General features: G+C 44.6%; 2 protein-coding genes across 2 annotated transcripts; both read right to left on the reverse strand.

Moving 5' to 3' along the window:
* Positions 1 to 11,505: 11,505 nt before the first annotated feature.
* LOC141171857 (uncharacterized) lies at positions 11,506 to 32,510 on the reverse strand. The gene is made up of 7 exons (XM_073655486.1): positions 32,458 to 32,510; positions 19,038 to 19,187; positions 18,807 to 18,908; positions 18,600 to 18,723; positions 18,422 to 18,516; positions 18,133 to 18,223; positions 11,506 to 14,141 (listed from the first exon to the last, which is right to left on the reverse strand). Exons 2-7 carry the CDS (start codon positions 19,113 to 19,115, stop codon positions 13,126 to 13,128), a joined length of 1,506 nt encoding a protein of 501 aa, XP_073511587.1. The 5' UTR covers positions 19,116 to 19,187; positions 32,458 to 32,510; the 3' UTR covers positions 11,506 to 13,125.
* Positions 32,511 to 42,420: 9,910 nt separating this feature from the next.
* LOC141171855 (uncharacterized) lies at positions 42,421 to 63,106 on the reverse strand. Its single transcript, XM_073655484.1, has 7 exons — positions 63,052 to 63,106; positions 50,088 to 50,237; positions 49,857 to 49,958; positions 49,660 to 49,783; positions 49,479 to 49,576; positions 49,190 to 49,280; positions 42,421 to 44,298 (listed from the first exon to the last, which is right to left on the reverse strand). Exons 2-7 carry the CDS (start codon positions 50,163 to 50,165, stop codon positions 43,130 to 43,132), a joined length of 1,662 nt encoding a protein of 553 aa, XP_073511585.1. The 5' UTR covers positions 50,166 to 50,237; positions 63,052 to 63,106; the 3' UTR covers positions 42,421 to 43,129.
* Positions 63,107 to 72,089: the final 8,983 nt, after the last annotated feature.

Consider the following 72,089-nt stretch of genomic DNA (forward strand, 5'->3'; position numbering starts at 1 on the left):
AGGTAATTTTAGACCATCGCGAGCCACCGGGGAGCCAGGACGCATCACTAAGGAGACCGGGGGCCATCAGAAGGTGAGTATAAGGTTTATTTTTTATTTTAAATTCTTTGTTTTTTAACAGGAACTATGGTACCCGGGTCTGGAGGAGAGTCTCCTCTTCTCCAGACCCGGGTACCATCCGCACATTGAATCACTTAATATCCGCATGTGCACATGTAGTCATGCGGATATTAAGCGATTCAATGCAAGTCAAGGGCGGCAAAAACTTTGCGCTTACGCAAAATAATTGGTAGTGCTGCGGATTTTTCCGCAATGATAATCCGCAGCGGAAATTTCCGCAGCATGTGCACAGCACATGCGGATTATCATTGGGTAACATTGCAGACCTTCTACCAAGCGTGTAAGCGTTCCTGCGGCGGAATTGCCGCTGCGGAAACGCTTAAAAAACGCGTAGTGGGCGCATAGTGGGCACACACCCTTACGCGGTGAAATGAGCTGCATCTGGATCTCGTTCACCTAAAGGGACTGTCAGCACAGAATGACTGTTCAAACTAAGTCCCAACTCTCGGTGCTTCATGACGGGGCCAATCATTTATATACACCTTCCCACCTGCTTGCTTTCCCTCTATCCACACCCTCCTCTTCTTTGATTGACAGCTCTGGCTTCATAGAACCAGAGAAGGAAGGAGACAGAGGTAAAACAAGCAGGTGGGAAGGTGTATATAAAGGATTGGCCCACGCCGTGATCCACGGAGCGCTTGTACTTGGTTTCAACAGTCATTCTGTGCTGACAGTCCCTTTAAAATCAGTGTTTCCCAAACTCCAGTCCTCAAGGCCCCCCACAGGTCATGTCTTCAGGATTTCCATAGTATTGCACAGGTGAGAGAATTCCTGATTCCTTGATGATACTTTCATCACATGTGTAATACTGAGGAAATCCTGAAAACCTGACCTGTTGGGGGCCATGAGGACTGGAGCTTGGGAAACACTGCTTTAAATGGAGCGGTGCTGCAGTTTTATTATTCAGCAATTAACAATTTCTTAAGCAATGAGAAAATGCAGTCCCTAATGATGTCCTCTGACAATAAGCGGGTCACGGACAGCAGATGCATTGGGTTCTGCATTTCTTGGAGAATGGGATGAGGCAGCTTCTGTCTTCTCAGTGATACAATCAGGAAGGAGATGCAGCGTGAGACAATCCCTGTCTAGATCTTTGATCTGATCATCAATACAGAGGGCTGATTGGTGAAGACAGAGGGAAAGGCTAATAAAATTATTAAAAAAAAACTTAGTTTTTCGGCTGGCACTTCCTCTGGGGTCAGTATGCCAACCTCATTGACTTCATAGCACTTGCCAGAGTGGGCAGACACGATTTTATTGCCTTTACACACGTCACCTCCACACAGGGCGATGCTGCTACGACGCCTCTGTAGTGATCAAACGTGGAGTCAAACAGCAGGGCTTTAAGAGGGCTGCCCTTTTCAATCTTGGGACTAAAACACAAAAATAAGACATCCTGTTAAGGGGGATAAAGGTAAGTAAACAGCATTCAGTCCAGAGTGATGAATTCCAAAAGACAAAGTTTATTCCGCCATCACATAACGTTTCGACCTGTTATAGGTCTTTATCAAGTATATACAAAGACATACAGGGATACTGATCCCCTTTAAGGAAAATCAGTGGCCAGAACCCTTTAAATTCCCCTTAAATGGTCCAAAACTGAAACTGTGGGAACAATATAATCCACTTAGGGTTCAGCAAACTTACAGTCAAGGGTTTGATAAAATGATCTACACCCTTGTGTCTCCAGAAAGCATAGCGTACGTTCACGTGCTGAAAATGCCGACCAGTGCTGGAGTGAGCAGAGGTCCGCAGCTTGTGACACTCCTGCTGTAGTGAAACTACAGGTCCCAGCAGACTGACGGTCTCTCATCAAGTTATGCTGGGAGCCGCAGGTTCACAAATAGTGCTAGAGGATCCATGTCAGAAATATGAGGCTGCCACTAGGGTTTCTCCCACAAATATGTAATCGGACGTGGAGCAGATCTGCACGTGGATGAGCCATATTCTCTATCTGTGAACATACTACTCCTTCACTCAGATTCTAAGTGGTTCTGCAGCGCATCTGTGCAGAGCAAGCTGTCAATCAAAATCCGGGCCGGGTTTACAGACGTCGCCCCTGATATAGCGAGCGGTGCTGTGATCCAAGACTGTAGCCGCTCCGTGCACAACGATGAGTGAAGGCCGGCGGCTGCAGGGAGGAAAGAAGTTAATTTTCTCCCGGTACCTACACTATCAATAAGGCGGCCGGGCAGCATTGTAACAATATTTATCTGCAGATTAACCCTATACCTGCAGGTACATAGCATTTTCCAAGGTGACAGGTTCCCTTTAATAAAGAGAAGATGGATAGAGCCGCATTAGTCCATACTCACGGTGGAAGCCTCCTGACAACTTCTTGAAGAACACTTTCCACATTTGTTCCAAGCTTCCCCGACATCTAATAGAAATAAACAGAGAAATGAATTTCTTAATACAGTTTAGAACTCGGCTACAACGAATCAGAAGAAATGAAACCTGTTTGAAGCTGACAAGCAATCAAGCCCCTCCGTAAGCCACACAGAACATGGCTACTTATGTCATCTGCAGGTGATTAAAGGAACCTGTCATGTTGAAATGGTATAAGATCTGTAGGGGGTGTTGTAGAGCAGAGAAGTTGATCAGACTGATAGACATATCTGTGGGAAGAGAGTCAGCAAAACTGGCATTTTATGCAGTGAAAAGTCCTGCCGTATGTACACTAGTCCAGTGGGCGGTCCTACTAAGTGATTGACAGTTCCCTGTATGACCATGCAGGCAAAGATAGCTGTCAATCACTAGTAGGACCGCCCACTGGACTCATCTGTACAAACAGCAGGATTCCACTGAATAAATTGATACAGGAAAAACATCTATCTTTGTACCGTATTAGCCAGTAGAAAGAAGAGTATTTAGATTTGAGAGTCCTCAGTGGTTGATACCATCTTTTCCGTTAGCCATTAAAAGGTAACAAATTGCAAGCTTTCCAGACTACTCAGGTCTCAGGTCAGCCTGATGAAGAAGCCTGAGTAGTCTGGAAAGCTTGCAATTTGTTACCATCTTTTCAGTTAGCCATTAAAGGTATCAACCACTGAGGACTCTCAAATCTAATGAATAAATTACAATTTATACTGAATCTTCTCCCACAAACCTATATATCATTCTGCTCAGTTTCTCATGGATAAATCCTGTACATCTGAATGGAGCTTTAATGTTGTTATTACAATCATGTAAACGCAGATCACAAAATCTTTCATATGATCATTTTTTTAACACCTAAAACCCCAATGGATGTTTATGTTTACTAAAGGATTCCTTTCCCATTCTTTTGGCAGCTCTTCTTTAGGTATGGACACAGACCGGCATCCGGCATAAAGACATCTGGAGACTTTTCCTTTTTCTGGGATATTGGATAATCTTCTTCATTTCTAACGCTTTAAATCTTTCAAATTCTTTCCGAAAAATGTATCATAAAGGGACTTTCTCAGGTCAGTTTTGCTTGTGGTTGTGTTACCATTATTTGTGCCAAATGTATCAAAGTGTTGCACGATGTTTGATAAATGTTTATGTAGCACTTCCATCTATCTTTATTTATTTTACTCACTTATATGGCGCCATTAATTTCACAGCACTTTACAGACATTATCATCACTGCCCCCATCGGGGCTCACAATCTACATTCCCTATCAGTATGTCTTTGGAGTGTGGGAGAAAACCGGAGAACCCGGAGGAAACCCACGCAAACACAGGGAGAACATACAAACTTCTTGCAGATGTCGTCCTTGGTGGGATTTGAACCCAGGATCCCAGTGCTGCAAAACAACAATGCTAACCACTGAGCCACCGTGTATCTTTATCCACTTTTAACGTCACCCGTCGTTCTTAGACCTGTGTAGCTTACCAAGCCCAATTTCTAAAAGTTGCAAGAGTGCTGTAAAATAGGAAGCTGCACATTTTTGCGCAAAAATGATGCGTCACAAAAGTTTTTTGTTTTTTTTTAACACCAAAAATTGATGTAAATTCCTCGCTACATTGCCCCTTTTCCAGCCACATTTTGTAGAAAAAAATAAAAAGACAAGGTACAGACAGCGGAGTTAAATTTGCCTACAGGAATGATTTTGATCTGGAGCGCATCGTACCCGGATACAGTCACTAGCGGGAACGTCAAACATCTTCTCAATTTGTTTCTCCACCCTTTCCGGATCTGCATTCTTCAAGTCTATCTAAAAGCAAAAGTATAAATACTAATTATTTATCAAAGCTGGACAACATCTAGAAACCATATAATAAAACTGGCTTAAAATATAGTGCTGAACAAGAGTTTAGGGAGAGATGTACAACTGGCACTGGCCTTTAACCGGTTCCCGACCGCCCACTGTAGATAAACGTCGGCGCTTGCCGGGCTCTGTGCAGCGCCGACGTTTAAAAATGGTGGGTGGTCTCGCAGCGCTCAGGACCCCCAGGGTCCTGCAAGCGCTGCGATTCCGGTGCAGAGCGTTAGCTCTGACAGGGAACATCATCGGGACCTGATTAGATCAGGTCCCAGTGATGTTAACCCCTTGCTGTCTTCTATATGCTGCGATCTATAGTGATCGCGGCATATAGGAGACAGCAGGAGGAGAGGGGGTCGTCTTACCTCTCCGAAGACCTCCGTTTCCTTCCAGGACCTGGGGTTGCTATGGCAGCTGGAGGTCACATGACCGCCTCCAGCTCTGCCATATATGGTGTCCTGTCTGGCTCAGCCTGCAAGCTGAGCCAGACAGGAGACTGACTGAAACTGTCAGGGAAGATCTCATGTAATGTAATATATGTCTATTACATTACATGAGATAAGTGATAAGAAAAATAAAAATTAATGTCCCATACAGGGACTAAGTAAAAATGTAAAAAAAAGTAAAAAAAAAGTTTTTAAACTATTAAAAAAAAAAATCACAAAATAAATAAAAATAAATAAATAAAATATTAAACCAATAAATCCGTATATTTTTACAAAACCAAAAAAAGTACACATATTTGGTATCGCCGCGTCCGAAACAACCCGAGCTATAAAACTGTCACACTAATTAACTCCTTCTGTGCACACCGTAATAAAAATAAATAAAAAACGGAGCAAAAAAATATGCTTTTTCATCATATCGCCAAACAAAAAGTGGAAAAAAATGCGATCAAAAAACAAAATAGAAATAAAAATGGTACCGCTGAAAACGTCATCTTGTTCCGCAAAAAAAAAGCTGCCATACAGCTCCATCAGCCGAAAAATAAAAAAGTTATAGCGCTCAGAATAAAGCAATGCAAAAAAAATATTTTTTTTTATAAAATAGTTTTATTGTGTAAAAGCGCCAAAACATAAAAAAAATACAGTAAGTGTAGTATCGCTGTAAACGTACTGACCCGAAGAATAACGCTGCCTGATCACTTTTACCACACGCAGAACGGCATAAAAAAAAACCTCAAAAAACAATTCCTGAATTGTTTGTTTTTGTTAATTTTACCTCCCAAAAAACGGAATAGAAAGCGATCAAAAAATGTCACGTTCCCAAAAATGGTACCAATAAAAATGTCAACTCGTCCCGCAAAAAACAAGCCGTCACATGACTCTGTCGGCCGAAATATGGAAAAATTATAGCTCTCAAAATATGGTGATGCAAAAACTAGATTTTGCAAAAAAAGCGTCTTTTAGTGTGTGACAGCTGTCAGTCATAAAAACCCGATATAAATCTGGTATCTCTGTAATCGCACCGACCCAAAGAATAAAGTAATCTAATCAGTTATATCACACTAGGAACGGCGTAAAAAATAAATAAAACCAATTCTTCACCTGCTACTGATTTGTTTATTATGTCTCCCAAAGATCCCAGTAAGGCTCTGCTCACATTTATCCTGCGCTCTGCGCTGAGCACTTACACCAGAGTTTCCGTGTAAATCTCTGAAATACGTGATTCAGATGGAACCCATGACGGAAGATTACCTGTAATGAGGCAGATATAGGCACTGTGGATGCCGTCTGGCCTGTGATCCCACGGCGTCATTTGTTTTAGGCGTGCATAAAAGTGCGGTTGGCCACAGTTTTGTGCACTTCTGAAAAAAAGGACACCGCTAAACAGAGGCCAGACGGAGTCCAGAGTAACTCTGCTGCCTCATTATAGTGAATGGATCCCACAGGGGTTTCATCTGAATTACATCACTTGGAAATTTAGATGGAAACCCCGATGTAAGTGCTCAGCCTAGAGCGCCGGATAAATGTTACGTAAAATGTTCCCAATAAAAGCTTCAACTCAGTCCTCAAAAAAAGCTAGTCCCCACTCAGGTCCATCATCTGTTAAAAATATAAGGGACTTCCAAGTTACTGGTAGCAGAAAGGCTCTGGAAAAGCAAAATGACCCTTGCCCCCCAAAAGAAATTCAGAAAATATTGTGCGCCCAAATCCAAATGCCTAATCTACAATAATTTGTTCTCCAATTGTCAAATAGCACTCCGTTCCCCGCAGATCTCACCATATGGCTAAGCGGTATGATACAGCCACATATGGGGTATTGACACTTTTAGAAGAAATTGTGTGACACATTTCGGCACCATTTTTACCCATTGCCCTGTGTGAAAATGTAAAATCTGAGGGTAAAACATTTTTTTGTGGTAAAAATATAATTATGCTTTTTTCACTGCCCAATGGTATAAATTTAAAAATTAAAAAATGCTCACTACTTCCCTAGATGAATTCCTTGAGAGGTGTAGTTTACAAAATGGGGTCACTTGTGGGGGTTTCTGCTGTTTCGGCATGTCTTCAAATGTGACATGGTGTCTGCCACCTATCCCAGCCAACATAGCGCTCCTTTCTCTTCCGAACCCTGCCGTACACCAAAGCAGTGGTTTTCCTCCACATATGGGGTATCGGCGTACTCAGGAGAAATTGCACAACAAATTTCATGGTGCAATTTATCCTGTTACCCTCATGATAATGCAAAATTAGGGAATGAAAAACATTTTTTGTGGGAAAAATGTGAAAATTTTATTTTTACGGCTCAATATTATAAACTTCTGTGAAGCAGCTGGGGGTGCAAGGTGCTCATCACACATCTAGATAAGTTCCCTAAGGGGTCTAGTTTCCAAAATGGTGTCACTTGTGGGGGGTTTCCACTGTTTAGGCACATCAGGGGCTCCCCAAATGCAACATGGCGTCCGCTAATTATTCAAACAAATTTTACATTCAAAAACTCAAATGGCGCTCTTTCCCTTTCAAACGCTGCCGTGCGCCCAAACAGTGGTTTGCCTCCACATATGGGGTATCAGCGTGTTCAGGAGAAATTGCACAACAAATTTCATGGTGCAATTTTTCCTATTACCCTTATGATAATGCAAAATTAAGGGATGAAAAACATTTTTGTGGGAAAAATTTGAAAATTTTATTTTTACAGCTCAATATTATAAACTTCTGTGAAGCACCTGGGGGTTCAAGGTGCTCACCACACATCTAGATAAGTTCCCTAAGGGGTCTAGTTTCCAAAATGGTGTCACTTGTGGAGGGTTTCCACTGTTTAGGCACATCAGGAGCTCTCCAAACGTAACATGGCGTCTGCGAATTATTCAGACAAACTTTACATTCAAAAAGTCTAATGGCGCTCCTTCCCTTCCGAACCCTGCAGTGCGCCCAAACAGTGGTTTTCCCTCACATATGGGGTATCAGCACGCTCAAGAGAAATTGCAAAAAAAAAATTTGGCTTCCTTTTGTTCCTGTTACCCCTGTGAAAATAAAAAAAAATTGGGTCTAAAGTAACATTTTTGTGAAAAAAGTTAAATGTTAATTTTTTTCTTCCACATTCCAAAAATTCCTGTGAAGCACCTGAAGGGTTAATAAAGTTCTTGAATGTGGTTTTGAGCACCTTGAGGGGTGCAGTTTTTATAATGGTGTCACTTTTGGGTATTTTCTGTCATAAAGACCCCTCAAAGTGACTTCAAATATGATATGGTCCCTAAAAAAATGCTTTTGTAAATTTTGTTGGAAAAATGAGAAATCGCTGGTCAACTTTTAACCCTTATAGCTCCCTAACAAAAAAAAATTGGTTCCAAAATTGTGCTGATGTAAAGTAGACATGTGGGAAATGTTATTTATTAACTCTTTTGTGTGACATATCTCTCTGATTTAAGGGCATGAAAATTCAAAGTCTGAAAATTGCATAATTTTCAAAATTTTCGCCAAATTTCTGATTTTTTCACAAATAAACGCAAGTGATATCGAAGAAATTTTACCTCTATCATGAAGTACAATATGTCCTGAAAAAACAATCTCAGAATCAGGGGAATACGTTGAAGCGTCCCAGAGTAATTACTTCATAAAGTGACAGTGGTCAGAATTGAAAAAATTGGCCTGGTCACGAAGGCAAAAACAGGCTCTGGTGCGAAGTGGTTAATGGCTGACCCCATATTGGCAAAATATCTACCAGACAGACAGCAAATCACCTTCAGAAAGGCAAAAAATCTGTGATCATCTTATGAGAAGCCATCATTATCCTACCACTCCCCCTAATTTTTTGAAAAGACCACCTCCAGTAAATGTATGTGTACCATGTGGTTGATCTGTGGCGTGTCCTAATGTCGAACATGCTAACTCTTTCACAGATTCCCAGGGCTCTAGGACCTATTACATCACCAAACCGATAACTTGTACCTCTAAAGTGGTGGTCTATTATGCGACATGCCTCTGTCCTAAAATCTATGTAAGGCTATGTGCCCACGATGCAGAAATGCTCAGGATTTTTTCCTGAGCGTTTCTGCATCTCCCTGGCAGAAAAAAACGCATGCGGATTGTGCATGCGTTTTCCTGCCAGGGACATGCGGAAATGGAGCGTTATTCACTGACATTTCCGCATGCGGATTGACAAGCGCTTTCCAGGCGATAGCATCACTTGGAAAGTGCTTGTGACAACTAGGTCACACTATATAAATCCATGAAAACGGCATGGATTTATATAGTGTAACCCGAGAGAGTGGTTAAAAATAAAAAAATAAATATATACTTACCCTCCGATGGCCCGCGATGGCTTGCTTCGCTCGGTGCCCGCAGCGGTGGATTGAAAGACCTGCCGACGTCAGCGTCGAGTGACCCGTCACATGACTCTGACGTCAGCGCAGGTCCTTCAATCCACTGCAAAGTGCCGGGAAGCATTTTTTTACAGATTTTTTAATGGTACCTGGGTGTGGAGGAGACTCTCCTCTCATCTACACCCGGGTACCATCCGCACATTAGAACGCACCAATTACACAAGTAGAGATGCAGTCTTGCGGAATTGGTGCGTTCCAATGCAAGTCAATGGCGGCGAAAATGCAGCATTTCCGCAAATTAATTGGTAGTGCTGCGTTTTTTTCCGCAATGATAATCCCCAGCAGAAATTTCCGCAGCATGTGCACAGCACATGCGAATTATCATTGGGGAACATTGCTGCCCTTCTACCAAGCGTTATTAATGCCTTTCCGCAGCTGCAAGAACGCTGCAGAAACGCATTAAAAATGCATCGTGGGCACACAGCCTAAGGCTCACAACTAGATAACTTAAGACAAGAACACGTGAACACGTCCTAGGTATTGAAGCGGCGGTAAATGAAATGGATATTTCTACGTTAAAACTATTCCCAAGCATTTGAGAATACACCATAAGTGTGACGCATCTAAACTTAAAGTTCGGGGTATTGACATGATGACCACTAATATTAGGGAAGGTCGAGTGAGCCAACTATTAGCCCAGAAAGAGAGCCGATGGATTTGGACTTTGATCACCTATATCCACATTGTTTTAGCTATTTTATTTGTTTTACCTTTTATCTAGTATGGTTGGGTAGTAGTTAATAATTTCTATCTGTCAATGACGTTGAGGACTTCCATTCTGCTATTGGATAACATGGACATAATTGCTGGCACTGTATTGTCTCTCAAGATCTGTAACTTTTTTTCTGTGTGGGCATTTTGTCCGGTTATTATTGTATATATTTCGCATTTATAGATCGATATTTTGAGAGATATTTTCGTATATCTTATTATGCATTTATACTATGATCTCATATAATCGTGTTATACTTCATGCTTTTCTTAAATATATACTTTGTTTTGTCATGGCCAATTAACTTCTCTGACTTCTATAGAACTGGCTATCACCTATACCCCTTAGATACATATATACATTTGGGCTATGCTATTATTGACAGATTACCCCATTATGCTGGTTTCTTTTTCTCTCCGGTTGTGTTTGACTATATGTCTGTGGACTGGGCGGTACGCATGGCTTCACTGTTCTCTGTGGTGACCTCGCTGGCCGTATCAATCTGTGCTCCATGACGCATGATCACGTGGTTCCCCACGTACTTGCGGCGTGATGGATCATATGACGCGGTTGCCATGGATGCGGCGGTGTAGCGGTGATTGCCATGTGTCATGACACGCCCTCCCCACACCCATTGGCGGAGAGACTACACACCCCCTTTTCTATTAGCTCAAGGGCTCTTTTTAAACCCTACCCACCTACACTGACGCCACCTCCTGATGAAGGCAGCCATGCCGAAACGCGCACCAGGGTGAGCGCAATTGAGGAGCGTGTTCACATCCACTGTGGCTGTAAGTATTCTATAGGATTCATGCTACACTCTTTTTGCTGCCGTTCTTTAATCTTTTTTCCTACTTAGGTGCATTTTCTAGGCTTTAATATGTATTAGGATATACTTTTACCCTGTAGCCTAAGAGGTCAGGGCACTGATACCACTTATAAAGATCTGCTGTCCCCGGTATGAGCTATCTATATTAGTACCTATATATAGACAGCGGTATAACTAACCTCTCATATAGCAACTACTTCTGACCTACCTCACAAGCACCTGCACTTTTATTGAATGCTTCTCTGCATTTTAACAATATAGTCTTATTTTTTGGCAGCCCAATTATGTATTTACATCAGAAAAGAATCATGTTAATTTGTCTCATGCTCCTCATTAGTGCTCCTCCATTGTTTTACTATTAACTGTCTCTGTTTCTGCGATTCATATTTTTTTCCTGTATAAATTATAATTAATAACATTTTGTAATTTTTTCACTATTATATGGGACTCTGACTTGAAGTTTTTTCCTCGTTTCTTATGTATGGAGGAGCATGTGGGGCCCATTATACTGTATACTGGTTGGCCCACGACTTTGTCAAAGTTTTCATGTTGTGAGTTTTACATTCCCGATGTAGAATCAGTCTGGGTAAATGTACATGGACATGGCAATAATGGAAAGCTGCTAACTGGACTTTGCTACAAGCCTCCTAATATAGCTGAACACGTAGAGGATGAAATGCTGCAACAAATTAAAAAGGCAACAAAAACAAGTCATGGTGAAAGTGTTGGATCCCTTGAAATTGTTCCAGAAAATGAAGTAATTCTCACAGAAAATTATTGCAATTACATGTTTTGTTATACACGTTTATTTCCTTTGCGTGTATTGGAACAACACAAGAAAACAGAGAGAAAAAGGCAAATTGAACATAATTTCACACAAAATAGGCCGGACAAAATTGTAGGTAAACAACTTTGTTTCAAGTATGTGAAGCTTGTTCAAACACAATTGTGGCAAGTAACAGGTGTGGGCAATATGAAAATCACAACTAAAACTAGATAAAAAAGGGAGAAGTTGATTCAATCTTTGCATTGTGTGCATATGTGTGCCACACTAAGCATGGAGAAAACAGAAAAAGGAGAAGAGAACTGTCTGAGGATTTGAGAACCAAAATTGTTGAAAAATATCAACAATTTCAAGGTTATAAGTCCATCTTTAGGGATAAGCATGTTCCTTTGTCCAAGGTACGCAGCATAATCAATAAATTTACAACCCATACAGTCAAATATGTTGGAGGTTCAAAGGTGTTTTGGGGTTGGTTTTGGAGGTTCAAAGGTGTTTTGGGGTTGGTTCTCTGCCTCTGGCACTAGGTGCCTTGACTGTGTGCAAGACATCATGAAATCTGAAGATTAGCAAAGGATCTTGGGTCACAATGTAGTGCCTAGTGTCAGAAAGCTGGGTTTGCGTCCTAGGTCATGGGTCTTCCAGCATGACAATGACCCCAAACATACTTCAAGAAGCACCCAGAAAATGGATGAAATCAAAGTGCTGGAGAGTTCTGACCAGCAAGGAGTCTGGATCTAAATCCCATTGAACACCTGTGGAGAGATCTTAAAATTGCTGTATGGAGACAAATATTACAGTTTGAGAGTCCTCAGTTTTTGATACCATCTTTTCAGTTAGCCATTAGTCAGTAAGCTTTCGAGACTACTCAGGTCTCTTCATCAGACATAGTATAACACAAAATCTGAAGAGTCACATATTTATACACAACATGGCACAGGAATAATGCAATAGATGAGACAAGTGATGTGAAGCAGAAATATCAGTTTTGGAAAGGGAGAAGAAGTTGTGGCCGTAAAAATAAGTGGCCACAAGTAGATCTATTCTTTTTGTCTTTTTTTGTGTGGCGATGAGAATTCATCCTTGTTCTAAGTTTTTGCCTTGTCTCCCCTACATACAGACCCCGAGTTGGACATTTGGTACATATAATTAAGTACATTAGATGTGATGCAGCTGAAAGTATCTGGGATCTTGTGGTCCTGATGTGAGTTGGGAATCTTTATCTTGTCCGTGGTCATTATAAATGGACAGGTTTTACATATACAGTGGATGAGGATGAATTTTGTAAGTTTCACCACAAAGGTGAAACTATCCTCCCGGTCAGTTTGCTTTCCCTCCCAGTACCTTTTCATTCTAACAATGATAGGTTTTTGAGAGATTATACTTGTTCCTTCTATTTTTTGTTCTCCTTAGCTTGACTTCTTCGCCCTATATGAATGTGTTTTTGTTTCTCATTCAGGGTTTTCGTATTTTACTTCATACTTTTCTTTCCCCTTGTTGACAGTGTGTTGCAGCCTCCCCTCTGGTTCCTCAGGAGGTACGAGAAACTCCTCAACGGCTTATTAAGGAGTTAGGTCAGTGGTGGTGTTTTTAGTTGTGCAGCTAGGGCCTTTCTTGTCTGTACAGAGACTAGTTGGGTGTAGTTGTGGCATTCTCCCCTGTGTAGGTTCTCCGGTGGTTATCAAGATTCGCTTTCTGGTTAAAACATTTCCCACATTTTGAACAAGAAAAAGGCTTCTTCCCTGTGTGAATTCTCTGATGTTTATTAAGATCTGATTTCTTTACAAAACATTTCCCACATTCTGAACATGAAAATGGCTTCTCCCCTGTGTGAGTTTTGTGATGTTTTATAAGAGTAGACTGCGCTGTAAAACATTTCCCACATTCTGAACATGAAAATGGCTTCTCTCCTGTGTGAGTTCTCTGATGACTGGTAAGAGCTGATTTCTCTGCAAAACATTTTCCACATTCTGAACATGAAAAAGGCTTCTCCCCTGTGTGAGTTCTCTGATGTTTGATAAGCTTTGATTTCTTTGCAAAACATTTCCCACATTCTGAACAAGAAAATGGCTTGTCCCCTGTGTGAGTTCTCTGATGTATATTAAGATGTGATTTCTGTACAAAACATTTCCCACAATCTGAACATGAAAATGGCTTCTCCCCTGTGTGAGTTTTGTGATGCTTGATAAGAGTTGATTTCTCTGTAAAACATTTCACACATTCTGAACAGGAAAATGGCTTCTCTCCTGTGTGAGTTCTCTCATGCCTAACAAGATTTGATTTCTGATTAAAACATCTCCGACACTTGGAGCAAGAAAATCTATTCTTCACTGTGTGAATTTTTTGATGTTTGAGAAAAGACTTTTTGAGAGGAAAACTATTTCTATATTCTGAACGTGAAAATGGATTCTTTGCATTAGGAGCAGTTTGTTTTTTAATGCTTATTTTGTGAGTTTGATTTCCCTCAGTAGTCGGTAATGAATCAGAAGACAGGACTTGTTTCATAGGATCAGATGACAGATCTTTGCTGTGAAGGGATGATGGTAGATCTGGAGTAATGGCATTCACTTCAATTGTATCCTGTGGGATCTCAAGATCATCTGATATAAAAATCTCCTGTCCCTCTGATCTCCGGGTACAGTTATCTGCCAAGAATAAAACCAATTATTATTTTTTAATAAAAAATCCTTGAATTTTATATTTTTGAATATTTCTACTTAAACTGTCTGTAAATAAAGGCAAGTTATATAAAAAAAAAATTCATTTATTCACCAGGACAATGACCATCTAATAGAAAACCTCATAGGATGAACCAGTGGAGCGTGGTGTTCAACTGTTTGTTCATTCTGCCTCCCAAATATGGAGTAAAAGGCGCAGGCTCTGTCCAGCCACTAAGATTAGGTAGCCTGGGACCAGTAGTACCATCCAGTCTGGCAGTATGGGTGTGTGTGCTGTCCAGTTGGAGTAACCGGCTCCCAGCTTCAGCCATTTGGAAAGCACCGCACCCTACTAAAGCTGGAAGCATATTGCCGGAAGCTGCCAGATCCAGCCTTGTTCTCCTCTGGTTCAGTCCTCTGTGCTCAGCTCCTGGCTTGTGTATTTGCTTCCGATTGTGACCTCGGCCCGTTTACTGACTACTCGTGTCTTCTGATTTTGTATTTTCTCTGCCCTCCTGGTTCTGACCCGGCTACCTGACTATTCTTATTCCCATCTCACTCCACAGAACAGCAGGTAACACTATGGCCCAAGCCTAGGGGTCTCTGTGTAAGTCCAGATCCATGTAGAGGGGTTAAAGGGTGATGAGCAAAGTCATTTGTGAAATCTGTAAAGAGGGTAGATAGTGACAAGCTTGTTTGTGGTGGCCATCTTTTGAGCTGCCAGGTGACCATGAACAGCTCCCCCAATACATTATGTCTGTGAACTATTCCAGGAAAATCTGCATTCCTAACAGCTAAATGTCGCTCCTTCCCTTCTTATCCTGCCATGTGCCCAGACAGTAGTGTACAACCGTATACAGGGGATTGTCAGATTCAAGAGAAGTTGGAAAATAATTTGTAAGGTCCATTTGTTTCCTATTATCCTTTGTGAAGAATTCCAGAATTATCACCACATAAAGTGACGCGGGAAGGGGTTAAATCAGAGGATTATTGAAGTCAAAAACTGTGAGTATAGACAATAAAACATCTACTGAAATGATCAAACTCAACAGTCTCCATCAGAGAAAAATGAGTAACTAGTGGTGAAACCTCTCTGGGGTAATTAAGAGTCTGGGGCTCGGTGGCTCTTCATCATCTAAACTATCGTAAGGGACAATATTTTCTGTCACATGAGTGTCAAGAAGAAATATTAGACATTTAAAGTGAAGTTTTTTACAATACTGCAGAGCTGAGGGGTCTTAAATTTAGATCTCTGGCATTTGGAAGAGGCAATGGAGATCTTTTTGAAAGACTACCAGGGAGTTACAGAGACACATAAGTGAGGCCGGCCGATCCCACCACAATCAGACTATCATACAGAATGAACTTGTAAAAAAAGAAAGAATATATAAACATGTAACATCCCCAACAACAACGTATGTATGAAGGGAGAAATCCAACACTAAACCGGAGTCGCACTCATTTATGGTGGACCATTGGAGGTATGATGAATCCTGACCAGAAGAGTAGAGAAAGTATTAGTGCCCCCATTTCAGGAGAGATTGTGCAGTAATCTGAATTCTTTAGGATTGAAAACATAATGGAATTTATGACGTGGAGTGAATCCATGAAACCAGGGCTCGAGCCATGCCACCACATCTCCTGCAGGCGTGAATAGATGTGTATTACAGCCATCAGCCACGCACAGCTTAGAGATACAGTTAGGTCCATATATATTTGGACAGGGACAACATTTTTCTAATTTTGGTTCTAGACATTACCACAATGAATTTTAAACAAAACAATTCAGATGCAGTTGAAGTTCAGACTTTCCACTTTCATTTGAGGGTATCCACATTAAAATTGGATGAAGGGTTTAGGAGTTTCAGCTCCTTAACATGTGCCACCCTGTTTTTAAAGGGACCAAAAAGTAATTGGACAGATTAAATAATTGTAAATAAAATGTTCATTTCTAGTACTTGGTTGAAAACCCTTTGTTGTCAATGACTGCCTGAAGTCTTGAACTCATGGACATCACCAGACGCTGTGTTTCCTCCTTTTTGATGCTCTGCCAGGCCTTCACTGCGGTGGTTTTTAGTTGCTGTTTGTTTGTGGGCCTTTCTGTCTGAAGTTTAGTCTTTAACAAGTGAAATGCATGCTCAATTGGGTTGAGATCAGGTGACTGACTTGGCCATTCAAGAATATTCCACTTCTTTGCTTTAATAAACTCCTGGGTTGCTTGGGCTTTATGTTTTGGGTCATTGTCCATCTGTAGTATGAAACGACGACCAATCAGTTTGGCTGCATTTGGCTGGATCTGAGCAGACAGTATGGCTCTGAATACATAAGGAATTCATTCGGCTGCTTCTGTCCTGTGTCAGATCATCAATAAACACTAGTGACCCAGTGCCACTGGCAGCCATGCATGCCCGCGCCATCACACTGCCTCCGCCGTGTTTTACAGATGATGTGATATGCTTTGGATCATGAGCTGTACCACGCCTTCGCCATACTTTTCTCTTTCCATCATTCTGGTAGAGGTTGATCTTGGTTTCATCTGTCCATAGAATGTTCTTCCAGAACTGTGCTGGCTTTTTTAGATGTTTTTTAGCAAAGTCCAGTCTAGGCTTTTTATTCTTGATGCTTATGAGTGGCTTGCACCGTGCAGTGAACCCTCTGTATTTACTTTCATGAAGTCTTCTCTTTATGGTAGATTTGGATATTGATATGCCTACCTCCTGGAGAGTGTTGTTCACTTGGTTGGCTGTTGTGAAGGGGTTTCTCTTCACCATGGAGATTATTCTGTGATCATCCACCACTGTTGTCTTCCGTGGGCGCCCAGGTCTTTTTACATTGATGAGTTCACCAGTGCTTTCTTTCTTTCTCATGATGTACCAAACTGTAGATTTTGCCACTCCTAATATTGTAGCAATTTCTCGGATTTGTTTTTTCTGTTTTTGCAGCTTAAGGATGGCTTGTTTCACCAGCATGGAGAGCTCTTTTGACCGCATGTTTACTTCACAGCAAAACCTTCCAAATGCAAGCACCACACCTCAAATCAACTCCAGGCCTTTTATCTGCTTAATTGAGAATGACATAACGAAGGGATTGCCCACACCTGTCCATGAAATAGCCTTGGAGTCAATTGTCCAATTACTTTTGGTCCCTTTAAAAACAGGGTGGCACATGTTAAGGAGCTGAAACTCCTAAACCCTTCATCCAATTTTAATGTGGATACCCTCAAGCTGAAAGTCTGAACTTCAACTGCATCTGAATTGTTTTGTTTAAAATTCATTGTGGTAATGTCTAGAACCAAAATTAGAAAAATGTTGTCTCTGTCCAAATATATATGGACCTAACTGTATATCATGGCACAGGTGTAATGTTTTTTATGTAGTTTATCAAAATCCTGTTTGAAGTTAGTTGGTTTAAAAAGAAATTGAAAAGTCGGGATAAAGGGAAACTGTTGTTATTGTACAGAAATTTACACTTGTCCCTCATTTAATGTTATCGATCAAAAAAGCAAACTTTGACCTGGTCTTGTAGGCACCATACGAGCACATTCAGCAGCACAGAAGGGATAGAAGGTAGATTCATCCAATAAGATATCAGGGATCTAGGAAGCCAACAGCATCATTACCCTCCGCTTTCTCTTACAGTCCCATCATAATTTTTCTTCAAGTGATTTTCTCACTTGTCAGCACTTTCTACGTACGCTGTCATTTGGCTTTGTAGTTTACAGACTTGGGCAGGTAACGGTCAGCGTCTACTAATCCCAGGGGGTAGGTAGATCCTCCAGGTTGTAAGTTCTATAGAAAAGGGCTTTCACAATTACACAAAGTAAATTGAATATTTTCGGAAGGAGGAGAATGTTGTGGTCTAGAGGCAAAATGGTGATCACACGATTGTGATACAGCCGGACTACACCACCGATAAAGCATCCACAGCCGGTGACTGAGAAGAATCTGTGACTTCTCTGCATTTAGTGGTTATTACTCACCTGGGTAGTCATATGTAGGAATCTCCTCCTTACACCGCTCATCACCCCTCACATATGTCTCTGTAGTATTAATATGAGTCAGATCTTCACCCTGAAACAAATATTATAAAAGTCAAAGACAGATGGAGAAGTCACATGTGTGATCAGCTCTAATCCTGCCATCTCCACCGTTCTCATTATACAAGTATAAAACATATAATACTGGTGGATGAAACAAGACTGAGCACAAGACCCTCACAGCCGTCTACACATCATAGGGGAGATCTCATGACACCTTCTCTCCATCTACCTGATGATCCTGAGGAACATTGGGATCTTCTTGTTTACAGTCCTGTGGAAGAAGAGGACGGGGACATCTCTCTGGTGTCCTCTTACTGGATAGATCTGGAGGAAACACATACAGGGACTGAATTCATTCTTTACATACAGATAATTATAGGCCATGTGTATTTAGTCCTGTCTATTACCTGGTGATGTGAGGGGTTGGGGAACCTCCATCATGATGTCCTTGTACAGATCTTTGTGTCCTTCTAAATACTCCCACTCCTCCATGGAGAAATAGATGGCGACATCCTGACACCTTATAGGAACCTGACACATACAATGATACCATCATCCCCCCAATCCCTTCATAGCGTTACTGTATAATGTCCCAGCATTCCCAGCAGTGTCACCTCTCCAGTCAGCAGCTCAATCATCTTGTAGGTGAGTTCTAGGATCTGGTCATTGATGTCCTCATATATCAGGGGGTGAGGTGGAGGCCCCGTGATTAATCTCTGGTTATGGAGAGACACATTAATAAATCTCACTACAGACATTTCCAGAGTCCTCACCTCTCCAGTTCTGTCCATCTGTTATTCCCATAGATAAGAATGATGTAATGTGACGTCATCAGAATCTCTCACCTCTCCAGTAAGCCGGAAGAGGATCTCTAGGGTGAGGTGTAATATCCTCTCCACTATCTTGTCCCTGTCCATATCCATCTTTGATAGGTAAATCAGGAAAATTTTCTTATATAGAAGATCTTCACTGAGAGGATCCGGTATTGTAGAGACCTGAACGAGAAGATGAGCCGAGGTAACATCATAAAAATCCTGTGTAATAATACAATTACTGGAGACCATAAGGGAAACATATGAGGAGATTTATTATTTTAAATTTAGTTTTTTCTTTACATCTAGGAATAAAACCTTTATATTTTAGGCCACAGACAACAAGCAGTTTCTTCCTCGAAGTCTGCAGCTGAATACGTTTCTCATAGACTCACCTTCCATAACGCTAATTCTCATCTCATTTTCCGTCACTGGAATTGGCATTAGCAATAATGCAGGAGATATTTATTTCACGTGACATGAGAAATAACTACTTCATGATGAGGAAACATCTACTACGGATCTAAAACCATATTTGGAGACAGTCCGTCACTGACTACATCACCACTGGCCGTCTGTATGAATGTTTCCAGTCTTCCCCGAACTGTAATCTTCTATCAAGTTACATCTCATGTCTGATTCACACACAGAAGTTTGAGGCTTTTATAAAAGCGGTTTTGTTTGCACAAATGCCGCGGACAGAAATTATTTGATACTAAAGTCTACATGTACAGTGTATTATGGGTTTTATTTCTAGCCTTAGGCTTTCCTATATTACAAGAAAAAAAAAACATAAAAAAGCAGATATTAAAAGGTTTCAAAAGAAAATTTGCTCCAATAATTCTTGTAAAAAGAAAAAACATGCAAAAAGCAGAAGACACATTTTGTAATTTTTTAACATGTTATGAACTCTTTTGGGCACCAGAACATAGATATACACCTCAGGGATGGCACAGGTGCGGCAGCAACAAAATCCCTGGCAGTTTAACCACTTGCTCCTGCAAAAAGCAAACATGGCATCTAAGAAGGTGTGACAGAGTTCAGCTGAATGCCCTCCTCCCCCAAGTACTGGGCCTGTAATGTACAAAAGTCTATTAGGCCGGGCCAGAGGCAGAGTTCCATAACTTACTTTTTAACGCCTCCATAAACATTAGACTAAAGTTACATGGAAGCACTGATTTTGGTCGACTATATAATGTATTTGGGGACCTCCCTACAGATGCAGTCAGTCATACAAACCACAGGAAAGCTGCAATATTTGTGTATGGGGGAGTCGGGAGAGATAGCCGTCTGCCAAATGATCGTTCAGCCAACACTTATCTCATGTGTATGGGGCAGTTAGTATTACACTGACAGGCAGTGATAATACACGGTACTACAGTAGTACAGTGCATCACCTGAGCAATCAAAGGCTTCTGTGTTGTATGATCGCACTAATGAGAGTTATTTTAAAAAGTTTATAAAAAAGGTTTAAAAAAAGTTTTAAAGTGAAAATATCACAGTTTTAGCAAAAATAAATATTTGTCACTATAAGGAAAACATGCATATAATGAGAAAATGGAGAGAGATGTCAGCTCACTGTTTATTTAATGCACCTTGTCTGAAGAACACCGCATGGAGCCGCCTTGGTCAGGGACTGTGAAGACCCAGGGTCTTCTGTTGGTGTAACGCTACTAAAACAACACAGGGTGAGGGTAAAACAGCATGGTAATACTTTATTGAACCATAAAGAAGACATTAAACATACAGAACAGTCCCAGCAAATACCCAAGATGGTACAACATTACACAGTCTCACCCTTCCTTCTCCGCCAGCCTGGGATAGAACAGCTGCGACTTTAGAGACTTCCAGTGCTGACTACCTCAATCAGTGGCCCTCCGCTTCAGGTGGGCTCCCACAGAGAGAAGGTAGCGGCAAGTTTAGGAAGTCAACAGTCCATTGAGGTACAAGACCAGGAGACCCGATGGTCCCATCCTGGCCTCTCCGAGAGTTTTCATGGGACCAGACGACCGGTGGGTCCCTCTTGGCAACTCCAAATGTCTCCATGGGTTCTAGGTGACTGGTGGGTCCCTCCTAGCAACACCAAAACAGCATATCCATGGGGCCAAGTGACTTTTTCGTCCTCTCCCGGACTTCCCAAAAGTATCCATGGTCTCTCTGATGGTTAATGGAGCAGATCTGAAACTTTCCAGTGAGGGCTCATACCCTTAGATTAGAAACATGTAGAATACAAATCTGTGTCTCTTTAGATGCCATGCAATCCATCTACTTTGCTGAAGGATGTCTCCCATTCTCCTTCCAAAGTCCTTCTGATGTTCCGTGATTCTCTGTCCCAAATTTCATTCTGTCTACAGCACTACAGACATCCCTGTTTATATTTACATCTATGTGAGGTCATAAAGCCCAGGTAAAAGAGGTAAAGGTGCAGGGATCACTTATCATTGTTTGAGCTAATCTACTTACACAGTTGGTATCACAGGGGCTGTTGTAAATAAACTTTCAGCTGACTTAGTGCAATTTGTCATTATCACAGTAAACATGATTGTTTCCAAACGAACAGAATTCAGCATTCAGGGTTATACAAATACTATGACCTTTTTGATCAGCAAGAGAAATACAGCCCCTGACGAAGCTACTGTAGTAGCGATACACGTAGGTATCTATGCCCTACGTGTATCACTACTACAGTAGCTTCATCAGGGGTCGTATGTTTTTTAACCACTTGTGTGTCCCTACATGAAATAAAGTTGCTATTTTATTTATTATTTGTAGTAATTCTTATTATTTTTGGATGTGCATTATCTCACTGTGCAAGCTTTTCTCTACCTACTTTTTTATGTGCTTTGTTGCACAGTTACCATTGCACCCCGTATCATATTTCAGTGATTTAGATTGTGTGGTGCCGACTGCCAAATATCTTAATAGATTAATGTCTTCTAATACATTTTTTTTAGCGGACCTGACGAGCATCCCACGTATTGTAGTTAACTCTCTATACACTCTATTAAATAAATGACCCCCTATAGTGTTACAATTGATGAAATTGTGTACTGAAAATTACTGTACCGTTAGGTTTTCTTCAAATGTGTCGGTTTTATTAACATAGTTGCATGATTTACAGGGTTTATGTCCACATTTAAAAAAACCTTATAGGATAACCAAGTTACATTGCGTTTGATATTTGTTTCTTGCTTATTCCGCCTAGTGTAGAAGCCTTTTTGGATCCAAAACTCAAACAAAATATGCAAAAGAATTTACAAAGTCTGGAGGATGCCATCTCAGACAGCAAAAAAACTACGTTTGAGAGAGATATCAAAGACTACGAGTCAAATTCAATTTCCACATGGAAACGAAACAAACCAGGAGCTACTGTTCAGAAATACAGGTCACACAATATATTCAAAGGAAATAGAGGAGAGCGGAGGTCAGCTTCACAAATCCTAATGTGTCCATGGGTTCCTCTAATTATAATTCTCTGAGGACTTATCTGATGCATCAGTGGGATCAACTAAAGAAAGATGGAACAAAAATAAATTCTTCAGAACGCCTCACAATCCGGCACAAAACAACGGGCGGACAGAAAGCTCAAACGTTCCCGGACATGTGCGTTCCACGCCGGAGGGCATCACGGTCTCCTACCTGCGCATGAGCATGTCCGGAAGCATGCGTTCCACGCCGGATCGCATATGGTATTGGATTGCATACCACCAACATAGAAAAATCCTATCTCTGAGATCAGCATCATGGGAGACTAAAAACAAGTACTGCACATCCTCCCATCATGTAATAGGCATGTAGATCTACTTTATCACTACAAAAAATATGGGATGGTGGCCCACAGTATATTCCTAAATGGTCAAATTTGACCTCTATTACACAATTAGAGATACACAAGGATCACCACACTCGTTAATGACGAAATAGTATAAGTGGAATATAATTGATAAGTAATAATTCTGATATAGAAGCTCAGATATCTCGGTGAAGTACAACAATATGTGAACCCCATTCACAGGAAACTGACTAGCAATGGGTAGAGCATAAAATCCAAAAATATAATCCAGAATGGGGCTGTAGTCACACAAAACAGGCATAGGAAATTTGCTCACTGAGTCCCTTAGGGGCTCGTGAATCCAGTCTAACAATCCACTCACTTTCCTTTCAGAGGATACATCTATTATGATCACCTCCTCTCACATTGGGTTTAACCACCTCAATGATACAAAAGGAGAGGTCTCCGGGTTCACCTCGATGTGCACTGTTCATGTGTCTCACTAATGGGATCTCCCGACCATGGCATATATCGCCCAAATGCTCCCCTACTCTCCTCCTAGACACCCTCTTGATCTTGTCTACATATTCTAGGGGGCAGGTGCATGTGGCCATATATACTAGTCCTGAAGTTTTACAGATGGAATAATCCCACTGGAAAAAGATTTTAACCATGAGAAAGATTTACATGGTCTCATCCAATTACATGTACAACATTCTCCAGATCTAAAGAAACCGTAGATTCTTCTATCTAGCCAAGTCCCCTTGGGTGCAGTTTTTTTTATAGAAACTGTGCATGGTCCCTAATTGACCAACCCTTTCTAAAAGTTATTGTGGGAGTAGATTCCACAGCACCCTCAGGTCTGGGTCGACCACAAGTATATCCCAGTGTTTTCTGAGGATATGAAAGATACAGTCACTCTGATTGTCATAAGTTTTTCTTACTCGTGTAGTCCAATCTTCTTCTTGGTCTCTTGGATTGGTATGGAGGAGTGTCTCTCTCTCCCATTTTTCTGCAAACGATGATGCGGAATCGAAAATGTACCACGAGTACCCTTTATCCCTTAATCTGGTGTTCAGGTCTATTGCCTGTATATTAAAATCTGTGACATTCGAGCAGTACCTTCTCAACCGTAAAAATTGGCCCTTGGGTTTTCCTCTTTGTATGGGGATGGGGGTGGTGGTTATCCCACTTCAATAGTTTATGGTTTATGAGTGTCCCTAGGGTCCCATTTCAATCTTTCTTGATCAGTACATACAGGAACGTCAACTGGTAATAATTGGTGTTGGTCTGCTCCTTTAAACAAAATGTACTTTTCAGGTTATCCCCCCAGCACCCTCACTTATCTTCCCTTCTTTTGAGGCCCACAGAGTCAGACTCTACCGGTCATTCTCCCTGCGAGTGGCGGTTGTGTATCGCCCTCCGGGACCCTCCCGTCAGTTTGTGGATCATTTTGCCACTTGGCTTCCCAACTTTCTATGCTATGACATCCCCACCCTCATCATGGGAGACTTTAACATCCCAATTGGCGATTCAGTCTCCCCATCTGCCGCTCATCTTTTATCGCTAACTTCCTCCTTCGGCCTTTCACAGCTTACTAATTCTCCTACACATGATGGAAATACTCTTGACCTGATCTTTGCCCGGCTCTGTTCAATATATGACTTTACTAACGCTCCTCTTCCGCTGTCTGATCACAACCTTCTTTCATTCTCTGTCAAGAACTGTCCCCCTGCTCAAGACACCCCCACTTTCCACACTTACAGAAATATACAATCCATTAACACCCAGAAATGTATGAAAATGTTGCAAACATCATTGGCCCCAATCTCCTCCCTCACATGTCCTGACTCTGCACTGAAGCATTATAACGAAACATTGCAATGCTCCCTGGATGAAGCTGCACCTCCTACACAGAGAACAACTCGGCGCAGATGAGGACAACCCTGGAACACGCTTCTCCAGCGGTGCTCCACGTGCGCTGAATGGCTGCGGAGAAAATCTAATCTGCCCGAAGATTTCCTCCATTATAAATTTATGATTAAAACCTATAACTCCGGCCTTCACCTCTCCAAACAAACCTACTTTAATAAACTCATCATCTCACGGTCCAATAATCCTAAACGACTCTTTGACACCTTTCACTCTCTCCTCAATCAAACAGCACAAGGCCCGACCACCGACCTCAGCGCTGACGATCTGGACAATTATTTCAAAGAAAAAATTGACCATATCAGACGGGAAATTTTCTCCCAAACCTCACATGTAATGCATGCTCCTCCCTCCCACACTGCATCTTGCTCATTTTCTGACTTCGAACCAGTCACGGAAGAAGAAGAAAAAAAACATCCCTGGACGAGAACTGTGATGCTAACTACAGACCTGTCTCCAATCTTCCCTTTATCTCTAAACTCCTGGAATGCCTTGTCCAGTCCCGTCTGATCCGCTATCTCTCAGATAACTCTCTTCTTGACCCTTTACAATCTGGTTTCCGCTCTTTACATTCTACTGAAACTGCCCTCACTAAAGTCTCTAATGATCTACTAACAGCCAAATCAAATGGGCACTACTCCCTGCTGATTCTCCAAGATCTCTCTGCATCATTCGACACTGAAGATCAACAGCTCGTCCTCACTATGCTAAGCACTATCGGCCTCAAGGACACCCTTCTCTCTAGGTTCTCCTCCTATCTCTCTGACCTCTCATTCACTGTGTCTTTTGCTGGCTCCTGCTCCTCTCTCCTTCCCCTTATTGTCGGGGTTCCTCAATGATCAGTCCTAGGCACCCTTCTTTTCTCCTTATACATCGCTCCTATGGGACAATCAGCAGATTCGGTTTTCAGTACAATCTCTATGCTGATGACCCAATCATACACCTCTTCTCCAAACATCACCCCTGACTTATTACAAAACACCAGTGATTGTCTTTCTGCTGTGTCTAACACTATGTCCTCCCTCTATCTAAAATTGAATTTGTCAAAAACTGAACTACTCGTATTTCCTCCCTCCACTAACCTACAGTACAGACCAAAAGTTTGGACACACCTCATTTAAAGATTTTTCTGTATTTTCTTGACTATGAAAATTGTACATTCACACTGAAGGCATCAAAACTATGAATTAACACATGTGGAATTATATACTTAACAAAAAAGTGTGAAACAACTGAAAATATGTCTTATATTCTAGGTTCTTCAAAGTAGCCACCTTTGGCTTTGAGGACTGCTTTGCACACTCTTGGCATTCTCTTGATGAGCTTCAAGAGGTAGTCACCGGAAATGGTCTTCCAACAATCTTGAAGGAGTTCCCAGAGATGCTTAGCACTTGTTGGCCCTTTTGCCTTCACTCTGCGGTCCAACTCACCCCAAACCATCTCGATTGGGTTCAGGTCTGGTGACTGTGGAGGCCACGTCATCTGGCGTAGCACTCCATCACTCTACCTCTTGGTCAAATAGCCCTTACACAGCCTGGAGGTGTGTTTGGGGTCATTGTTCTGTTGAAAAATAAACGATGGTCCAGCTAAACACAAATCGGATGGAATAGCATGAAGCTGCAAGATGCTGTGGTAGCCATGCTGGTTCAGTATGCCTTCAATTTTGAATAAATCCCCAACAGTGCCACCAGCAAAGCACCCCCACACCATCACACCTCCTCCTCCATGCTTCACAGTGGGAACCAGGCATGTAGAGTTCATCTGTTCACCTTTTCTGCATCGCACAAAGACACGGTGGTTGGAACCAAAGATCTCAAATTTGGACTCATCAGACCAAAGCACAGATTTCCACTGGTCTAATGTCCATTCCTTGTGTTCTTTAGCCCAAACAAGTCTCTTCTGCTTGTTGCCTGTTCTTAGCAGTGGTTTCCTAGCAGCTATTTTACAATGAAGGCCTGCTGCACAAAGTCTCCTCTTAACAGTTGTTGTAGAGATGTGTCAGCTGCTAGAACTCTGTGTGACATTGACCTGGTCTCTAATCTGAGCTGCTGTTAACCTGCGATTTCTGAGGCTGGTGACTCGGATAAACTTATCCTCAGAAGCAGAGGTGACTCTCGGTCTTCCTTTCCTGGGGCGGTCCTCATGTGAGCCAGTTTCTTTGCAGAACTTGATGGTTTTTGCAACCGCACTTGGGGACACTTTCAAAGTTTGCCAAATTTTTCAGACTGACTGAGCTTCATTTCTTAAAGCAATGATGGCCACTCGTTTTTCTTTACTTAGCTTTTTTCTTGCTATAATACAAATTCTAACACTCAGTCCTACTGAATAATCAGCTGTGTATCCACCAGACTTCTGCACAACACAACTGATGGTCCCAACCCCATTTATAAGGCAAGAAATCCCACTTAATAAACCTGACAGGGCACACCTGTAAAGTGAAAACCATTTCCAGTGACTACCTCTTGAAGCTCATCAAGAGAATGCCAAGAGTGTGCAAAGCAGTCATCAAAGCAAAAGGTGGCTACTTTGACGAACCTAGAATATAAGACATATTTTCAGTTGTTTCACACTTTTTTGTAAAGTATATAATTTCACATGTGTTAATTCATAGTTTTGATGCCTTCAGTGTGAATGTACAATTTTCATAGTCATGAAAATACAGAAAAATCTAAATGAGGTGTGTCCAAACTTTTGGTCTGTACTGTACCTGTGCCCAATATTGTCACTTCAGTTTGTGGCTCCACCATTACTCCCCAGCAACCAGCAACAAGCCCACTGGTTTGTCTTGGGGTCATACTCAATTCAGATCTTGTCTTCAGACCTCACATCAAATCACTGGCTCGCGTCATCTACACCTCAAAAACATCTCTAGAATCAGAAATTTTCTTACCTTTGACTTTGTAAAAACTCTCACTGTAGCTCTTATTCATTCTCCTCTGGACTATTGTAACTCTTTACTAATCAGTCTCCCTCTTTCTAAACTCTCCCCTCTTCAATCCATCCTGAATGCAGCAGCCAGGATCATATTCCTCACCAACCGATACACCAATGCCTCTTCCCTGTGCCAGTCATTGCACTGGTTGCCCATCCAATACAGAGTTCAATATAAACTTATCACTCTCACCCACAAAGCGCTCCATGCTTTAGCATCCCCCTACATCTCCTCCATCATCTCAGTCTACCACCCTACACGTGCCCTCCGTTCTGCTATGAACTTTAAACTAAAATCCTCCGTAATAGGAACCTCACACTCCCGTATCCAAGATTTCTCGCGTGCTGCACCAATTCTTTGGAATGCAGTACCCAGGACAATTCGATTAATTCCCAATACCCACAGTTTTAAGCGTGCCGTAAAAACCCATTTCTTTAGACTGGCCTATCACCTCAACACACTTATCTAACGGTCCCAGTTTGGCCCATATTAAAATTTTCTTCAAAATCATGCTCATACCATCCAAATGTAGCACCCCGAGGGCTCGGCTGCTACAGGGGTATTGCACCTCAAACCAGAGGTGTGATATTCCACTCCCGGGTAAGGATGGAGTGTGGACCAGGACTCGGTAGGCTGCATGCACCACACACACCCCATTTCCGAGAGACAGCTCAACGGTGCTCCCACAGAAGTGCAGGCACGACAGCTTCTGTCCCTGGCTGGAGTGGGGCGGGGGAAGGAAAACCCAGTGGTGTAGGAGCAGATAGGGGTGGGTCTCTGGGCATAGGCAGGAGCCCATTGGTTGCTAGTCACCTGGGCTCGGGTGTTAGAAGGAGGTATAAAAGGTGGGCACCATCTTAGATCAGTGTTCAGTCCGGGGAGTGCAGTCTGAGGAGAAGACAGGAAGCAGAGCCTCTGCATGGGCTCTGCTCCGCAGGCAGGCCTTGTCAGGAGGCTGGAGCCTGAGAGAGAGAGAAAGGAGAAGGAACAGAAAGGAAAGTAAGATAGGAACTGGAACAGAGGAGGAAGGAAGCAAGGAACAGGAACACAGAGAAAGGCCCAGAGACCAGAGTGAAGAAGGAACCCTAAGAACCCACGAGATAACGGGTGAAGGGTTGGCAGAGCAGGGTACCGGAACCCAAATTGGTGGAGGCGACTAATCCTCAGCCAAAACCGGAGGTTGTGACCACATCTTGGTGCGACCCCTCACTACATCCACCAGGAAAGCATACCACATAGGGTCAGGGAAACCGGAGAGAGGTTTCGCCAACAGAAGGCCCGAGGAAGCTGGACAAAGGTGGGTCACTGGTGGGGACGGTCAGAGAAGGGAAGAGAAGGGAGCCCTGTGCCACACTCTGGAATTGCCTGGGAGTTGACCGATTCCCTCACCTGGTGGACGCAGCACGGCTTGGGCAGTCATCGCCTGCAGCATTGACACGAATAACAACTGTGAGTAAAGCATTGGAAACTGCAATTACAAGTCTCTGTGTTTCATCGCCGCACGAGCACCATTAGTATTGGGACGCTCACACCATCACTACCATCATCTACTCTAGCTGCCCTGAGGCAATACTTCTCCCGTGGGGAGTTATCCCATTCTTGGCTGCGCATATAACATCAGCCTCAGCGGTCTGCAGCGCAGCGGCGGTCCCCACTGACCGCAATCCACGGGTGGCGTAGTCGGACAATTACAATACAAGTAGACTGCCACTGGTTTGACCACCCTGGGCACGGACCGGGTCACCGCCACACGGAGACTACAACCCCCAGCATCCTACAAAAGGCCCGGTTCCGGGTTCCCAGCACAGGCCCAGGGGGCGCGTCACATGCAGTGATTAGCCTCTGTCTGTACTGTACACATACTGGCAGGCGACCAGTTCATGTAGTCTTATGTACTTACCCTATTTACTATATTATAGCTGTATTATAGAATATATGTACATTTTACCTTTGTGTCCCCCCTATTTGCTTATAGACTGTAAGCTTGCGACCCTCACTCCGTTTAATATCTCAGTTAAGCTTATTCTGTAAAGTCTGTATTGTCTGTACAAGTCCCCCCTAAAATTGAAAAGTGATGTGGAATATGTTGGTGCTATAAAAATAAAAATTATTATTATTATAATTAAATTCAGATGTAAATCTAAAGCCCACTCTATTGATGCAGAGTTCCCCGACAAATCTTCCATGAAGTCATTATGTCTGCTACACTCGACTGATCTCGATTTCAAGAAACGTCTTACTCCTCTGATACCATCCTCATGCCGTATATTACTGTACAAAGCCTCGATATCTAGTAAGGCCGGCTGCTCCCCTACATGCATGTATACATGCTCGAGGGTATACATGGAGGGGAGCAGGCAGAGGGAAAACCAACTCCAGAGGGATTACTCCAACTGCAGGACCTCAGGCGGTACTGTGGGGGCATCATACATACTGCATAAGGGGCATAATGGGGGCATTACACTGTGTGGGGGCATCATACATCCTGTATAAGGGGCATAATGGGGCATTACACTGTGTGGGGGCATCATACATCCTGCATAAGAGGCATAATGGGGGTATTACACTGTGTGGGGGGATCATACATACTGCATAAGGGGCATAATGGGGGCATTACACTGTGTGGGGGCATCATACAACTTGCATAAGTGGCATAATGAGGGCATTACACTGTGTGGGGGCAACATACATCCTGCATAAGGGGCATTACACTGTGTGGGGGCATCATACATCCTGCATAAGGGGCAAAATGGGGGCATTACACTGTGTGGGGACATCATACATCCTGCATAAGGGGCATAATGGGGGCATTACACTGTGTGGGGTCATCATACATCCTGCATAAGGGGCATAATGGGGGCATTACACTGTGTGGGGGCATCATACATCCTGCATAAGAGGCATAATGGGGGCATTACACTGTGTGGGGGCATCATACATCCTGCATAAGGGGCATAATGGGGGCATTACACTGTGTGTGGGCATCATACATCCTGCATAAGGGGCATAATGGGGGCATTACACTGTGTGGGGGCATCATACAACTTGCATAAGTGGCATAATGAGGGCATTACACTGTGTGGGGGCAACATACATCCTGCATAAGGGGCATAATGGGGGCATTACACTGTGTGGGGCATCATACATCCTGCATAAGGGGCATAATGGTGGCATTACACTGTGAGGGGGCATCATACATCCTGCATAAGGGGCATAATGGGGGCATTACACTGTGTGGGGCATCATACATCCTGCATAAGGGGCATAATGGGGGCATTACACTGTGTGGGGGCATCATACATACTGCATAAGGGGCATAATGGGGGCATTACACTGTGTGGAGGCATCATACATCCTGCATAAGGGGCATAATGGGGGCATTACACTGTGTGGGGGCATCATACATACTGCATAAGGGGCATTACACTGTGTGGAGGCATCAAATATACTGCATAAGGGGCATAATGGGGGCATTACACTGTGTAGGGGCAACATACATCCTGCATAAGGGGCATAATGGGGGCATTGCACAGTGTGGGGGCATCATACATCCTGCATAAGGGGCATAATGGGGGCATTACACTGTGTGGGGGCATCATACATCCTGCATAAGGGGCATAATGGAGGCATTACACAGTGTGGGGGCATCATACATCCTGCATAAGGGGCATAATGGGGGCATTACACTGTGTGTGGGCATCATACATCCTGCATAAGGGGCATAATGGGGGCATTACACTGTGTGGGGGCATCATACATCCAGCATAAGGGGCATAATGGGGGCATTACACTGTGTGGGGCATCATACATCCAGCATAAGGGGCATAATGGGGGCATTACACTGTGTGGGGGCATCATACATCCTGCATAAGGGGCATAATGGGGGCATTACACTGTGTGTGGGCATCATACATCCTGCATAAGGGGCATAATGGGGGCATTACACTGTGTGGGGGCATCATACATCCAGCATAAGGGGCATAATGGGGGCATTACACTGTGTGGGGCATCATACATCCAGCATAAGGGGCATAATGGGGGCATTACACTGTGTGGGGGCATCATACATCCTGCATAAGGGGCATAATGGGGGCATTACACTGTGTGTGGGCATCATACATCCTGCATAAGGGGCATAATGGGGGCATTACACTGTGTGGGGGCATCATACATCCAGCATAAGGGGCATAATGGGGGCATTACACTGTGTGGGGCATCATACATCCTGCATAAGGGGCATAATGGGGCATTACACTGTGTGGGGGTATCATACATCCTGCATAAGGGGCATAATGGGGGCATTACACTGTGTGGGGGCATCATACATCCTGCATAAGGGGCATAATGGGGGCATTACACTGTGGGGGCATCATACATCCTGCATAAGGGGCATAATGCGGGCATTACACTGTGTGGGGGTATCATACATCCTGCATAAGGGGCATAATTGGGGCATTACACTGTGGGGGGCATCATACATCCTGCATAAGGGGCATAATGGGGGCATTACACTGTGGGGGGCATCATACATCCTGCATAAGGGGCATAATGGGGGCATTACACTGTGTGGGGGCATCATACATACTGCATAAGGGGCATAAGGGGCATAATGGGGGCATTACACTGTGGGGGTCCTGTACTATGAGAACAATACGTTTCCTCCCTTCCTGTCTCCATAGTTGGGTCGTATGTATCTATTACAGGAAACAGAACAAAAACCTTATGATTCTTATAAAGGGGCAACACAAGACCCCAAAAGAGCCTCCGTGCTGAAGGGGTTTATGCCCCCTGGGCCCAGTAATGGGGTCTCCACATACCTCCACCTGCAGAGCCGCCACCACATATATGGCTGTTGTGTGCGCACAGGAGCTGTGATGAGGTCACAGGAGGGGAGGAGTCAGGGGTCACATGATCAGGGGCCTCAGTGGATGCAGGACTCTGCTGTGCTGGTTGTCATGGTGCTGGATGAGCTGAAGTTTATGTGTGGGGTCAGGAGGGGTTTACAGTGTGGATGTAGCAGAGCCGCGCATGTACGAGGTGTACGGAGCAGAGCCGTGTGTGTACGAGGCGTACGGAGCGGAGCCGCGCGTGCACGAGGCGTACGGAGCGGAGGCGCGCGTGCACGAGGCGTACGGAGCGGAGCCGCGCGTGCACGAGACGTACGGAGCGGAGCCGCGCGTGCACGAGGCGTACGGAGCGGAACCGCGCGAGTACGAGGCGTACGGAGCGGAGGCGCACGTGTACGAGGTGTACGGAGCGGAGGCGCGTGTGTACGAGGTGTACGGAGCGGAGCCGCGCGTGTACGAGGTGTACGGAGCGGAGTCGCGCGTGTACGAGGTGTATGGAGCGGAGGCGCACGAGACGTACGGAGCGGAGCTGCGCGTGCACGAGACGTACGGAGCGGAGTCGTGTGTGAACGAGGCGTATGGAGCGGAGTCGTGTGTGAACGAGGCGTACGGAGCGGACCCGCGCGTGTACGAGGTGTATGGAGCGGAGCCGCGCGTGCACGAGACGTACGGAGCGGAGCCGCGCGTGCACGAGACGTACGGAGCGGAGCCGCGCGTGCACGAGACGTACGGAGCGGAGTCGTGTGTGAACGAGGCGTACGGAGCGGAGTCGTGTGTGAACGAGGCGTACGGAGCGGACCCGCGCGTGTATGAGGCGTACGGAGCGGAGCCACGCGTGTACGGAGCGGAGCCGCGTGTGTACGAGGCGTGCGGAGCGGAGCCGCGCGTGTATGAGGTGTACGGAGCGGAACCGTGTGTACGAGGTGTATGTAGCGGAGCCGTATGTGTACGAGATGTACGTAGCGGAGCCGTGTGTACGAGGTGTAAGGAGTGGAACCGCGTGTGTACGAGGTGTACGAGGTGTACAGTGCAGAGTCGCACGTGTGTACGAGGCGTTCGGAGCGGAGTCGCGTGTGTACGAGGTGTACGGAGCCGCGTGTGTGTGAGGTGTACAGAGCGGAGCCACGTGTGTACGAGTTGTACAGAGCGGAGCCGCGTGTGTACAAGGTGTACGGAGCGGAGCCACGTGTGTACGAGTTGTACGGAGTGGAGCCGCGTGTGTACGGAGCGGAGCAGCGTGTGTACGAGGTGTACGGAGCGGAGCAGCGTGTGTACGAGGTGTACGGAGCTGCATGTGTACCAAGCGTACGGAGAGGAGCTGCGTGTGTATACGAGGCGTACGGAGAGGAGCCGTGTGTGTACGGAGCAGAACGTATATAACAGAAGTAGTTAAGTGTACGATGCTTCGGGTATATAGTCCGGAGTGCAGACATTGCTGAGTGTGAGGAGCGAGTGGAGTCTGGAGAATCTCAGCTGTTCCATCCATTGATGCAGTAAACAGCGCGCAGCAATGATAAATGATATTGTGATCCTTGGTTGTGAATATTGGGACGTTTCAGTGTAATAACCTTTCTCAAACACTCGCTGGATGGGGGCACTGTGGGCAGGAAGAGCTTATAGGGGGCTACACAATTTTTAAAGCAGTTTCTCAACAATAAGGCGACACCAGAATGTGGCAGAAGATCTCGCTTCCATGGCTCGGAAAGGAAGAATCACTACAGTGGGTACGGAAAGTATTCAGACCCCTTTACATTTTTCACTCTTTGTTTCATTGCAGCCATTTGGTAAATTCTAAAAAGTTCATTTTTCCCATTAAAGTCCACTCTGCACCCCATCTTGACTGGAAAAAAAAACAAATGTAGAAATTTTTGCAAATTTATTAAAAAAGAAAAACTAAACTATCACATGGTCATAAGTATTCAGACCCTTTGCTCAGTATTGAGTAGAAGCCCCCTTTTGAGCTAGTACAGCCATGAGTCTTCTTGGGAATGATGCAACAAGTTTTTCACACCTGGATTTGGGGTTCCTCTGCCATTCTTCCTTGCAGATCCTCTGAAGTTCCGTCAGGTTGGATGGTGAACGTTGGTGGACAGCCATTTTCAGGTCTCTCCAGAGATGTTCAATTGGGTTTAGGTCAGGGCTCTGGCTGGGCCGGTCAAGAATGGTCACAGAGTTGTTCTGAAGCCACTCCTTTGTTATTTTAGCTGCGTGCTTAGGGTCATTGTCTTGTTGGAAGGTGAACCTTTGGCCAAGTCTGAGGTCCAGAGCACTCTGGAAGAGGTTTTCATCCAGGGTATCTCTGTACTTGGCCGCATTCATGTTCCCTTCAATTGCAACCAGTCGTCCTGTCCCTGTAGCTGAAAAACACCCCCATAGCATGATGCTGCCACCACCATGTTTCACTGTTGGGATTGTATTGGGCAGGTGATGAGCAGGGCCTGGTTTTCTCCACACATACCGCTTAGAATTATCACCAAAAAGTTCTATCTTCGTCTCGTCAGACCAGAGAATCTTATTTCTCATAGTCTGGGAGTCCTTCTTGTGTTTTTGAGCAAACTCTATGCGGGCTTTCATATGTCTTGCACTGAGGCTTCCGTCGGGCCACTCTGGCATAAAGGCTCGACTGGTGGAGGCAGCAGTGATAGTTGACTTTGTGGAACTTTCTCCCATCTCCCTACTGCATCTCTGGAGCTCAGCCACAGTGATCTTGGGGTTCTTCTTTACCTCTGCCACCAAGGCTCTTCTGCCACGATTGCTCAGTTTGGCTGGACGACCAGGTCTAGGAAGACTTCTGGTGGTCTCAAACTTCTTCCATTTAAGGATTATGGAGGCCACTGTGCTCTTAGGAACCTTGAGTAATGCAGAAATTCTTTTGTAACCTTAGCCAGATCTATGCCTTGCCACAATTCTGTCTCTGAGCTCCTTGGGCAGTTCCTTTGAGCTCATGATTCTCATTTGGTCTGACATACACTGTGAGCTGTTAGGTCTTATATAGACAGGTGTGTGCCTTTCCAAATCAAATCCTATCAGTTTAATTAAACACAGCTGGACTCCAATGAAAGAGTAAAACCATCTCAAGGAGGAACACAAGGAAATGGACAGCATGTGACTTAAATATGAGTGTCTGAGAAAAGGGTCTGAAGACTTTCTACATTTCTGTTTTTTTCAGTCAAGATGGGGTGCAGAGTGTACATTAATGAGAAAAAAAATAACTTTTTAGAATTTACCAAATGGCTGCAATGAAACAAATAGTGAAAAATTTAAAGGAGTCTGAATACTTTCCGTATCCACTGTATATGGTTTCTGGACTGCTGATTTGTCTGGAATATTGTGCAGCTGCCAAAACAGCAGACCCCCTCTCCCACTACAGTGACCCCACTTAGGAAACGATATTCCTCTGGTATTAGAGGTTAAGAATACAAAGGACATGATGAATTCTAACTCTTTTCTTTAGACTATGGACTTCTTAGGGTGCCAACCTCTGCAGTCATTCAGTGTTAGTAGTAATAAGGGTGAAATAGTAATTATCAATACACCCCATCCTATTTCCTCTCATCTCCCAATGTGCCCGTCCATCTTTGTTATCATTTTTATTCTATTTCATACAAAGACTTAGAATTCATCACGCCCCTATGTATTCTAAGCCTCTAATCCCACATTTGTTATTATTCCGCCCCCACAATGGGCGTAAAGGCTGCTGGAATAATTATGTCTAACATTCTGGGAGTGTGTCATGGGTGTATCAGGTTTGATAGACAGTCGTTCTGGATCCAGCTGTAGAAGGTCGCTGCGCTTGGCTTTGCAGACACCTTTTTGATTCTTTCATCCCTGTAGTGTAGTGCTATCCTTCTCTCGCTAGGACCCAGCAGTGATCTCCTCTTTCTGCTGCTAATTGACACACCCTTGCTTGATATTTAAAAACCCACAGTGTCTCCAGAGAGTCACCGGTGAACTATTTTCCTCTGTTCAGGCCTGGAGTTCTAGGAGTCAGCTAGTTTCTTCTTGGAGTTTCTTGGTGATTAGGGACGATAGGGGAGTCAGGGTGTTGTAAGATCTGCCTAGGGGGTCTCCTCTCTCATTTTCCCTAGTTGTTGGGCTTCCCCCATTTTCCCATAGTCATACATTTGGTCCTTCCCTTCTACTTTGAAGAATGTAGAATATAAGACATATTTTCAGTAGTTTCACACTTTTTTGTTAAGTATATAATTCCACATGTGTTAATTCATACTTTTGATGCCTTCAGTGTGAATGTACAATTTTCATAGTCATGAAAATACAGAAAAATCTTTAAATGAGAAGGTATGTCCAAACTTTTGGTCTGTACTGTATATTGTATATATATATATATATATATATATATATATATATATATATATATATATATATATATATATATATATATATATAGGGTTAATGCAGGAGCACAGGGTAAGCAGGGCCTAGTAAGTAAGGGGTCACAGAGGATCAGTACATACTCAGCCAGATATGGTCGTCATTGTGTCCATGGAGTAAGAGAGAGACAGCACATGTGTCTTGTGATTTTACATCCAGTCCAAGAGGGGCATCTCCAGCCCCCGATGTGGGGGACTGATATCACCAGCCTATTGTATTCTCCCATTTTCCCCCATCACTGACTAAAGGCCCCGTCACACTTAGCGACGCTGCAACGATCCCGACAACGATATGACCTGTCAGGGATCGTTGCTGCGTCGCTATGTGGTCGCTGGTCAGCTGTCAAACAGGCAGGCTCACCAACGATCAGGGGAGCAGCGACATCGTGGAAAGAATCTTTCCACGATGTCCTGCTCCTGGTTACCAGCCTGCTGAAGCAGGAGCAGGCTGGTAACCATGATAAACATCGGGTTACTAGGGGCACACGTGCACTTTAGCAGGCTCGTAACCATGATAAACATGGGGTTACTAGGTGCGCGTGTGCCCCTAGTAACCCGATGTTTATCATGGTTACCAGTCTGATTACTGCTCCAGCTGGTCACACACAGCGATGTGTGCTGACCAGCGGGAGGGCAACGACCAAAAAAAGGTCCAGGACATTCTGCAGCGATCAGCGACCTCACAGCAGGGGCCTGATCGCTGCAAAGTGTCACACACAGCGACATCGCTGGTGAGGTCGCTGTTGCGTCACCAAAACCGTGACACAACAGCGATCTCGCTATGTGAGACGGGGACTTAAGAGCTATAATGAACCCTGGTAACCTCGGCTGATAGGACAGAAGGGAACTGGTTTTACGAGTTGTATACACCACCTTTACAGAACTATTGTAAATCCGCTTCTGATTTGCCCAGACTGAGCTTCTGTTCAGAGAAAAGTCCTTCCCCTCCAGATATGCACACATTATATATATTGTAAGGCAGCACTAGTCATCATAATGGGGAATACTCGCTTTGCTGCGACAATCAATGCACACGTGCAATGTCTTTCCGTTTATAAACAATGCTCAGCAGTTTATTACTTCATAAACCACAAGTCCACACAGTTCATCTTAGTCCGCCACCGGCATGTTTACACACATAAACACAATGTTCATGAGCCAAGTGGCACACCGGCCCACTTGCTCCAGGTTACAGCTTACGGCAAGGTAAAAATAGCAATGTTCATATCACGATGTCCATATAGCACAGGGTATTACCTTTGCCGGGTTTAGCTGTCTCAGTCCATTACGCTTGCCACCACTGTGGCTTTGTGGCTTCCCAGGTGGGGGTCTCTAGCCGTCGTTCCCTCAAAGGCCACTGACATCCACACAGGATCCAGGCTCTGCCTTTCAGGACTCTTACTCAAGCCGGCTCTCCCTCAAAGGCCACTGACATCCACACAGGATCCAGGTTCGACCTTCCAGGTACCAGGCTTCACTCCAAAGCCACTGCCTTCCAAGGCCACTAGCATCCGCACAGGATCCAGTCTTTGCCTTCAGTCTGCCAGGCTTCACTCGGCCTCACTAGGCCTCTCACAAACGGTGTCCCATGCACACGGAGCACAGGCCTCACGCCTCACACCGAACACACCTGTCTCAAATTAAGCAGGGTTTATATATGCTGTGCACAGACAGCCACATACTGACAGGACCTTGCTGATGTCACAGTCATGTGATCAGTTAGCTGTGTGTATAGGTCCTGTGTGCTGTCCCAGTCATGTGTACAGAGCTTTACTGTGCATACAGGACCTGTGTGATGTCACAGTCATGTGACCAGTCAGTTAAAGGGGAAGGTACATGGTCCGGTAAACACATCCTGGACCATTTACAGTAATGCTAGCAAGCTGCTGCATTACAATATATACACACATGTGAGGAATTACATGAGTGGAGCAATATTCATGTGGGATAATATATGTATATATATTATATTATATGTATATTGACATCATAGGTCGACCTCAACTATCAGAGACAAAATGAGAAAACAAATCCTGAAAATCACATTGTCTGATTTGGAAAGAATTTTTTTAAATATACATAAATATGCATGTATTAAAATAAATATTCATTTCATATATAAAAAGATAAAACTCAAATAAAAGCTGCGACACCTTCCCATAATGGCTACAGCCAGAGGGATCAAAAGAGAAAACGTATTCAGAACATACCCCAGCCCCCTCACACCACCCCAACGCCATTTTGCTGATGCTTCGTCAGGGGCACTGTGATTTTCTTGATTTTTTTGGGATATTCTCTCTCTCAATGTTAAAATTAATCTCCCCTTAAAATTATAGACTGTTCATGTCTTTGTCAGTGGGCAAACTTACAAAAACAGCAAGGGATCAAATACTTATTTCCTTCACTGTGTACATATATATATATATATATATATATATATATACACACACACACACACATACATACACATATACACACACTGCTCAGAAAACTAAAGGGAACACTCAAATAACACATCCTATATCTGAATGAATGAAATATTCTCATTGAATACTTTGTTCTGTACAAAGCTGAATGTGCTGACAACAAAATCACACAAAATCATCAATGGAAATCAAATTTATTAACCAATGGAGGCCAGGATTTGGAGTCACCCCCAAAATTAAAGTGGAAAAACACACTACAGGCTGATCCAACTTTCATGTAATGTCTTAAAACAAGTCAAAATGAGGCTCAGTATTGTGTGTGGCCTCCACGTGCCAGTATGGCCTCCCTACAACGCCTGGGCATGCTCCTGATGAGGTTGCGGATGGTCTCCTGTGGGATCTCCTCCCAGACCTGGACTAAAGCATCCGCCAACTCCTGGACAGTCTGTGGTGCAACGTGACGTTGGTGGATGGAGCGAGACATGATGTCCCAGATGTGCTCAATCGGATTCAGGTCTGGGGAACGGGTGGGCCAGTCCATAGCTTCAATGCCTTCATCTATCAGGAACTGCTGACACACTCCAGCCACATGAGGTCTGGCATTGTCCTGCATTAGGGGGAACCCAGAGACAACCGAACCAACATATGGTCTCACAAGGGGTCTGAGGATCTCATCTCGGTACCTAATGGCAGTCAGGCTACCTCTGGCGAGCACACGGAGGGCTGTGCGGCCCTCCAAAGAAATGCCACCCCACACCATTACTGACCCATTGCCAAGCCGGTCATGCTGAAGGATGTTGCAGGCAGCAGATCGCCCTCCACGGCGTCTCCAGACTCTGTCATGTCTGTCACATGTGCTCAGTGTGAACCTGCTTTCATCTGTGAAGAGCACAGGGCGCCAGTGTCCTGCACGGTCTTGGGCTGTGAGCACAACCCCCATCTGTGTACGTCGGGCCCTCATACCACCCTCATGGAGTCGGTTTCTAACCGTTTGTGCAGAAACATGCACATTTGTGGCCTGCTGGAGGTCATTTTGCAGGGCTCTGGCAGTGCTCCTCCTGTTCCTCCTTGCACAAAGGCGGAGGTAGCGGTCCTGCTGCTGGGTTGTTGCCCTCCTACGGCCCCCTCCATGTCTACTGGTGTACTAGCCTGTCTCCTGGTAGCTCCTCCAGCCTCCGGACACTACGCTAACAGACACAGCAAACCTTCTTGCCACAGCTCGCATTGATGTGCCATCCTGGATAAGCTGCACAACCTGAGCAACTTCTGTGGGTTGTAGAGTCCGTCTCATGCTACCACGAGTGTGAAAGTACAACCAACATTCAAAAGTGACCAAAACATCAGCCAGAAAGCATTGGTACTGAGATGTGGTCTGTGGTCCCCACCTGCAGAACCACTCCTTTATAGGGGGTATCTTGCTAATTGCTGATCATTTCTACCAGTTGTTTGTTCCATTTGCACAACAGCATGTGAAATTGATTGTCAATCAGTGTTGCTTCCTAAGTGGAAAGTGTGATTTCACAGAAGTTTGATTTACTTGGAGTTATATTCTGTTATTTAAGTGTTCCCTTTACTTTTTTGAGCAGTATAGTATGGTTGGGTAGTAGTTAATAATTTCTGTCAATGACGTTGAGGACTTCCATTCTGCTATTGGATAATATGGACATAATTGCTGTCACTGTATTGTCTCTCAAGATCTGTAACTTTTTTTTCTGTGTGCGCATTTTTTGTCCATTTATTATTGTATATATTTCGCATTTATAGATTGATATTTTGATAGATATTTTCTTATATCTTATTATGCATTTATACTATGATTTCATATAATCGTGTTATACTTCATGCTTCACTGTTCTCTGTGGTGTCCTCGTTGGCTGTATCAATTTATGCTCCATGACGCGCGGTCACATGGTTCCCCTCGTGCTTGCGGCGTGATGGATCATATGACGCGTTTGCCTTGGATGCGGCGGTGTAGCAGTGATTGCCATGTGTCATGCCACGCCCTCCCCATACCCAATTGGCCGAGAGACTATACCCCCCATTTTCTATTGGCTGAATGGCCCTTTTTAAACCCTACCCACCTTCATTGACGCCACCTCTTGATGAAGGCAGCCGTGCCGAAAAGCGCATCAGGGTGAGCGCAATTGAGGAGCGTGTTCACATCCACTGTGGCTGTAAGTATTCTATAGGATTCATGCTACACTCTTTTTGCTGCCGTTCTTTAATCTTTTTTTCCTACTTAGGTGCATTTTCTAGGCTTTAATATGTATTAGGATATACTTTTACCCTGTAGCCTAAGAGGTCAGGGCACTGATACCACTTATAAAGATCTGCTGTCCCCGGTATGAGCTATCTATATTAGTACCTATATACAGACAGCGGTATAACTAACCTCTTATATAGCAACTACTTCTGACCTACCTCACAAGCACCTGCACTTTTATTGAATGCTTCACTGCATTTTAACAATATATTCTTATTTTTTGGCAGCCCAATTATGTATTTACATCAGAAAAGAATCATAAAGAATCATGTTAATTTGTCTCATGCTCCTCATTAGTGCTCCTCCATTGTTTTACTATTAACTGTCTGTTTCTGCGATTCATATTTTTTTCCTGTATAAATTATAATTAATAACATTTTGTAATTTTTTCACTATTATATGGGACTCTGACTTGAAGTTTTTTCCTCTTGTTTCTTATGTATGGAGGAGGATGTGTGGCCCATTATACTGTATACTGGTTGGCCCATGACTTTGTCAAAGTTTTCATGTTTTGAGTTTTACATTCCTGATGTAGAATCAGTCTGGGTAAATGTACATGGACATGGCAATAATGGAAAGCTGCTAATTGGAGTTTGCTACAAGCCTCCTAATATAGCTGAACACGTAGAGGATGAAATGCTGCAACAAATTAAAAAGGCAACAAAAACAAGTCATGGTGAAAAGTGTTGGATCCCTTGAAATTGTTTCAGAAAATGAAGTAATTCTCTCAGAAAATTATTGCAATTACATGTTTTGTTATACACGTTTATTTCCTTTGCGTGTATTGGAATAACACAAGAAAACAGAGAAAAAAAGGCAAATTGAACATAATTTCACACAAAATAGGCCGGACAAAATTGTTGGCACCTTGCCAAAATTGTGGGTAAAGGACTTTGTTTCAAGCATGTGAAGCTTGTTCAAACGCAATTGTGGCAAGTAACAGGTGTGGGCAATATGAAAATCACAACTAAAACTAGATAAAAAAGGGAGAAGTTATAATAATAATAATGTTTATTTTTTTATAGCGCCAACATATTCCGCAGCACTTTACAAATTTTAGTGGGGACTTATACAGACAATACAGGAGAAGTTGATTCAATCTTTGCATTGTGTGCATATGTGTGCCACACTAAGCATGGAGAAAACAGAAAAAGGAGAAGAGAACTGTCTGAGGATTTGAGAACCAAAATTGTTGAAAATTATCAACAATTTCAAGGTTATAAGTCCATTTTTAGGGATCCGCATGTTCCTTTGTCCAAGGTGCGCAGCATAATCAATAAATTTACAACCCATACAGTCAAATATGGTGGAGGTTCAAAGGTGTTTTGGGGTTGTTTTGCTGCCTCTGGCACTAGGTGCCTTGACTGTGTGCAAGACATCATGAAATCTGAAGATTAGCAAAGGATTTTGGGTCACAATTTAGTGCCTAGTGTCAGAAAGCTGGGTTTGCGTCCTAGGTCATGGGTCTTCATACTTTACTTTCCCCTAGTTGACAGTGTGTTGCAGCCTCCCCTCTGGTTCCTCAGGAGGTATGAGAAACTCCTCAACAGCTTATTAGGGAGTTAGGTCTGTGGTGGCGTTTTTAGTTGTGCAGCTAGGGCCTTTCTTGTCTGTACAGAGACTAGTTGTGTGTAGTTGCAGCATTCTCCCCCTGTGTGGGTTCTCCGGTGGTTATCAAGATGCGCTTTCTGGATAAAACATTTCCCACAATCTGAACATGAAAAAGGCTTCGCCCCTGTGTGGGTTCTCTGATGTTTGATAAGAGTTGATTTGTCTGTAAAACATTTCCCACATACTGAACATGGAAAAGGCTTCTCCCCTGTGTGAGTTCTCTGATGTGTGATAAGAGTTGAGTTCTGTGTAAAACATTTCCCACATTCTGAACATGGAAAAGGCTTCTCCCCTGTGTGAGTTCTCTGATGTTTGATAAGAGATGATTTCGCGGTAAAACATTTTCCACATTCTGAACATGGAAAAGGCTTCTCCCCTGTGTGAGTTCTCTGATGTGTGATACGATTTGATTTCTTTGCAAAACATTTCCCACAATCTGAACATGGAAAAGGCTTGTCCCCTGTGTGAGTTCTCTGATGTTTGATAAGATATGATTTCCGGTTAAAACATTTTCCACATTCTGAACATGGAAAAGGCTTCTCCCCTGTGTGAGTTCTCTGATGTGTGATAAGATTTGATTTCTTTGCAAAACATTTTCCACATTCTGAACATGGAAAAGGCTTCTCCCCTGTGTGAGTTCTCTGATGTGCGATAAGATTTGTTTTCTGTATAAAACATTTCCCACATTCTGAACAGGAAAATGGCTTCTCTCCTGTGTGAGTTATCTCATGCCTAACAAGATGTGATTTCTGATTAAAACATCTCCGACACTTGGAGCAAGAAAATTTATTCTTCACTGTGTGAATTTTTTGATGTTTAAGAAAAGACTTTTTGAGAGGAAAACTATTTCTATATTCTGAATGTGAAAATGGCTTCTTTGCATTAGGAGCAGTTTGTTTTTTAATGCTTATTTTGTGACTATGATTTTCCTTAGTACTCGGTAATGAATCAGAAGACAGGACCTGTTTCATAGGATCAGATGACAGATCTTTGCTGTGAAGGGATGATGGTATATCTGGGGAAATGTCATTCACTTCAACTGTATCCTGTGGGATCTGAAAACTGTCTGATTTGAAAATTGAAGATGTCAGCTGTCCCTCTGATCTCCGGGTACAGTCATCTGCCAAGAATAAAACCAATTTTTTTTTTTTTTTTAAAAATCCTTGAATTTTATATTTTTGAACATTTCTACTTAAACTGTCTGTAAATAAAGGCAGGTTATATAAAAAAAATTCACTTATTCACCAGGACAACGACCATCTAATAGAAAACCTCATAGAATGAACCAGTGGAGCGTGGTGTTCAACTGTTTGTTCATTCTGCCTCCCAAATATGGAGTAAAAGGTGTAGGCTCTGTCCAGCCACTAACATTAGGGTGCCTGGGACCAGTAATACCATCCAGTCTGGCAGTATGGGTGTGTGTGCTGTCCAGCTGGATTAATCTGCTCCCTGCTTCAGCCATTTGGAAAGCACCGCACCCTACTAAAGCTGGAAGCATATTGCCGGAAGCTGCCAGATCCAGCCTTGTTCTCCTCTGGTCCAGTCCTCTGTGCTCAGCTCCCGGCTTGTGTATTTGTTTCCGGTTGTGACCCCGGCCCGTTTACGGACTACTCTTGTGTCTTCTGATTTTGTACTTTCTCTGCCCTCCTGGTTCTGATCCGGCTACCTGACTATTCTTCTTCCCATCTCACTCCACAGAATAGCAGGTAACACCGTGGCCCAAGCCTAGGGGTCTCTGTGTAAGTCCAGATCCATGTAAAGGGGTTAAAGGGAGATGAGCAAAGTAATTTGTGAAATCTGTAAACAGGGTAGATAGTGACAAGCCTGCTCATGGTGGCCATCTTTTGAGCTGCCAGATGACCATGAACAGTGCCCCCAATACATTGTGTCTGCGAAGTATTCCAGCAAGATCTGCATTCCTAATAGCTAAATGGCGCTCCTTCCCTTCTTAACCTGCCATGTGCCCAGACAGTAGTGTACAACCGTATATAGGGGATTGTCGGATTCAGGAGAAGTTGGAAAATAATTTGTAAGGTCCATTTGTCTCCTATTATCCTTTGTGAAGAATTCCAAAATTATCACCTCATAAAGTGACACACGTCAGATTTGAAAAATGGGGCCGATTAGGAACAAAAAACTGTCTGCGGGAAGGGGTTAAATCAGAGGATTACTGAAGTCAAAAACTGTGAGTATAGACAATAAAACATCTACTGAAATGATCAAACTCAACAGTCTCCATCAAAGAAAAATGAGTAACTAGTGGAGAAACCTCTCTGGGGTAATTAGAGTCTGGGGCTCGGTGGCTCTTGGCAATCTAAACTAACTATCTATCTAAACTAAGGGCCAATATTTTCTGTCAGATGAGTTTCTTGAAGAAATACTAAACATTTAAAGGGAACTTTTTACAATACTGCAGAGCTGAGGTGTCTTAAATTTAGATCTTGGGCATTTGGAAGAGGCAATGGAGATCTTTTTGAAAGACTACCAGGGAGTTACAGACTCACCTAAGTGAGGCCGGCCGATCCCACCACAATCAGACTATCATACAGAATGAACTTGTAAAAAAAAGAAAGAATATATAAACATGTAACATCCCCAACAACAACGTATGTATGAAGGGAGAAATCCAACATTAAACTGGAGATGCACTCATTTATGGTGGACCATTGGAGGTATGATGGTTGAGGAGGTAAAGGTGGCTGGGACCCTAGGAGGCAGCGATCATGCTATTATAGAATTTTGGATAACTAGAGGAGGAAGACATGTGAAGACTCAAACTTCAAGGTTAGATTTTAGAAAGGCAGATTTTTAGAGACTCAGAAAGAGAATAGGAGGGATCCAATGGCTGGATGTCCTTAAGGACAAAAATGTCCAGGAAGGATGGGAAATTTTTAAAAATGAGATTCTCAAAGCACAATCGTTAACAATCCCGAAAAGTAGGAAGAATGGGAAGCATTTAAGGAAACCAGGATGGATGAACACAGAACTTAAACACATGCTAAAAAGAAAGAAAGAAATGTTTATTAAATGGAAAGAGGGAGGCATATCTAAAGAAGATTATAATGCAGTCTGCAGATCCTGCAGGGCACATATCAGGTTAGCTAAAGCTGACAATGAATTAAGGCTTGCAAGAGATGTCAAAAGCAATAAAAAAGAATTTTGGGGGTATGTCAAAAGTAAAAAGAAAAGTTAAAGATGCTATAGGATTTTTACAGGATGAAAATGGAGAAATGGTAAGAGAGGATGTTGAGAAGGCCGAACTTTTTAATTCCTATTTTGCATCTGTTTTCTCTCAGAAAGAAAATGTAACATCAACTGATCTTCACTGTCCTTTCAAAGGAATAGAAGAATCCAAGTTATCTGTAAACAGAAAGATTGTGAGGGAATATTTAGCTAACATAAATGAGTTCAAGTCTCCAGGTCCAGATGAATTACACCACAGAGTACTGAAGGAGATCGTAGAAGAAATTTTAGAACCACTCTCCATAATCTTTGAAAATTCTTGGAGAACAGGAGAAGTCCCAGAAGACTGGAGAAGAGCAAATGTTGTTCCTATCTTCAAAAATGGGAAGAAGGTGGACCCAGGGAACTATAGGCCGGTGAGTCTGACTTCTATACCAGGAAAGATCTTTGAACAAATTATTAAACAACATGTATGTAAGTACATGGATAAGAATGAAGTGATTAACCAGAGTCAGCATGGGTTTGTAACTAACAAGTCATGTCAGACTAACTTAATTTCCTTCTATGACAGAATCACTGACTGGGTGGATCAGGGAAATGCTGTAGATATAGTATATCTTGACTTCAGCAAAGCATTTGACAAAGTGTCTCACACCATCCTTATTGAAAAAATGACCAAGTATGCAATGGACCAGGCAACTGTTAGGTGGATTCATAACTGGCTTAGTGATCGGACTCAAAGGGTGGTTGTAAATGGCTTCACATCCAGCTGGATGAATGTCTCAAGTGGGGTACCACAGGGCTCCGTCCTGGGACCTGTATTGTTCAACATCTTTATCAATGATTTAGATGAAGGAATTGAGGGTAAACTGATTAAATTCACTGATGACACAAAGCTAGGAGGGATAGCTAATACTAGAGAAGAGAGAGAGAGGATTCAAAATGACCTAAATAAACTGGAGCAGTGGGCAGCAAACAACAGAATGGTTTTTAACAGGGAAAAATGCAAAGTACTACATCTGGGCAATAAAAATGAAAAAAGCATATACAGAATGGGAGGAATAGAGCTAAGCAACAGTACATGTGAAAAAGACTTAGGTATACTAATAGATCATAGACTGAACATGAGTCAACAGTGTGATGCAGCAGCAAAAAAGGCAAATACAATTCTGGGATGTATTAACAGAAGCATACAGTCTAGATCACGTGAAGTCATTATCGGTCTTTACTCCTCTTTGGTCAGACCTCATCTGGAATAATGTGTACAGTTTTGGGCACCACATTTTAGGCATAGACAAACTGGAGCAAGTTCAGAGAAGAGCGACCAGAATGGTGACTGGTCTGCAAACTATGTCCTATGAGGAACGGTTGCAGGATTTGGGAATGTTTAGCTTGCAAAAAAGAAGACTGAGAGGAGACTTAATAGCTGTCTACAAATATGTCAAGGGCTGTCACATTGTAGAAGGATCATCTTTATTCTCATTTGCACAAGGAAAGACTAGAAGCAATGGGATGAAACTAAATGGGAGGAGACACAGATTAGATATTAGAAAAAACTTTTTGACAGTTAGGGTGATTAATGAGTGGAACAGGCTGCCACGAGAGGTGGTGAGTTCCCCTTCAATGGACATCTTCAAACAGAGGCTGGACAGACATCTGTCTGAGATGATTTAGTGAATCCTGCTTTGAGCAGGGGGTTGGACCAGATGACACAGGAGGTCCCTTCTAACTCTACCATTCTATGATTCTATGACGAGTCCTGACCAGAAGAGTAGAGAAAGTGTTAGTGCCCCCATTTCAGGAGAGATTGTGCAGGAATCAGAATTTCTTAGGATTGAAAATATAATGTAATTTTTGATTAGTGTTGAGTGAATTTGTTTGGCATTTCAAATTCGGGTTCGTGTTCGGGGTTTCGGCTAGTTCGCACCAAAAAATCGGCTCCACCCACGAACATCCCTGATTTGCCACGCTGTCACGCAGATGTGCGCAAACAAGCCGGAACCCCGAACACAAACCAGAATTTGAAATGCCAAACAAATTCACTCGACACTATTTATGACGTGGAGTGAATCCATGAAACCAGGGCTCGAGCCATGCCACCACATCTCCTGCAGGCGTGAATAGATGTATATTACAGCCATCAGCCACGCACAGCTTAGAGATATATCATGGCACAGGTGTAATATTTTTTGTGTAGGTTATCGCAATCCAGCCTGAAGTTAGTTGGTTTTAAAAGAAGTTGAAAAGTCAGGATAAAGAGAAACTCTGTTATTGTACAGAAATTCACAATTGGCCCTCACTGCACATTTAATGTTATCGATCAAAAAAGTGAAGTTTGGCCAGAAAGACTGGACCTGGTCTTGTAGGGACCATACGAGCACATTCAGCAGCACAGAAGGGAGAGAAGGTAGATTCATCCAATAAGATATCAGGGATCTAGGAAGCCAACAGCATCATTACCCTCCGCTTTCTCTTACAGGCTCATTATAATATTTTTCTTCAAGTGATTTTCTCACTTGTCAGCACTTTCTACGTACGCTGTCATTTGGCTTTGCAGTTTACAGGCCTGGGCAGGTAAAGGTCAGCGTCTACTAATCCCAGGGGGTAGGTGGAGGTGGATCCTCCAGGTTGTACATTCTACGGAAAAGATCTTTCACAATTACACAAAGTAAATTGAATATTTTCGGACGGAGGAGAATGTTTTGGTCTAGCGGCAAAATGGTGATCACACGATTGCGATACGGCCGGACTACACCACCGATAAAGCAGCCACAGCCGGTGACTGAGAAGAATCTGTGACTTCTCTGCATTTAGTGGTCACTACTCACCAGGGTAGTCATATGTAGGAATCTCCTCCTTATACCGCTCATCACCCCTCACATATGTCTCTGTAGTATTAATATGGGTCAGATCTTCACCCTGAAACAAATATTATAAAAGTCACAGACAGATGGAGAAGTCACATGTATGATCAGCTCTAATCCTGCCATCTCCAACGTTCTCATTACACAAGTATAAACCATATAATACTGGTGGATAAAACAAGACTGAGCACAAGACCTTCACAGCCATCTACACATCATAGGGGAGATCTCATGACAACTTCTCTCCATCTACCTGATGATCCTGAGGAACATTGGGATCTTCTTGTTTACAGTCCTGTGGAAGAAGAGGACGGGGACATCTCTCTGGTGTTGTCCTCTTACTGGATAGATCTAGAGGAAACACATACGGGGACTGAATTCATTTTTTACATACAGATAATTATAGGCCGTGTGTATTTAGTTCTGTCTATTACCTGGTGATGTGAGGGGCTGGGGAACCTCCATCATGATGTCCCTGTACAGGGCTTTGTGTCCTTCTAAATACTCCCACTCCTCCATGGAGAAATAGACGGTGACATCCTGACACCTTATAGGAACCTGACACATACAATGATACCGTCATCCCCCGATCCCTCCATAGCGTTACTGTATAATGTCCCAGCAGTGTCACCTCTCCAGTCAGAAGCTCAATCATCTTGTAGGCGAGTTCTAGGACCTGGTCATTGATGTCCTCATGTATCAGGGGGTGAGGTGGAGGCTCCGTGATTAATCTCTGGTTATGGAGAGACAGCTTAATAAATCTCACTACAGACATTTCCAGAGTCCTCACCTCTCCAGTTCTGTCCATCTGTTATTCCCATAGATAAGAATGATGTAATGTGACGTCATCAGAATCTCTCACCTCTCCAGTAAGCCAGAAGAGGATCTCTAGGGTGAGGTGTAATATCCTCTCCACCATCTTGTCTCTGTCCATATCCATCTTTGATAGGTAAATCAAGAAAATTTTCTTATATAGACGATCTTCACTGAGAGGATCCGGTATTGTAGAGACCTGAACGAGAAGAAGATTAGCCGATGTAACATCATAAAAATCCTGTGTAATAATACAATTACTGGAGACAATAAGGGAAACATATGAGGAGATTTATTATTTCACAGTTTTTAGTTTTTTCTTTAAATCTAGTAATAAAACCTACTTATTTTAGGCCACAGACAACAAGCAATTTCTTCCTCAAAGTCTGCAGCTGAATACGTTTCTCATAGACTCACCTTCCATAACGCTAATTCTCGTCTCATTTTCCGTCACTAGAATTGGAATTAGCAATACTGCAGGAGATATTTATTTCACGTGACATGAGAAATAACTACTTCATGATGAGGAAACATCTTCTACTACGGATCTAAAACCATATATGGAGACAGTCCGTCACTGACTACATCACCACTGGCCGTCTGTATGAATGTTTCCCGTCTTCCCTGAACTGTAATCTTCTATTAAGTTAGATCTCAGGTCTGATTCACACACAGAAGTTTGAGGCTTTTATAAAAGCTGTTTTGTTTGCACAAATGCCATGGACAGAAATTATTTGATACTAAAGTCTACATGTACAGTGTATTATGGGTTTTATTTCTAGCCTTAGGCTTTCCTATATTACAAGAAAAAAAGCAGATATTAAAATGTTTCAAAAGAAAATTTGCACCAACAATTCTTGTAAAAAGAAAAAACATGCAAAAAGCAGAAGACACATTTTGTAATATTTTAACATGTTATGAACTCCTTTGGGCACCAGAACATAGATGTACACCTCAGGGATGGCACAGGTGCGGCTGCAATAAAATCCCTGGCAGTTTAACCACTTGCTCCTGCAAAAAGCAAACATGGCATCTAAGAAGGTGTGACAGAGTTCAGCTGAATGCCCTCGTCCCTCAAGTACTGGGCCTGTAATGTACAAAAGTCTATTAGGCCGGGCCAGAGGCAGAGTTCCATAACTTACTTTTTAATGCCTCCATAAACATTAGACTAAAGTTACATGGAAGCACTGATTTTGGTAGACTATATAATGTATTTGGTGACCTCCCTACAGATGCAGTCAGTCATACAAACCACAGGAAAGCTGGAATATTTGAGTATGGGGGGAGTCTGGAGAGATAGCCGTCTGCCAAATGATCGTTCAGCCAACACTTATCTCATGTGTATGGGGCAGTTAGTATTACACTGACAGGCAGTGATAATACACGGCACTACAGTAGTACAGTGCATCACCTGAGCAATCAAAGGCTTCTGTGTTGTATGATCGCACTAATGAGAGTTATTTTAAAAAGTTTATAAAAAAGGTTTAAAAAAGTTTTAAAGTGAAAATATCACAGTTTTAGCAAAAATAAATATTTGTCACTGTAAGGAAAACATGCATATAATGAGAAAATGGAGAGGGAGGTCAGCTCACTGTTTATTTAATGCACCTTGTCTGAAGAATACAGCATGAGCCGCCCTGGTCAGGGACTGTGAAGACCCGGGTTCTTCTGTGGGCGTAACGCTACTCAAACAACATAGGGTGAGGGTAAAACAGAGTGGCAATACTTTATTGAACCACAAAGTGGACATTAAACATACAGAACAGTCCAGCAAATACCCAAGATGGTACATTACACAGTCTCATCCTTCCATCTCCGCCCGCCTGGGATAGAACAGCTGCGATTTTGGAGACTTCCAGGGCCAACTGCCTCAACCAGTGGCCCTCCGCTTCTGGCTGGCCCCCACAGAGAGAAGGTAGCAGCAAGCTTAGGAAGTCAACCGTCCATCGAGGTACAAGACCAGGAGACCCGATGGTCCCATCCTGGCCTCTCCGACAGTTTCCATGGGACCAGACGACCGGTGGGTCCCTCCTAGCAACACCAAAACAGCATATCCATGGGGCCAAGTGACTTTTTCGTCCTCTCCTGGACTTCCCAAAAGTATCCATGGTCTCTCTGATGGTTAATGGAGCAGATCTGATACCCTTAGACTAGAATCATGTAGAATACAAATCTGTGTCTCTTTAGATGCCATGCAATCCATCTACTTTCCTGAAAGATGTCTCCCATTCTCCTTCCAAAGTCCTTCTGATGTTCTGTGATTCTCTGTCCCAAATTGCATTCTGTCTACAGCACTACAGACACCCCTGTTTATATTTACATCTCTGTAAGGTCATAAAGCCCAGGTAAAGGTGCAGGTATCACCTATCATTGTTTGAGCTAATCTATTTACATAGTTGGTATCACAGGGGCTGTTGTAAATAAACTTTCAGCTGACTTAGTACAATTTGTCATTAGCACAGTAAACATGATTGCTTCCAAACGAATAGAATTCAGCATTCAGGGTTATACAAATACTATGACCTTTTTGATCAGCAAGAGAAATACAGCCCCTGACGAAGCTACTGTAGTAGCGATACGCGTAGGGCTTACCTCTCTGCAGTGGACTCCCTCCATAGGTATCTATGCCCTACGTGTATCGCTACTACAGTAGCTTCGTCAGGGGTCATATGTTTTTTAACCACTTGTGTGTCCCTACATGAAATAAAGTTGCTATTTTATTTATTATTTGTAGTAATTCTTATTATTTTTGGATGTGCATTATCTCACTGTGCAAGCTTTTCTCTACCTACTTCTTTATGTGCTTTGTTGCACAGTTACCATTGCCCCCCGTATCATATTTCAGTGATTTAGATTGTGTGGTGCCGACTGCCAAATATCTTAATAGATTAATGTCTTCTAATACATTTTTTTAGCGGATCTGACGTGCATCCCACGTATTGTAGTTAACTCTCTATACACTCTATTAAATAAATGACCCCCTATAGTGTTACAATTGATGAAATTGAGTATTGGAAATTGGTGTACCGTTAGGTTTTCTTCAAATGTGTTGGTTTTATTAACATAGTTGCATGCTTTACAGGGTGCATGGCCACATTTAAAAAACCCCTTATAGGATAATCAAGTTACATTGCGTTTGATACTTGTTTCTTGCTTATTCCGCCTGGTGTAGAAGCCTTTTTGGATCCAAAGCTCAAACAAAATATGCAAAAGAATTTACAAAGTCTGGAGGATGCTATCTCAGACATCAAAATCACTACGTTTGAGAGAGATATCAAAGACTACGAGTCAAATTCAATTTACACATGGAAATGAAACAAACCAGGAGCTACTGTTCTGAAATACAGGTCACACAATAAATTCAAAGGAAATAGAGGAGAGCGGAGGTCAGCCTCACAAATCCTAATGTGTCCATGGGTTCCTCTAATTATAATTCTCTGAGGACTTATCTGATGCATCAGTGGGATCAACTAAAGACAGATGGAACAAAAATAAATTCTCAAGAACGCCCCACAATCCAGCACAAAACAACGGGCGGCAGAAAGCTCAAACGTGCCCGGACATGTGCGTTCCATGCCGGAGTGCACCACGGTCTCCTATCTGCGCATGCGCATGTCCGGAAGCATGCGTTTCACGCCGGATTGCATATGGTATTGGATTGCATACCACCAACATAGAAAAATCCTATCTCTGAGATCAGCATCATGGAAGACTAAAAACAAGTACTGCACATCCTCCCATCATGTAATAGGCATGTAGATCTACTTTATCACTACAAAAATTATGGGATGGTGGCCCACAGTGTATTCCTAAATGGTCAAACTTGACCTCTATTGCACAATTAGAGATACACAAGGATCACCACACTTGTTAATGACGAAATAATATAAGTGGAATATAATTGATAAGTAATAATTCTGATATAGAAGCTCAGATATCTCGGTGAAGTACAACATATGTAAACCCCATTCACAGGGAACTGACTAGCAATGGGTAGAGCATAAAATCGAAAAATATAATCCAGAATGGGGCTGTATTCACACAAAACAGGCATAGGAAATTTGCTCATTGAGTCCCTTATGGGCTCGAGAATCCAGTCTAACAATCCACTCACTTTCCTTTCAGAGGACACATCTATTGTGATCACCTCCTCTCACATTGGGTTTAACCACCTCAATGATACAAAAGGAGAGGTCTCCGGGTTCACCTCGATGTGCACTGTTCATGTGTCTCACTAATGGGATCTCCCGACCATGGCGTATATCGCCCAAATGTTCCCCTACTCTCCTTCTAGACACCCTCTTAATCTTGTCTACATATTCTAGGGGGCAGGTGCATGTGGCCATATATACTAGTCCTGAGGTTTTACAGCTGGAATAATCCCACTGGAAAAAGATTTTAACCATGGAGGAACTTGAGAAAGATTTACATTGTCTCATCCAATTACATGTACAACATTCTCCAGATCTAAAGAAACCACAGATTCTTCTATTTAGCCAAGTCCCCTTGGGTGCAGGTTTTTTATAGAAACTGTGCATGGTCCCTAATTGACCAACCCTTTCTGAAAGTTATTGTGGGAGTAGATTCCACAGCACCCTCAGGTCTGGGTGGACCACAAGTATATCCCAGTGTTTTCTGAGGATATGAAAGATACAGTCACTCTGATTGTCATAAGTTTTTCTTACTCGTGTAGTCCAATCTTCTTCTTGGTCTCTTGGATTGGTATGGAGGAGTGTCTCTCTCTCCCATTTTTCTGCAAACAATGATGCGGAATCGAAAATGTACCATGAGTACCCTTTATCCCTTAATCTGGTGTTCAGGTCTATTGCCTGTATATTAAAATCTGTGACATTCGAGCAGTACCTTCTCAACCGTAAAAATTGGCCCTTGGGTTTTCCTCTTTGTATGGGGATGGGGGTGGTGGTTATCACACTTCAATAGTTTATTAGTGCTTGAAGGTTTATGGTAGATGAGTGTCCCTAGGGTCCCATTTCAATCTTTCTTGATCAGTACATACAGGAACAGCAACTGGTAATAATTGGTGTTGGTCTGCTCCTTTAAACAAAATGTATTTTTCAGGTTATCCCCCCAGCACCCTCACTTATCTTCCCTTCTTTTGAGGCCCACAGAGTCAGACTCTACCGGCCATTCTCCCTGCGAGTGGCAGTTGTGTATCGCCCTCTGGGCCCTTCCTGTCAGTTTGTGGATCATTTTGCCACTTGGCTTCCAAACTTTCTATGCTATGACATCCTCACCCTCATCATGGGAGACTTTAACATCCCAATTGGCGATTTCGTCTCCCCATCTGCAGCTCATCTTTTATCACTAGCTTCCTCCTTCAGCCTTTCACAGCTTGCTAATTCTCCTACACATGATGGAAATACTCTTGACTTGATCTTCACCCGGCTCTGTTCAATATATGACTTTACTAACGCTCCTCTTCCGCTCTTTGATCACAACCTTCTTTCATTCTCTGTCAAGAACTGTCCCCCTGCTCAAGACACCCCCACTTTCCACACTTACAGAAATATACAATCCATTAACACCCAGAAATCTATGAAAACGTTGCAAACATCATTGGCCCCAATCTCCTCCCTCTCATGTCCCGACTCTGCACTGAAGCATTATAACGAAACATTGCAATGTGCCCTGGATGAAGCCGCACCTCCTACATAGAGAACAACTAGGCGCAGATGAGGACAACCCTGGAACACGCTGTAAACACGTCTTCTCCAGCGGTGCTCCAGGTGCGCTGAACGGCTGTGGAGAAAATCTAATCTCGCCGAAGATTTCCTCCATTATAAATTTATGCTTAAAACCTATAACTCCGCCCTTCACCTCTCCAAACAAACCTACTTTAATAAACTCATCATCTCACGGTCCAATAATGCTAAACGCCTGTTTGACACGTTTCACTCTCTCCTCAATCAAACAGCACAAGGCCCGACCACCGACCTCAGAGCTGACGATCTGGACAATTATTTCAAAGAAAAATTTAACCATATCAGACGGGAAATTTTCTCCCAATCCTCAAATGTAATGCATGCTCCTCCCTCCCACACTGCATCTTGCTCATTTTCTGACTTGGAACCAGTCACGGAAGAAGAAGAAAAAAAACATCCCTGGACGAGAACTGTGCTGCTAACTACAGACCTGTCTCCAATCTTCCCTTTATCTCTAAACTCCTGGAACGCCTCATCCATTCCCGTCTGATCCGCTATCTCTCAGATAACTCTCTTCTTGACCCTTTACAATCTGGTTTCCGCTCTTTACATTCTACTGAAACTGCCCTCACTAAAGTCTCTAATGATCTACTAACAGCCAAATCAAATGGTCACTACTCCATGCTGATTCTCCCAGATCTCTCTGCATCATTCGACACTATGGATCACCAGCTCGTCCTCACTATGCTAAGCACTATCGGCCTCAAGGACACCCTTCTCTCTTGGTTCTCCTCCTATCTCTCTGACCTCTCCTTCACTGTGTCTTTTGCCGGCTCCTCCTCCTCTCTCCTTGCCCTTATTGTCGGGGTTCCTCAATGATCAGTACTAGGCACCCTTCTTTTCTCCTTATACATCGCTCCTATGGGACAATCAGCAGATTCGGTTTTAAGAACCATCTCTATGCTGATGACACCCAATCATACACCTCTTCTCCAAACATCACCCCTGACTTATTACAAAACACCAGTGATTGTCTTTCTGCTGTGTCTAACACTATGTCCTCCCTCTATCTAAAATTGAATTTGTCAAAAACTGAACTACTCGTATTTCCTCCCTCCACTAACCTACAGTACAGACCAAAAGTTTGGACACACCTTCTCATTTAAAGATTTTTCTGTATTTTCATGACTATGAAAATTGTACATTCACACTGAAGGCATCAAAACTATAAATTAACACATGTGGAATTATATACTTAACAAAAAAGTGTGAAACAACTGAAAATATGTCTTATATTCTAGGTTCTTCAAAGTAGCCACCTTTTGCTTTGATGACTGCTTTTCACACTCTTGGCATTCTCTTGATGAGCTTCAAGAGGTAGTCACCGGAAATGGTCTTCCAACAATCTTGAAGGAGTTCCCAGAGATGTTTAGCACTTGTTGGCCCTTTTGCCTTCACTCTGTGGTCCAGCTCACCCCAAACCATCTCGATTGGGTTCAGGTCTGGTGACTGTGGAGGACAGGTCATCTGGCGTAGCACCCAATCACTCTCCTACTTGGTCAAATAGCCCTTATACAGCCTGGAGATGTGTTTGGGGTCATTGTCCTGTTGAAAAAGAAATGATGGTCCAACTAAACGCAAACCGGATGGAATAGAATGCCGCTGCGCTGCAAGATGCTGTGGTAGCCATGCTGGTTCAGTATGCCTTCAATTTTGAATAAATCCCCAACAGTGTCACCAGCAAAGCCCCCCCACACCATCACACCTCCTCCTCCATGCTTCACGGTGGGAACCAGGCATGTACAGTCCATCCGTTCATCTTTTCTGCGTCGCACAAAGACACGGTGGTTGGAACCAAAGATCTCAAATTTGGAATCATCAGACCATAGCACAGATTTACACTGGTCTAATGTCCATTCCTTGTGCTCTTTAGCCCAAACAAGTCTCTTCTGCTTGTTGCCTGTCCTTAGCAGTGGTTTCCTAGCAGCTATTTTACCATGAAGGCCTGCTGCACAAAGTCTCCTCTTTACAGTTGTTGAAGAGATGTGTCTGCTGCTAGAACTCTGTGTGACATTGACCTGGTCTCTAATCTGAGCTGCTGTTAACCTGCGATTTCTGAGGCTGGTGACTCGGATAAACTTATCCTCAGAAGCAGAGGTGACTCTCGGTCTTCCTTTCCTGTGGCGGTCCTCATGTGAGCCAGTTTCTTTGCAGCACTTGATGGTTTTTGCAATTGCACTGGGGGACACTTTCAAAGGTTGCCCAATTTTTCAGACTGACTGACCTTCATTTCTTAAAGTAATGATGGCCACTCGTTTTTCTTTACTTAGCTGCTTTTTTCTTGCCATAATACAAATTCTAACAGTCTATTCAATAGGACTATCAGGTGTGTATCCACCAGACTTCTGCACAACACAACTGATGGTCCCAACCCCATTTGTAAGGCAAAAAATCCCACTTATTAAACCTGACAGGGCACACCTTTGAAGTGAAAACCATTTCCGGTGACTACCTCTTGAAGCTCATCAAGAGAATGCCAAGAGTGTGCAAAGCAGTCATCAAAGCAAAAGGTGGCTACTTTGAAGAACCTAGAATATAAGACATATTTTCAGTTGTTTCACACTTTTTTGTTAAGTATATAATTCCACATGTGTTAATTCATAGTTTTGATGCCTTCAGTGTGAATGTACAATTTTCATAGTCATGAAAATACAGAAAAATCTAAATGAGGTGTGTCCAAACTTTTGGTCTGTACTGTACCTGTGCCCAATATTGCCACTTCAGTTTGTGGCTCCACCATTACTCCCCAGTAACAAGCAACAAGCTCACTGGTTTGTCTTGGGGTCATACTCGATTCAGATCTTGTCTTCACACCTCACATCAAATCACTCGCTCGTGTCATCTACACCTCAAAAACTTCTCTAGAATCAGAAATTTTCTTACCTTTGACTCGGTAAAAACTCTCACTGTAGCTCTTATTCATTCTCCTCTGGACTATTGTAACTCTTTACTAATCGGTCTCCCTCTTTCTAAACTCTCCCCTCTCCAATCCATCCTGAACGCAGCAGCCAGGATCATATTCCTCACTAACCGATACACCGATGCCTCTTCCCTGTGCCAGTCATTGCACTGGTTGCCCATCCAATACAGAGTTCAATATAAACTTATCACTCTCACCCACAAAGCGCTCCATGCTTCAGCACCCCCCTACATCTCCTCACTCGTCTCAGTCTACCACCCTTCTCGTGCCCTCCGTTCTGCTAATAACTTTAAACTAAAATCCTCAGTAATACGAACCTCCCACTCCCGTATCCAAGATTTCTCGCGTGCTGCACCAATTCTTTGGAATGCAGTACCCAGGACAATTCGATTAATTCCCAATACCGACAGTTTTAAGAGTGCCGTAAAAACCCATTTCTTTAAACTGGCATATTGCCTAAACACACTTGTCTAACTGTCCCAGTTTGGCCCATATTAAAATTTTCTTCAAAATCATGTTCATACCATCCATGCACTGATTAGCCTCTGTCTGTACTGTACACATACTGGCTGGCGACCAGTTCATGTAGTGTTATGTACTTACCCTATTTACTATATTAAGGCTGTATTATAGAATATATGTACATTTTACCTTTTGTGTCTCCCTATTTCCTTATAGACTGTAAGCTTGCGACCCTCACTCCTTTTAATATCTGAGTTAAGCTTATTCTGTAAAGTCTGTATTGTCTGTACAAGTCCCCCCTAAAATTGAAAAGTGATGTGGAATATGTTGGTGCTATAAAAATAAAAATTATTATTATTATAATTAAATTCAGATGTAAATCTAAAGCCCACTCTATTGATGCGGAGTTCCCCGACAAATCTTCCATGAAGTCATTATGTCTGCTACACTCTACTGATCTCGATTTCAAGAAATGTCTTACTCCTCTGATACCATCCTCAGGCCGTATATTACTGTACAAAGCCTCGATATCTAGTAAGGCCGGCTGCCACCCTACATGCATGTATACATGCTCGAGGGTATACATGGAGGGGAGCAGGCAGAGGGAAAACCAACTCCAGAGGGATTACTCCAACTGCAGGACCTCAGGCGGTACTGTGGGGGCATCATACATACTGCATAAGGGGCATAATGGGGGCATTACACTGTGTGGGGGTATCATAAATACTGCATAAGGGGCATAATGGGGGCATTACACTGTGTGGGGGCATCATACATACTGCACAAGGGGTCATATTGGGGGCATTCCACTGTGTGGGGGCATCATACATCCTGCATAAGGGGCATAATGGGGGCATTACACTGTGTGAGGGCAACATACATCCTGCATAAGGGGCATAATGGGGGCATTACACTGTGTGGGGGCATCATACATCCTGCATAAGGGGCATAATGGGGGCATTACACTGTGTGGGGGCAACATACATCCTGCATAAGGGGCATAATGGAGGCAGCACACTGTGTGGGGGCAACATACATCCTACATAAGGGGCATAATGGGGGCATTACACTGTGTGGGGGCATTATAAAACTTGCATAAGTGGCATAATGGGGGCATTACACTGTGTGGGGGCATCATACATACTGCATAAGGAGCATAATGGGGGCATTACACTGTGTGGGGGGCATCATACATCCTGCATAAGGGGCATAATGGGGGCATTACACTGTGTGGGGGCATCATACATCCTGCATAAGGGGCATAATGGGGGCATTACACTGTGTGGGGGCATCATACATCCTGTATAAGGGGCATAATGGGAGAATTACACTATGGGAGGCATCATACATCCCGCATAAGGAGCATAATGAGGGCATTACACTGCGTGGGGGCATCATACATCCTGCATAAGGGGCATTACACTGTGTGGGGGCATCATACATCCTGCATAAGGAGCATAATGGGGGAATTACACTGTGTGGGGCATCATACATCCTGCATAAGGGGTATAATGGGGGCATTACACTGTGTGGGGGCATCATACATCCGGCATAAGGGGCATAATGGGAGAATTACACTATGGGAGGCATCATACATCCTGCATAAGGGGCATAATGGGGGCATCATACATACTGCATAAGGGGCATAATGGGGGAATTACACTATGGGGGGCATCATACATCCTGCATAAGGGGTATAATGGGGGCATTACACTGTGTGGGGGCATCATGCATCCTGCATAAGGGGCATAATGGGGGCATTACACTGTGTGGGGGGCATCATACATACTGCATAAGGGGCATAATGGGGGCATTACACTGTGTGGGGGCATCATACATACTGCATAAGAGGCATAATGGGGACATTACACCGTGTGGGGGCATCATACATCCTGCATAAGGGGCATAATGGGGTCATTACACTGTGTGGGGGCAACATACATCGTGCATAAGGGGCATAATGGGGGCATTACACTGTGAGGGGGCAACATACATTCTGCATAAGGGGCATAATGGGGGCATTACACTGTGTGGGGGCATTATACATACTGCATAAGGGGCATAATGGGGGCATTACACTGTGTGGGGGGCATCAAACATCCTGCATAAGGGGCATAATGGGGGTATTACACTGTGTGGGGGCATCATACATACTGCATAAGGGGCATAATGGGGGCATTACACTGTGTGGGGGCATCATACATACTACATAAGGGGCATAATGGGGTCATTACACTGTGTGGGGGCAACATACATCGTGCATAAGGGGCATAATGGGGGCATTACACTGTGAGGGGGCAACATACATTCTGCATAAGGGGCATAATGGGGGGCATTACACTGTGTGGGGGTATCATACATACTGCATAAGGGGCATAATGGGGTCATTACACTGTGTGGGGGCAACATATATCGTGCATAAGGGGCATAATGGGGGCATTACACTGTGAGGGGGCAACATACATTCTGCATAAGGGGCATAATGGGGGGCATTACACTGTGTGGGGGCATCATACATACTGCATAAGGGGCATAATGGGGGCATTACACTGTGTGGGGGGCATCATACATCCTGCATAAGGGGCATAATGGGGGTATTACACTGTGTGGGGGCATCATACATCCTGCATAAGGGGCATAATGGGGGCATTACGCTGTGTGGGGGCATCATACATACTACATAAGGGGCATAATAGGGGCAATACAATGTGTGGGGGCATCATACATCCTGTATAAGGGGCATAATGGGGGCATTACACTGTGGGGCATCATACATCCTGCATAATGGGGGCATTACACTGTGTGGGGGCATCATACATACTACATAAGTGGCATAATGGGGGCATTACACTGTGGGGCATCATACATCCTGCATAAGGGGCATAATGGGGGCATTACACTGTGGGGCATCATACATCCTGCATAAGGGGCATAATGGGGGCATTACATTGTGGGGCATCATACATACAGCATAAGGGGTATAATGGGGGCATTACACTGTGTGGGGGCATCATACATCCTGCATAAGGGGCATAATGGGGGCATTACACTGTGTGGGGGCATCATACATCCTGCATAAGGGGCATAATGGGGGCATTACACTGTGAGGGCATCATACATCCTGCATAAGTGGCATAATGGGGGCATTACACTGTGTGGGGGCATCATACATCCTGCATAAGGGGCATAATGGGGGCATTACACTGTGTGGGGGCATCATACATCCTGCATAAGGGGCATAATGGGGGCATTACACTGTGGGGCATCATACATCCTGCATAAGGGGCATAATGGGGGCATTACACTGTGGGGCATCATACATACTGCATAAGTGGCATAATAGGGGCATTACACTGTGTGGGGGCATCATACATCCTGCATAAGGGGCATAATGGGGGCATTACACTGTGTGGGGGCATCATACATCCTGCATAAGGGGCATAATGGGGGCATTACACTGTGTGGGGCATCATACATCCTGCATAAGGGGCATAATGGCGGCATTACACTGTGTGGGGGCATCATACATCCTGCATAAGGGGCATAATGGGGGCATTACACTGTGTGGGGCATCATACATCCTGCATAAGGGGCATAATGGGGGCATTACACTGTGTGGGGCATCATACATCCTGCATAAGGGGCATAATGGCGGCATTACACTGTGTGGGGGCATCATACATCCTGCATAAGGGGCATAATGGGGACATTACACTGTGGGGGTCCTGTACTCTGAGAACAATACGTTTCCTCCCTTCCTGTCTCCATAGTGGGGTCGTATGTATCTATTACAGGAAACAGAACAGAAACCTTAGGATTCTTATAAAGGGGCAACACAAGACCCCAAAAGAACCTCCGTGCTGAAGGGGTTAATGCCCCCTGCGCCCAGTAATGGGGTCTCCACATACCTCCACCTGCAGAGCCGCCACCACAGATATGGCTGTTGTGTGCGCACAGGACCTGTGATGAGGTCACAGGAGGGGAGGAGTCAGGGGTCACATGATCAGGGGCCTCAGTGGATGCAGGACTCTGCTGTGCTGGTTGTCATGGTGCTGGATGAGCTGAAGTTTATGTGTGGGGTCAGGAGGGGTTTACAGTGTGGATGTAGCAGAGCCGCGCATGTACGAGGTGTACGGAGCAGAGCCGTGTGTGTACGAGGCGTACGGAGCAGAGCCGTGTGTGTACGAGGCGTACGGAGCAGAGCCATGTGTGTAAGAGGTGTACGGAGCAGAGTAGCGTGTGTACGAGGTGTACGGAGCGGAGCCGTGTGTGTACGAGGTGTACGGAGCGGAGCCGCGTGTGTACAAGGCGTATGGAGCGGAGCCGTGTGTGTACGAGGTGTACGGAGCACAGCCGCGTGTGTACAAGGCGTATGGAGCGGAGCCGTGTGTGTACGAGGTGTACGGAGCAGAGCCGCGTGTGTACAAGGCGTATGGAGCGGAGCCGTGTGTGTACGAGGTGTACGGAGCAGAGCCGCGTGTGTACGGAGCAGAGCCGCGTGTGTACGAGGTGTACGGAGCAGAGCCGCGCGTGTACGAGGCGTACGGAGCAGAGACGCGTGTGTACGAGGCGTACGGAGCAGAGCCGCGCGTGTACGAGGCGTACGGAGCGGAACCGCGCGTGTAAGAGGCGTACGGAGCGGAGCCGCGCGTGTACGAGGCGTACGGAGCGGAGCTGCGCGTGTACGAGGCGTACGGAGCGGAGCCACGAGGCGTACGGAGCGGAGCCGCGCGTGTACGAGGCGTATGGAGCGGAGTAACGCGTGTACGAGGCGTACGGAGCGGAGCCACGCGTGTACGAGGCGTACGGAGCGGAGTAACGCGTGTACGAGGCGTACGGGGCGGAGACGCGCGTGTACGAGGTGTACGGAGCGGAGCCGCGTGTGAGGTCTACGGAGCGGAGCCGCGCGTGTACGAGGTGTACGGAGCGAATCCGTGCGTGTACAAGGTGTAAGGAGCGGAGCCGCGCGTGTACGAGGTGTACAGAGCGGAGCCGCGCGTGTACGAGGTGTACGGAGCGGAGCCGCGCGTGTACGAGGTGTACTGAGCGGAGCCGCGCGTGAGGTGTACAGAGCGGAGCCGCGCGTGTACGAGGCATACGGAGCGGAGCCGCGCGTGTACGAGGCGTACGGAGCGGAGCCGCGCGTGTACGAGGCGTACGGAGCGGAGCCGCGCGTGTACGAGGTGTACGGAGCGGAGCCGCGTGTGAGGTCTACGGAGCGGAGCCGCGCATGTACGAGGTGTACGGAGCAGAGCCGCGCGTGTACGAGGTGTAAGGAGCGGAGCCGCGCATGTACGAGGTGTAAGGAGCGGAGCCGCGCGTGTACGAGGTGTACGGGGCGGAGCCGCGCGTGTACGAGGTGTACTGGGCGGAGCCGCGAGTGTACGCGGTGTACTGGGCGGAGCCGCGAGTGTACGCGGTGTACGCAACGGAGCCGCGCGTGTACGAGGTGTACGGAGCGGAGCCGCGCGTGTACGAGGTGTACGGAGTGGAGCCGCGCGTGTACGAGGTGTACGGAGCGGAGCCGCGCGTGTACGAGGTGTACGGAGCGGAGCCGTGTGTATGAGGTTTACGGAGCGGAGCCGTATGTGTAAGAGGTGTACAGAGCGGAGCCGTGTGTACGAGGTGTAAGGAGAGGAGCCGCGCGTGTACGAGGTGTACGGTGCGGAGCCGCACGTGTGTACGGAGCGGATCCGCGCGTGAGGTGTACAGAGCGGAGCCGCGCGTGTACGAGGTGTACGGAGCGGAGCCGTGTGTACGAGGTGTGCGTAGCAGAGCCGTATGTGTAAGAGGTGTACGGAGCGGAGCCGCTCGTGTACGGGGCGGAGCCGTGTGTACGAAGCGGAGCCGTGTGTACGAGGTGTAAGGAGCGGAGCCGCGCGTGTACGAGGTGTACGGTGCGGAGCCGCACGTGTGTACGAGATGTACGGAGCGGATCCGCGCGTGTACGAGGTGTACGGAGCGGAGCCGCGCGTGTACGAGGTGTACGGAGCGGAGCCGCGCGTGTACGAGGTGAACGGAGCGGAGCCGCGCGTGAGGTGTACAGAGCGGAGCCGCGTGTGTACGAGGTGTACGGAGTGGAGCCGCGCGTGTACGAGGTGTACGGAGCGGAGCTGCGCGTGTACGAGGTGTACAGAGCGGAGCTGCGCGTGTACGAGGTGTACGGAGCGGAGCCGTGTGTACGAGGTGTACGTAGCGGAGCTGTATGTGTAAGAGGTGTACGGAGCGGAGCCGCTCGTGTACGGGGCTGAGCCGTGTGTATGAGGTGTACGTAGCGGAGCCGCGCGTGTACGAGGTATACGGTGCGGAGCCGCACGTGTGTACGAGGCATTCGGAGTGGAGTCGCGTGTGTACGAGGTGTACGGAGCCGCGTGTGTGTGAGGTGTACGGAGAGGAGCCACGCATGTACGAGGTGTGCAGAGCGGAGCCGTGTGTACAAGGTGTACGGAGCGGAGTCGTGTGTGTACGAGGTGTACGGAGTGGAGATGTGTGTGTACGAGGTGTAGGGAGCGGAGCCGTGCGTACGAGGTGTAGGGAGCGGAGCCGTGTGTGTACGAAGTGTAGGGAGCAGAGCCGTGTGTGTACGAAGTGTAGGGAGCGGAGCCGTGTGTTTACGAGCTGTACGGAGCGGAGCCGCGTTTGTACGAGTTGTAGGGAGCGGAGCCGCGTGAGTACGAGGTGTATGGAGCCGCGCGTGTGCGACGTGTACGGAGCGGAGCCGTGCGTGTACGAGGTGTTCGGAGCGGAGCCGTGCGTGTACGAGGTGTACGGAGCAAAAAAGTGTGCGTACGAGGCGTACGGAGCGGAGGCGCATGTGTGTACAAGGTGTGCGGAGCGGAGCCGCGTGTGTACGAGGTGTTCGGAGCGGAGCCACGCGTGTACGAGGTATACGGAGCGGAGCCGTGTGGTTACGAGGTGTACGGAGCGGAGCCGCGCTTGTACGAGGTGTACGGTGCGGAGCTGCATGTGTGTACGATGTGTACAGAGCGGAGCCGCGCGTGTACGAGGTGTACGGAGCGGAGCCGTGTGTGTACGGAGTAGAGATGTGTGTGTACGAGGTGTAGGGAGCGGAACCGCTTGTGTATGAGGTGTACGGAGTGTAGCCGCGTGTGTAAGAGGTGTACGGAGCGGAGCCGTGTGTACGAGGTGTACGGAGTGGAGATGTGTGTGTACGAGGTGTAGGGAGCGGAGCCGTGCGTACGAGGTGTAGGGAGCGGAGCCGTGTGTGTACGAAGTGTAGGGAGCAGAGCCGTGTGTGTACGAAGTGTAGGGAGCAGAGCCGTGTGTACGAGGTGTTCGGAGCGGAGCCGTGCGTGTACGAGGTGTACGGAGCAGAGCGGAGCCTCGCGTGTACGAAGTGTATGGAGCGGAGCCGCGTGTGTACGAGGTGTACGGAGCGGAGTAGCGTGTACGAGGTGAGCGGAGCAGCGTGTGTGCGAGGTGTACGGAGCGGAGCCGGGTGTGTACGAGGTGTACGGAGCGGAGCCGGGTGTGTACGAGGTGTACGGAGCGAAGCCGTGTGTGTAAGAGGTGTACGCAGCGGAGCCGCATGTGTACGAGGTGTATGGAGCGGAGCCGTATGGTTACGAGGTGTATGGAGCAGAGCCGCGCGTGTACGAGGTGTACGGAGCAGAGCCGCGCGTGTACGAGGTGTACGGAGCGAAGCCGCGTGTGTACGATGTGTACGGAGCGGAACCGCTTGTGTATGAGGTGTACGGAGCGGAGCCGCGTGTGTACGAGGTGTACGGAGCGGAGCCGCGTGTGTACGAGGTGTACGGAACGTAGCCGCGTGTGTACGATGTGTACGGAGCGGCGCACTGTGTACGAGGTGTACGGAGCGTAGCCGCATGTGTACGAGGCGTATGGAACAGAGCCGCGCGTGTACGAGATGAGCGGAGCCGCGCATAAACGAGGCGTATGGAGCGGAGCCGCATGTGTACGAGCTGTACGGAGCGGAGCCACGTGTGTACGAGTTGTACAGAGCGGAGCCGCGTGTGTACAAGGTGTATGGAGCGGAGCCACGTGTGTACGAGTTGTACGGAGTGGAGCCGCATGTGTACGAGGTGTACGGAGCGGAGCAGCGTGTGTACCAAGTGTACGGAGAGGAGCTGCGTGTGTACCAAGTGTACGGAGAGGAGCTGCGTGTGTGTACGAGTTGTATGGAGCGGAGCCGTGTGTGTACGGAGCAGAACGTATGTAACAGAAGTAGTTTGTGTACAATGCCGTGTGTGCGATGCTTCGGGTATACAGTCTGCAGTGCAGACATTTGCTGAGTGTGAGGAGCGAGTGGAGTCTGGAGAATCTCAGCTGTTCCCTCCATTGATGCAGTAAACAGCGCGCAGCAATGATAAATGAGATTGTGATCCTTGGTTGTGAATATCGGGACGTTTCAGTGTAATAACCTTTCTCAAACACTCGCTGGATGGGGGCACTGTGGGCAGGAATAGCTTATAGGGGGCTACACAATTTTTAAAACTGTTTCTCAACAATAAGGCGACACCAGAATGTGGCAGAAGATCTCGCTCACACGGCTCGGAAAGGAAGAATCACTACAGTGGTTATGGAAAGTATTCAGACCCTTTTACATTTTTCACTCTTTGTTTCATTGCAGCCATTTTGTAAATTCTAAAAAGTTCATTTTTTCCCAATAAAGTACACTCTGCCCCCCATCTTGACTGAAAAAAAACAAATGTAGAAATTTTTGCAAATTTATTAAAAAAAGAAAAACTAAACTTTCACATGGTCATAAGTATTCAGACCCTTTGCTCAGTATTCAGTAGAAGCCCCCTTTTGAGCTAGTACAGTCATGAGTCTTCTTGGGAATGATGCAGCAGGTTTTTCACACCTGGATTTGGGGATCTTCTGCTATTCTTCCTCGCAGATCCTCTCCAGTTCCGTCAGGTTGGATGGTGAACGTTGGTGGACAGCCATTTTCAGGTCTCTCCAGAGATATTCAATTGGGTTTAGGTTAGGGCTCTGGCTGGGCCGGTCAAGAATGGTCACAGAGTTGTTCTGAAGCCACTCCTTTGTTATTTTAGCTGCGTGCTTAGGGTCATTGTCTTGTTGGAAGGTGAACCTTCGGCCAAGTCTGAGGTCCAGAGCACTCTGGAAGAGGTTTTCATCCAGGATCTCTCTGTACTTGGCCGCATTCATGTTTCCTTCAATTGCAACCAGTCGTCCTGTCCCTGTAGCTGAAAAACACCCCCATAGCATGATGCTGCCACCACCATGTTTCACTGTTGGGATTGTATTGGGCAGGTGATGAGCAGTGCCTGGTTTTCTCCACACATACCGCTTAGAATTATCACCAAAAAGTTCTATCTTCGTCTCATCAGACCAGAGAATCTTATTTATCATAGTATGGGAGTCCTTCTTGTGTTTTTGAGCAAACTCTATGTGGGCTTTCATATGTCTTGCACTGAGGAGAGGCTTCCGTCGGGCCACTCTGCCATAAAAGCCCGACTGGTGGAGGGCAGCAGTGATAGTTGACTTTGTGGAACTTTCTCCCATCTCCCTACTGCATCTCTGGAGCTCAGCCACAGTGATCTTGGGGTTCTTCTTTGCCTCTGCCACCAAGGCTCTTCTGCCACGATTGCTCTGTTTGGCTGGACGGCCAGGTCTAGGAAGATTTCTGGTGGTCTCAAACTTCTTCCATTTAAGGATTATGGAGGCCACTGAGCTCTTAGGAACCTTGAGTAATGCAGAAATTCTTTTGTAACCTTGGCCAGATCTGTGCCTTGCCACAATTCTGTCTCTGAGCTCCTTGGGCAGTTCCTTTGAGCTCCTGATTCTCATTTGGTCTGACATGCACTGTGAGCTGTGAGGTCTTATATAGACAGGTGTGTGCCTTTCCAAATCAAGTCCTATCAGTTTAATTAAACACATCTGGACTCCAATGAAGGAGTAGAACCATCTCAAGGAGGATCACAAGGAAATGGACAAAATGTGACTTAAATATGAGTGTCTGAGCAAAAGGTCTGAAGACTTATGACCATGCGATATTTCAGTTTTTCTTTTTTAATAAATTTGCAAAAATGTCTACATTTCTGTTTTTTTCAGTCAAGATGGGGTGCAGAGTGTACTTTAATGAGAAAAAAAATTAACTTTTTAGAATTTACCAAATGGCTGCAATGAAACAAAGAGTGAAAAATTTAAAGGAGTCTGTATACTTTCCGTATCCACTGTATATGGTTTCTGGATTGCTGATTTGTCTGGAATATTGTGCAGCTGCCAAAACAGCAGACCCCCTCTCCCACTACAGTGACCTCACTTAGGAAACGATATTCCTCTGGTATTAGAGGTTTAGAATACAAAGGGACATGATGAATTCTAAGTCTTTTCTTTAGACTATGGACTTCTTAGGGTGTCAACCTCCGCAGTCATTCAGTGTTAGTAGTAATAAGGGTGAAATAGTAATTATCAATAAACCCTATCCTATTTCCTCTCATCTCCCAATGTGCCCGTCCCTCTTTGTTATCATTTTTATTCTATTTCATACAAAGACTTAGAATTCATCACGCCCCTATGTATTCTAAGCCTCTAATTCCACATTTGTTATTATTCCGCCCCCACGATGGGCGTAAAGGCTGCTGGAATAATTATGTCTAACATTCTGGGAGGGTGTCATGGGTGTATCAGGTTTGACAGACAGTCGTTCTGGATCCAGCAGTAGAAGGTCGCTGTGCTTGGCTTTGCAGACACCTTTTGGATTCTTTCATCCCTGTAGTGTAGTGCTATCCTTCTCTCGCTAGGACCCAGCAGTGATCTCCTCTTTCTGCTGCTAATTGACACACCCTTGCTTGATATTTAAAAACCCACAGTGTCTCCAGAGAGTCACCGGTGAACTATTTTCCTCTGTTCAGGCCTGGAGTTCTAGCAGTCGGCTAGTTTCTTCTTGGAGTTTCTTGGTGATTAGGGACGATAGGGGAGTCAGGGTGTTGTAAGATCTGCCTAGGGGGTCTCCTCTCTCATTTTCCCTAGTTGGTGGGCTTCCCCCATTTTCCCATCGTCATACATTTGGTCCTTCCCTTCTACTTTGAAGAACCAAGAATATAAGACATAACAAAAAAGTGTGAAACAACTGAAATTAAGTATATAATTCCACATGTGTTAATTCACAGTTTTGATGCCTTCAGTGTGAATGCACAATTTTCATAGTCATGAAAATACAGAAAAATCTTTAAATGAGGTGTGTCCAAACTTTTGGTCTGTAATGCATCAACCAGATATGGTCGTCATTGTGTCCATGGAGTAAGAGAGAGACAGCACATGTGTCTTGTGATTTTACATCCAGTCCAAGAGGGGCATCTCCAACCCCCGATGTTGGGGACAGATATCACCAGCCTATTGTATTCTGGCATTTTCCCCCATCACTGACTAAAGCCCCCGTCTCACATAGCGAGATCGCTGCTGTGTCACGGTTTTGGTGACGCAACAGCGACCTCACCAGCGATGTCGCTATGTGTGACACTTAACAACGATCAGGCCCCTGCTGTGAGGTCACTGATCGCTGCAGAATGTCCTGGACCTTTTTTTGGTCGTTGCCCTCCCGCTGGTCAGCACACATCGCTGTGTGTGACCAGCGGGAGCAGCAATCAGGCTGGTAACCATGATAAACAGCGGGTTACTAGGGGCGCGTGTGCCCCTAGTATCCTGCTGTTTATCATGGTTACCAGCCTGCTCCTGCTTCAGGAGGCTGGTAACCAGGAGCAGGACATCGTGGAAAGATTCTTTGCACGATGTCGCTGCTTCCCTGATCGCTGGTGAGCCTGCCTGTTTGACAGCTCACCAGCGACCACATAGCGACGCAGCAACGATCCCTGACAGGTCGTATCGTTGTCGGGATCGTTGCAGCGTCGATAAGTGTGACGGGGCCTTAAGAGCTATGATGAACCCTGGTAACCTCAGCTGATAGGACAGAAGGGAACTGGTTTTACGAGTTGTATACACCACCTTTACACAACTATTGTAAATCCGCTTCTGATTTGCCCAGACTGAGCTTCTGTTCAGAGAAAAGTCCTTCCCCCTCCAGCTAAGCACACTGTCTTATATGCACACATTATACATATATAATAATAATATATACTCACACACACACACATGAAAATATTTGTATATATATTATATGTATACTGTGGGGAAAAAAAGTATTTAGTCAGCCCCCAATTGTGCAAGTTCTCTCACTTACAGAGATGAGCGAGGCCTGTAATTGACATCATAGGTCGACCTCGACTATGAGAGACAAAATGAGAAAACAAATCCTGAAAATCACATTGTCTGATTTGGAGAGAATTTTTTTTAATATACATAAATATGCATGTATTAAATTTATATATGAAATGAATATTTGTTATCAAGAGATAATACTCAAATAAAAGCTGCGACACCTTCCCATAATGGCTACAGCCAGAGGGATCAAAAGAGAAAACGTATTCAGAACATAGCCCGGCCCCCTCACACCACGCCGTATTGCTGATGCTTCATCAGGGGCACTGTGATTTTCTTGATTTTCTTTGGATATTCTATATCTCAATGTTAAAATTAATCTACCCTTAAAATTATAGACTGTTCATGTCTTCGTCAGTGGGCAAACTTACAAAAACAGCAATGGATCAAATACTTATTTCCTTCACTGTATATGTATGTATATATATATATATATATATATATATATATATATATATACAGTGCTGGCCAAAAGTATTGGCACCCCTGCAATTCTGTCAGATAATACTCAGTTTCTTCCTGAAAATGATTGCAATCACAAATTCTTTGGTATTATTCTCTTCATTTAATTTGCTTGCAAGGAAAAAACACAAAAGAGAATGAAGCAAAAATCAAATCATTGATCATTTCACACAAAACTCCAAAAAAGGGCCAGACAAAAGTATTGGCACCGTCAGCCTAATACTTGGTTGCACAACCTTTAGCCAAAATAACTGGGAAC

The sequence above is a fragment of the Phyllobates terribilis genome, unplaced genomic scaffold (genome assembly GCF_046119375.1).
Source record: "Phyllobates terribilis strain yellow unplaced genomic scaffold, ASM4611937v1 Scaffold_12__6_contigs__length_324123572, whole genome shotgun sequence".
NCBI classification, from domain to species: domain Eukaryota; kingdom Metazoa; phylum Chordata; class Amphibia; order Anura; family Dendrobatidae; genus Phyllobates; species Phyllobates terribilis.

Excerpts from the sequence above, each read along its gene's own strand:
- LOC141171857 (XM_073655486.1), bottom strand. The coding sequence starts at position 19,115 with ATGGATATGGACAGGGACAAGATAGTGGAGAGGATATTACACCTCACC. Across the intron at positions 18,224-18,421 it reads ATGTTCCTCAGGATCATCAG|GGTGAAGATCTGACTCATAT; the intron begins GTAGATGGAGAG and ends TATTTGTTTCAG. Across the intron at positions 14,142-18,132 it reads TCCTACATATGACTACCCAG|ATAACTGTACCCGGAGATCA; the intron begins GTGAGTAATAAC and ends TATTCTTGGCAG.
- LOC141171855 (XM_073655484.1), bottom strand. The coding sequence starts at position 50,165 with ATGGATATGGACAGAGACAAGATGGTGGAGAGGATATTACACCTCACC. Across the intron at positions 49,281-49,478 it reads ATGTTCCTCAGGATCATCAG|GGTGAAGATCTGACCCATAT; the intron begins GTAGATGGAGAG and ends TATTTGTTTCAG. Across the intron at positions 44,299-49,189 it reads TCCTACATATGACTACCCTG|ATGACTGTACCCGGAGATCA; the intron begins GTGAGTAGTGAC and ends TATTCTTGGCAG.